This window comes from Cibotium barometz, chromosome 24 (assembly GCF_041138505.1).
Source record: "Cibotium barometz isolate CiBa-2024 chromosome 24, ASM4113850v1, whole genome shotgun sequence".
Taxonomy (NCBI): Eukaryota; Viridiplantae; Streptophyta; class Polypodiopsida; order Cyatheales; family Cibotiaceae; genus Cibotium; species Cibotium barometz.
The window spans coordinates 23,253,161-23,325,249 of record NC_141069.1 but is presented as its reverse complement, the minus strand read 5'-3'; the positions used below and the strand labels follow the sequence as shown (position 1 = coordinate 23,325,249).

The window sequence follows — 72,089 nt, the reverse complement described above, 5'->3', positions numbered from 1 at the left end:
TGTCATCTTTACCAAATACACCAACTATTTGTCATGAAAGTTGAAATATAAAAAGTTTCAAAAAAATCTTAAAAGATTAATCTTTTGAACTTTAGCATTGTCACACACCGTTCTTTCACAATCATGATCAAAATTGTAGCAAGATAATAATCACGATTTCAGCAAGAAGGGAGATTCCAATATGAATCAAAATAATGACAATTTTTACAAGAAGTTCGGAGAAGAAGCACTCCGTGAAGGAGCTCGTACCACCCGTCCACCCCCGAGCTATCTCACTCTCACTCTCACTCTCACTCGCATGAAGATGATCAAAATCTCATTCTCAATCACACTCTCACTCGCACTCTCACTCTCACTCTCAGAAACCTTGTTCTTGTCTTCTTCTTCTCGCACTGCCTCGATCTGCGTGCCTTCTCTTCACTTTCGCGTAGCCTTGATCTACGTGCCTTCTCCTCTTGTCTTCGTTCCGCCTCGATATGTGTGCATTCTCTTCTTGTCTTTGCTTTACCTCGGTCTGCGTGCGTTCTCTTCTTGTCTTTGCTCTACCTCGATCTGCGTGCATTCTCCTCTTGTCTTCGCTCTGCCTCGATCTGCGTGCATTCTCCTCTTGTCTTCGCTCTGCCTCGCACTACTACATATTAGCCTAATACCGGGGCTTATACCGGCGCTATTTAACGGGGTCTTAAAAAGCCTCGTTATCGGTATAAGCGCCGGTATAAGCGCCGGAACAGTAGCGTCGGTATAAGCGTCGGGTAGCAATACCGGCGCCTATACCGGTTAATATACCGATGCTCACCGGGGGTAATACTGATGCATAAATCGGCGCTTATACCGGTGCATATACCGTCTTATATACTGGGATCAATACCGGGGTGTATACCAACTTTAATACCGAAAAAATACCACTGTATATACCGACGTCAGTACCGGGGTATATACCGACGCTGTAGCAGAATTTTTTTTTTGGGCAGAATAGTGCTGCCTGGCTGCTGCCTAGCTGCCTGCAAATGAGCAGGATCAACAACAGCAAACAGACAGCACCATTCTGTCTAAAATAGAGCACAAAAACAACCGTGCTCGTTTGCATATTTTCCTGATTGACAAACAAGAAATTAAATTAAACATTAATACTCAAGAATGTTTTGATCAAATTTCATTAGTTTGAAGGTCATCTTACATCATGGTAATGCCTCCCAATTGACGGTCTCTCCTTCTTCTTCAAGCATCTCAAACAAGGCCACAAGGCCATGTTTGTGAGCGTACTTCTCCTCTCGCCTACTTGGTGGGCGAGATCAACAACAGCAAACAGACAGCACCATTCTGTCTAAAATAGAGCACAAAAACAACCGTGCTCGTTTGCATATTTTCCTGATTGACAAACAAGAAATTAAATTAAACATTAATACTCAAGAATGTTTTGATCAAATTTCATTAGTTTGAAGGTCATCTTACATCATGGTAATGCCTCCCAATTGACGGTCTCTCCTTCTTCTTCAAGCATCTCAAACAAGGCCACAAGGCCATGTTTGTGAGCGTACTTCTCCTCTCGCCTACTTGGTGGGCGATTCATGGCCTACTTGGTGGGCGATTCATGGCCAACTCCTGCACACACGATTAACAATTATAACTTTTAGAAATCAACATTTAGCCCACATACATACATTTAAATAAATAAAATTGCTACAAACACTTACGAATTCATGGCGCATGGTTTCGTAACCACCACTCCCGAGATGAGAAGCCCCTACTGTTTGGAGTCTTGCCCTTGCCGCCTCTTTTTGTTGTTGAAACCTGTCTGGTGTCTCGGTGAGCTCCTGAGCAATGGCTGCCCACTCCCTGTCATCTAGCCAAACAGGTTTCTCCTTCCCCTCTCTAAATGCGTCCCTCGCCTCTGACCTACAATGCCCCATCAAAATGCGAGCTGTATACTGTATCCACTCATTAGAGACGACATTCATAGGGTCAGATGGCTGGAACTCTTGCTTTATCTTTGTGTTTATATAATTTTTCTTCCCCTTGTCTTGCTGATCCCATTTAGTCATGACAGAGTCATGAAACTGTATAGTGCACAATTGTCGAATGCGTGTCTTCATTGCCTTCCCTGCACTATCCATTATTGGTGCCCCATCCCTAATTGTGTAAATCTTGCTGTTGTCATGGTCATGTGCACCCCAGGGAGTGGAAGGTGACCCTATGGGTGTGCTATCAACAGATGAGAGCGAAGGACGACGCTCACGTGGTGGTGGTGTCACAGCATCTATGGCACTACCACCACAACAACCTCCCCCTGAAGACCTACTACGTGAGCGCCGTCTATGTGAAGAGGTGGTAGATCGAGCTGTAAGAGGAGTGGAAGGCTGTGTGGTATGAGGTGTGGGAGCTGCTGTCGTACCCACGGGTGTGGGAGCTGGCGTCGGGAAGCTATATGGTGAGGCAGATGTCCCTGCTCCAGAACCCCAATAACTCTGAGCCATGGCTCTCTGCTCTGGAGTCATGGACGAAAGAAAACCATATAACTGCTGGGGACTCATGCCCTGCGGTGTAGGATTAAATGAGAAATCTGAACTGTAGTCGTAGGGCGGTGAGTCACCCATGGCCTGTTGGACAAAAAACCATATGACAAACTTGTGCGAAATGAAAATTACACGGTAAACAATGAATGAAAGAACCATAAGACAAACATTAACAATGATAAACAACATTGGTAAAACTATATCAACTTGCTCCTACAGTAGTGATTATGATGGTAAACATTAACAATGGTAAACAATGAAAGGACCTTCAATGTCATAAAACCATTACAAATATGTCATAACTATTTGCATAATCATTAAGATACATCATTTTAAAAATCATTATCTATTCTATCATCCTCATTAAGATCAGTAGCCCCAAAGAGATCTATGTCTATGTACATTTCAGCATCCTCATCATTAAAAGTCCCTTGATGAAGGATGTCTTCATCATCTATGTCTTCTTCCTCAACTTGTTTTTCAGCTTCCTTGGTTTGCACCTCTTCATTTGGATCTTGCTCTAGTTGCTCCTCTTCATTTGCTTGCTCCTCTTCATTGTTGATATCGGCTTGTTCTTGCTGCTCTCCATTACCCTGTGCATCCACATCACCATGTTGTAGCTCAAATTCTTCAAAAATTTGCTTACTGCGGGGGGCGACTTGAACCACAAACAGCCAGCGTGGATCTTTTGGATCCGCTTTAAAGACAACCTGCTCACAATGCTCTGGGCGCACAAAAGTATCTTGCTGATCGGTCCATACCTTTGTGGAGTCCACTTGGATGAGGCCACTCTTGTCTCTACGTACAGTTGCATGTGGCCCATTCATGATTACCTTGAACCACTTCACATCAAAGATAAACAACTCAAAACTTCTGAAGCCAACCTTTAATATTTCTTGAATGGTTCCAAAGTAATCAAGCATTCCAGTAATTGTGTTATCATCACTTGCACTTGCACGACTTTCTTGAACAAACTGTGCTGTGACACCACAATCAAAGGTTGCTCTTCTTTGGTCTATTCGTTCTACTCGAAAATGACGTCCATGTGACCAAAACGCCCCATATTTGTGATACTACAAATAGCACAAAAAGTTTGTTGATGGAGAATCAAACACTGAGACCTGTAGAGAAAAAAAAGAGAGACATGTAGAACTTAAACACTTACATGCCAATCGCATCCTTTTGTAAGCTCCTCCTCCTCCTCTGTTATAGGTAAACCAGCACGTTTGGCTTCTAAAATTGTAGCTTCTAGCCATCTACCTGTGGGAAAGTCCGGAAGAGCTTGCATACCTTCTGGATATGGGAGATTTCTTGTAGTGTGATTCCTTCTAAAACTTAAACGATCTTGTACTCGCTGTCGCTTGAGAGCTTCATATGTCTCAATCCACTTCTCCATTACATGAGAGTTCAAGATGCAAAATTTGTTGATTTTTTCCCTCAAAGTGTTATCCATCTTTCTCTTAATGCCTTGGCCTTGAGGTTCCTCACCAATGACTCGCCTGTTGGACTCTTGAAACCATAGTCGAGGTATCTCTGGATCTGAGGAACTTAAATATTCAGTGATGTAAACAAGAGACTCTTGTATCAGCCACCCTTCTGACATACTACCCTCTGGGCGAGCCATTTGGCGAACAAATCCCTTTAATGTCTTTATAAACCTCTCCAAAAAGAACATCCATCTTGAATGGACTGTTCCAGCAACTGCAACCTCATCTACAACATGAACTAGCAGATGCATCTGGATTGTTAATAAACTTGTAGGGAAAAACTTCTCTACCATGCAGACTGCCTCTATGGAGTTTAAACGCGCTGTCTCCAAAGTGTCTCTCTTTATCTCTTTTGAAGAAATCCAGCGCACCAATGTGCCAATCTTATAGATAGTAGCTCTAATGTCTTCAGTGAGGCAATCTTTTATTGCTATGGGTAGCACAAATTGTAGAAACTTGTGCCAATCATGACTCTTGAGACCACTAAGATCATCATCCTTTGTAAATGCACTTTTCAAGCAATGCATACAACCTGTAGGAGTCCGAAACTCTGAAATTGTCCTCTTGACTTGTTGTTCCTCCATCTTGCTAAGAACCCATGGGGCTCTTGGAAGTAGCACCTTTCCATTGGGTCTAGTGCGAGCCCACAACTCTTGCATGCAACCAATCTCTTCCAAGTCATCCCTTTGGCCTTTAGTATCCTTTTTTCCTGTCATGGTCTTCCACAGAATGTCAGCTACATTCTTGAAAATATGCATCGGGTCAAGCAAATGGTTTATAAGGAGATCACCCCAATAGGGGAGTTGGTGAAAGATAGAGAGCCTCTTTATCCCAGGACATGCCAAGTTGCCACATTCTTCCCATTTGATCTTCCAATCGCTTGCCTTTCAATGCACTTGGAGGAGGTCTTCCTAGATTACCATCCCGCAATTCATGATTTTCTGGAAGATACCTAACATGTCCTTGGTAGACATTCTTTCGTAATGCTTTTGAGTATCTTGAATCAAGTCGAGGACCACATATAGGACATGCATTGTAACCCGATATAGACAAACCTGAGCATTCTCCATAGCCAGGCCAATCATGCATTGTCCACATGAGAATACCTTGCACAGTTGTAAGTCTTTGGCCACTCTGCTGCTTTGACATGTCCTTCACTTCAATTCCGTTCCACAAGGTGCGTAACTCATCAATAAGTGGTGCCAAATATACATCCATGTTCTTCACCTTGTACTTTCTTGGAACTATTAATGAGAGCAACAGATGACCTTTCTTTATTGCTAACCATGGCGGAAGATTATAATTCACAAGGCAAACAGGCCATGTGCTCCATGAAGAGCTCCTTAAACCAAAAGGGTTTACACCATCCATTGCTAGGCCAAGACGGAGGTTTCGAGGTTCTTCCTTAAAAGCCGACCATTTCTCTTCAATGTGTCTCCATGCGGGTGAGTCAGCAGGCACACGCATCACTTCATCTGTGGATCGCGTTGTGGCATGCCATGTCATCAAGCTTGCTATTGATTTGCACCTGAACATGCTTTTTATCCTTGGGATGATTGGAAAGTGCCTGAGAACCTTTACCGGGACCGCTTCCCCCTGAACATCTTCTCTATATCTGTTAGAGCCACAATGGGGACATTCTTGCAAATGCTCATATTCATGGCGGAAGAGGCAACAATCATTGCGACAAGCATGAATATTATTGTAATCCATGCCTATGGATTTCAATAACTTCTTCGCATCTGCACGAGATGGAGGCATCTCGTTGCCAGGGGGAAATATCTGATCTTTCAAAAGCTTGCAAGTATGGCAATATCTGATCGTTACTATTAAGATTTTCTCAAATACAAGTTGATAATTTATCATTTCAACAGTAGGTGTAATCTCCAAAAAAAGACCTTACTTGAATAGTTCAGTGACACTTGTATTAGACCATCCAAAAATTGACTGCAAATTTAGCATCGTAAGAGATGCACGCAATACAAATATGTTGGCACCATTGTATAATGGAAGGCGTGCAAGTTTACGCATGGCCTCTTCCTCTGGTTCATAATTTGACCGTTGAGAATGTCGTGGTTGATGATCTTCATGTTCATGCTCCTCGAAGAGAGCTTCTTCTTGCTCGATGAAGGCATCCAACATTTCTTCCATTGGACCTTCTTCCATTTCCTGACCTTCTTCCATTCCCTCGGGTGCTGTTAATTGAGCTCCATCTGTCACTCCCTCCTGCGATATCCTCATCCTTTGTTGGGGACGAGAATTCACAGGCGCAATGTTATCAAGATGCGGCTGCACACTTGCTTGGTTGTACGATTGAAACCGTAAATTTTGCAAGTGCTCCATTGGAAATATGCCAGCGTCATGAACATGCTCGTTGCAAATCCTTTGTTTTCGAAAGATTTGGTACTTACATCGCATGCATGGACACGCTATTCTCTCTTCAAGATTGAGAGGCTCCATCTAGCAGGATAACATGTATATGCAGCTCATTAAACACAAATCATTATGCATTACACAAAGCACTATGTAAACCATAAAACAGGGCTTCTTTTTCCCAGCCCTGTTTGAAAATTAAATAGAATTTGAACAAGGATGGAGAGAGAAGCTATCTCTATTCATAAATAGCTATTTATAAAGGCCTTATGCAATAATCTAAATGCATAGTATAAGTATAAACTTGCATAATAAGGCTGCAAGACTTATGCATAAGCTCTATGCATAAGCCTTATGCATAAGTCTTATGCACACGCTCTATGCATAAGTCTTATGCATAAGCCATATGCACACGCTCTATGCATAAGCCATATGCACACGCTCATAAACCCTAAACCCTCATTCAAGATGCCCTTGCCTTTTCTTTGCTCGTAGTCACCATAATTCTTTTCTGTGCGGGACAGCTGAAAGTAGTAATTTGGCTCTAAAACGCAAAATATATGTCGGAATTAGGATTTTGACGGCTCTATAGAAAGCTAACGGAAGATAGAACCTACCCCTAAAAGCATTTTGATTCAGTCAAAGTGGAAGTATATTCTGTTTGACTTTGACCAGAAAGTCAACATGACTACTTTGACCGAGATTGTGATATCCGATTAAGGGGTTCTATGGCTCATTTGAAAACTCTCAAGGAGTAGAATAGAGTCGTGTAATCACTCGGACCTAATCCCAAAAACCCTAGGACTGAATTAGGGTTTTGTAAAATCCCAGAAATTCCCAAAATTCGGTCCCAAAGCTCAATCCGGCTACAAATGATTGGTGTTTCTCCCCTTGGTAGTTGTGAATAACTCTTCAAGTGTATCCATGGGGTAAATCTCCAATCAATAAGCTTGTTTGGCTCCCTTGTTGGAAAAATTCCGCCAAAGTCTCCTTTGCAATTGGAACCAAATCTCAAATGAAAATGCAACTTCTCAAATCACAATGCAATACTCTTTGTATCCCACAATGTCATGAAAGATCATATGCACTCTTTGTCCATCAAAGCATTTGCAATATCCACACAATATGACGGAAAAGGGGCCCCATTGCCCAAATGCATCCACAAAGTCGATGGTGAGGATTGTTGAGGACGCGCGTTGAAGCTTGTCGATCTCCCGGCCAAGCTCTTCTCACCCCTTCACCGAGTTTTCCTCCAAGGTGAAGGTTGAGCAGGGATTTTATATTCACGTGATCACAAGATTTTTTTTGTTAATAACACTTGTGAACATGTTAATCACATGTTCACATGTTTTCATGTTCTCAAAATAGCAGGTTACCAGTGACCTGGTAACCTGCTGAAGCCCGCCGGGCTTTTTGTTTTCCCAGCGGGCCCGTCGGGAAAATCCATTTTCCCGGCGGGAAAAAAAGTTAAAAAAAATGGTCAAAATATATTCATGTTCATAGTCATTCCTACCATTTTTGGGCCTTCTGGACTCATTTATGATGTCAAAAGTTCAAAATTCTTTGTACAAAAAAAGTTATCTTAAAATCTATCACCTTAAGCTTGATTACCATCAATTAGATCTTATTATACTTCCAATTGAGTCTAATTGACATCAATTAATATCCAATTGAGTCCAATTGGTATCAATTAAGTCTAATTGGGTGTCAATTGATCGATTGGACTCAATTGACATCAATTGACACCCCATTGGACTCAATTGGGCTTAATTGGACTTAATTGGATTCAATCAATTGACACCCAATTGGACACAACTGGGCTTAATTGGACTCAATTGACATCGATTAACACCCAATTGATGTCAATTGAGCTCAATTGAGTGCAATTGGTGTCAATTCGGCTCAATTAGCATCAATTGAGCTCAATTGACATCAATCCTAGTCAATTGATATCCAATTGATGCTAATTGAGCCGAATTGACACCAATTGCACTCAATTGGTACCCAATTGATGTCAATTGAGTCCTCAATTAACATCAATTAACACCCAATTGAGTCCAATTGACATCAACTAATACCCAATTGAGTCAAATTGATATCAATCAAGTATAATTGGGTGTCAATTAATCAATTCGACTCAATTGATATCAATTGACATCCAATTGGACTCAATTGACATCAATTGGGTGCCAATTGAGTCCAAGTGACACCCAATTGATATCAATTGCTTCCAATTGGGCTTAATTGACATCAATTCACGCCTAATTGATGTCAATTGAGTTCAATCCGATGCAATTCACACCCAATTGATGTCAATTGGGCTCAATTGACACCCAATTCACATCCAATTGATGTTAATTGGACTCAATTGACATCAATTAACACCCAATTGATGTCAATTGAGCTCAATTGACATCAATCATAGTCAATTGAGCTCAATTGACATCAATCATAGTCAATTGACACCCAATTGATGCCAATTGAGCCGAATTGAGCTTAATTGATAATAATTACACTCAATTGGCACCCAATTGATATCAATTGAGTTCGATTAGACTCAATTAACATCAATTAATATCCAATTAAGTCTAATTGATATCAATTAATACCTAATTGAGTCAAATTGATATCAATTAAGTCTAATTGGGTGTCAATTGATCAATTGGGCTCAATTGATACCAATTGACATCCAATTGGACTCAATTGACATCAATTGGGTGTCAATTGAGTCCAAGTGACACCCAATTGATTCCATTGCATCCAATTGGGCTCAATTGACATCAATTCACACCTAATTAATGTCAATTGAGTCCAATCACGTTCAATTCACACCCAATTGATGTCAATTGGGCTCAATTGACACCCAATTAACTCAGCCCAATTGATATCAATTGAGTCTAATTCAAACCCAATTGAGTCTAATTACATCTAATTGGACTCAAGTGACATCAATTAACATCCAATTGATGTCAATTAAACTCAATTAATATCAATTAACACCCAATTGATGTCAATTCAGCTCAATTGATATCAATCGTAGTTAATTGATACCTAATTAATATTAATTAAGCCAAATTGGGCTTAATTAACATCAATTGTACTCAATTGGCACCCAATTGATGTCAATTGAGACTCAATTAACATCTAATTGAGTTCAATTGATATCAATTAATACCCAATTGAGTCAAATTAATATCAATTAAGTCTAATTGGGTGTCAATTGATCAATTGGGCTCAATTGATATCAATTGACATCCAAGTGGACTCAATTGACATCAATTGGGTGCCAATTGAGTCGAATTGACACCCAATTGATATCCATTGCATCCAATTGGGCTCAATTGACATCAATTCACACCTAATTAATGTCAATTGAGTCCAATCACGTTCAATTCACACCCAATTGATGTCAATTGGGCTCAATTGACACCCAATTAACTCAGTCCAATTGATATCAATTGAGTCTAATTCAAACCCAATTGAGTCTAATTACATTTAATTGGACTCAAGTGACATCAATTAACACCCAATTGATGTCAATTAAACTCAATTAATATCAATTAACACCCAATTGATATCAATTCAGCTCAATTGACATCAATCGTAGTTAATTGACACCCAATTGATGTTAATTGAGCCAAATTAGGCTTAATTAACATCAATTGTACTCAATTGGCACCCAATTGATGTCAATTGAGACTCAATTAACATCAATTAACATCCAATTGAGTTCAATTGACATCAATTAATACCCAATTGAGTCAAATTGATATCAATTAAGTCTAATTGGGTGTCAATTGATCAATTGGACTCAATTGATATCAATTGACATCCAAGTGGACTCAATTGACATCAATTGGGTGCCAATTGAGTCCAATTGACACCCAATTGATATCCATTGCATCCAATTGGGCTCAATTGACATCAATTCACATCTAATTAATGTCAATTGAGTCCAATCACGTTCAATTCACACCCAATTGATGTCAATTGGGCTCAATTGATATCCAATTGATATCAATTTGGCTTAATTGATACCTAATTGATATTAATTAGACTCGATTGACATTAATTAACACCCAATTGATGTCAATTGAGCTCAATTGACATCAATTGTAGTCAATTGATATCCAATTGATGTCAATTAAGCCAAATTGAGCTTAATGGATATCAATTACACTCAATTAGCACCTAATTGATATCAATTGAGTCTAATTGAGCTCAATTAACATCAATTAGTACCCAATTGAGTCTAATTGATATCAATTAACACTTAATTGAGTCAAATTGATATCAATTAAGTCTAATTGGGTGTCAATTGATCAATTGGGCTCAATTGATATCAATTGACATCCACTTGGACTCAATTGATCAATTGGGCTCAATTGATATCAATTGACATCCACTTGGACTCAATTGACATCAATTGGGTGCCAATTGAGTCTAATTGACACCCAAGTGATATCAATTGCATCGAATTGGGCTCAATTGACATCAATTCACACCTAATTGATATCAATTGAGCCCAATTGATATTAATTGAGTCTAATTCACACCCAATTGAGTCCAATTGCATCTAATTGGACTCAATTGACATCAATAAACACCCAATTGATGTCAATTAAACTCAATTAATATCAATAAACACCCAATTGATGTCAATTAAGTCCAAATAGATACAATTAGGCTCAATTGACACCTAACTGATGTCAATTGAGTCCAATTGGATTCAATTGAGTTCATTTGGATTAAATTGGATGCAATTAGGCTTAATTGATGTCAATTGAATTAAATTGGATGTAATTTGTCCAATTAATGTCAATTCAGTTCAATTGGATTGACACCTAATTGATGTCAATTGAGTTCAATTCATACCCAATTATTGTTAATTGTGTCCAATTGAGCTCAATTAATACCCAATTGATGTCAATTGGGCTCAATTAACATCAGTTAACACCCTATTGAGTCCAATTGATGTCAATTGAGTCCAATTGGGTCCAATTGGGTCCAATTGATGTCAATTGAGTCCAATTGGGTGTCAATTGATATCAATTGAGCCCAATTGATCAATTAATACCCAATTAGACTTAAATGATGTCAATTAAACTCAATTCATTCAATTTAGCATCAATTATAATCAATTGACACCCAATTGATTAATATTGACATCAATTAGGTGTTAATTGATGTCAATTGAGCCCATGTGACATTAATTGTGTGTCAATTGAATCCAATTGATGTCAATTGAGCCCAATTGACATCAATTGTGTATCAATTGATACACAATTAGCTTCAATTGGGCTCAATTGACATCAATTGACACCCAATTAATGTCAATTAAGCTCCATTGACACCCAATTAGACTTAATTTGGCTCAATTGACATCAATTGACACCCAATTAGACTCAATTTGGCTTAATTAAGTCTAATTGGGCTCAATTTGGCTTAATTAAGTCTAACTGGGCTCAATTAGACTCAATTTGGCTCAATTGATATCAATTGACACCCAATTAGACTCAATTTTACTCAATTGACACCCAATTTTACTCAATTAGACTCAATTTGACTCAATTGACACCCAATTAGACTCAATTTTACTCAATTGACATCAATTGACACCCAATTGATGTAAACTGATGTGAATTGAGCTCAATTGCATCGAATTAGGCTCAATTGACATCAATTGACACCTAATTAATATCAATTGAGAGCAATTGATGTGAATTGATGTCGATTGAGCTCAATTGCATGGAATTAGGTTTAATTGACATCCAATTAATATCAATTGAGTGCAATTGAGCCCAATTCAGCTCAGTTGTAATCAATTGACACCCAATTGATGTCAGTTGCATCCAATTTGGCTCAATTGAAACCCAACTGATGAATTGAGTCCAATTGATGTTAATTGGCACCCAATTGATGTCAATAAGGTTCAATTGATGTTAATTGACACCCAATTGATGTCATTTACGTCCAATTGAGCTCAATTGACACCCAAATTATCCAATTGATGTCATTTACGTCCAATTGAGCTCAATTGACACCCAAATTATCCAATTGAAGTCAATTAGACTTAATTAACTTCAATTGTGTTAATTGGATGTTAATTGATATCAATTAACACCCAATTGCTATCAATTGAGTCTAATTCGACTTAATTGATCCAAATTATCCAATTGAAGTCAATTAGACTTAATTAACTTCAATTGTGTTAATTTGATATTAATTGATATCAATTAATACCCAATTGCTACTATCAATTGAGTCTAATTCGACTCAATTGACACTCAATTTACATCCAATTGGGTGTGAATTGAGCTCAATTGTATCATATTAGGCTCAATTGACATCACAATCGATCACACAATTGAGTGCAATTGAGCCCAATTGATATCAATTGGGCTCAATTGACACCCGACTGATGTTAATTGCATCCTATTGGGCTTAATTGAGCACAATAGGATGCAATTAACACCCAATTGAGTGTCAATTGAGTGCAATTGAGTCCAATTGATCAATTGACACATTGATGTGTGTCAACTGAGCTCAATTGAGCTTAATTAACATTAATTATAATAAATTAACACCCAATTGAAGTCAATTGGACTTAATTAATATCAATTAACATCCAATTATTATCAATTGAGTCCAATTCGACTCAATTGATACTTAGTTTACACCCAATTTATGTAAATTGGTGGGTGTAAATTGGGCTCAATTGCGTCGAATTAGGCACAATTGACATCAATTGACACCCAATTAATATCAATTGAGTGTAAATCAAGTGTAATTGGGCTCAATTGAGTGCAATGATGTCATGGACAATTGAGTCAATTGATGTAAGTATAGTTAGATTTAATTGGTGTGTCAATTGAACTTAAGGCCAGCAAATTATACAAAACTTTTTTTGTGCCAAGAATTTTGAACTTTTGACATCATAAATGAGTCCAGAAGGCCCAAAAATGGTAAGAATGACTGTGAACATGATTTTTTTTATTTTTTTTATTTTTTTATTTTTTTATTTTTTATTTTCTGCCGGGAAAATGGGTTTTCCCGACGGGTCCGCCGGGAAATGACATTTTCCCGGCGAGATTACTGGCAGAGAAGATTTTTGCAGGTCATAAAAAATGCCCCTGAATATACATTGTGATCACAAGAATTTTTATGTTAACAACAGGTTTTGTTAACGTGATTACGAAATTGTGAAGACGTTAATGAAATCCCTGAGGTTGAGGCCATTTCTTCACACCGGTGTACCTAATCCCCCTTTGTACCGCTTTACCAAGCAATCTCGGCACAAAGAGTTCAAGCCATTCTCCCCTTGGCCTCTCCAACCAATGCCAAGGTACCCTCACACATTGCTAGATTCTATAGAAACTTGAAGTGGTAGCAATGGTGAGTGTAGGTACAAAATGATGTGGATAATATCAAATGATAGAACAAGTTTGTTGGCTTACAAGTATTGAGCATGACTCATGCCCTTTTACAATTTAGAACTCATCAATAAAGCATGGACTCATGCCTCAATCCATCATCCAAAAGCTCCAACACAAACCAACAATTCACAATGCCCTCACCATGGCATTTGCATAAGCATTTGTTAACCACAATCAAGGCATTTGCAATTGCATTCCAACAATCCCTAAGCCATAAGTCTTATGCACACACTCTATGCAATTACGCTCTATGCATAAGCCTTATACACACGCTCTATGCATAAGCCATATGCACACGCTCTATGCATAAGCCTTATGCATAAGTCTTATGCATAAGCCATATGCATAAGTCTTATGCGTACGCTCTATGCATAAGCCAATTGCATAAGTCTTATGCATACGCTCTATGCATAAGTCTTATGCATACGCTCTATGCAAGACTTATGCATAAGCTCTATGCTATATGCCTTATGCACTATGCTAACCCTTAATCCCATCACCCAATGGTGTAATAAACATGATCTTGTTTTACATGGATAATAGATCTTACCTTGATAACATATATAAACTCTATGAATAAAGAGAATACCTTATGCATAGAAAAACAGAGCATAAGACTTATATGTTATATGTATAAGAGAGTAAAAACATTCAAAAAGCTTTCAACAAGAAGGCTACGCAAGCTCTATGTACAATGTCCATGCAAGCTTTCAAGAAACCTATGCATAGAGATTTTATAAGGTTGTAAGAAACCTATGCATAGAGATTTTATAAGCTTGCAAACTCTATGCATAAAGCCTATGCATAGAGCTTATGCATAGAGATTTCACAAGCTCACAAGCTCTATGAATAGAGCTTATGCATAAAGCTTGCAAGAGGCTATGCATAGAGATTGCAAGCTTATGATAGGTTTTATGCATAGATATTAAATTAATCCTATGTGTAAGCTTACAAGAACCCAAAACTAACCCTAAACCATAAAACAGGGATGCAATAATTCATAGAAAATAGCATAAACAAGAAAAATCGAAAGAGGATCTACCTCTTTTTTGCAAAGCTGAAGGAGAGGATTGGTAAAAGATTGGTGAGGTGAAAGAGCTGCAAAACAAAATATTAAACAAACTAATTAGTAAATTAAACACAAGAAAAAGAACTAATACAAAACCCTAAAATCTCTATGCATGCATTAGGAGATCTATGCATACATAGAGAGCTCTCAACATACATAGAGAGCCAAAAAAACATACATAGAGAGCTCTCAACATACATAGAGAGCCAAAAAAACACAAAACCCTAAACATCCTAATTCTTAAATTAAAAAGTAAAAGCAATTGCAAGAACATATTAAGAGAAGGAGGAGAGGAGAAAAGAAGGAAGAAGGAGAAAAGAGGAGAGATGAAAAAAGAGGAGAGGGAGAGAAAGAGAAGAGGGAGAGAAAGACACCTTCTCTTGTGTAACGCGCTCTCCTATGCGAAAAAATCAGAAAATAAGCTCTCGGCTGTGAAAAACTTACGAGCGCCGGTATATGCTACGGAATATGCGTCGGTATATGCCACGGAATGTGCGTTGGTATACGCGTCGGAATATGTGTCGGTATAGTCGTCGGTATATGCGTCGGGACACGAAAATTTGAAAAAACCCCGCCCTACAATACTCCTCCAACATTACGACGGACATACCGACGTTCGACATTTGCGTCGGTATGCCCTCAAGCTCTTGTAGTGTCGGTCTGCGTGCGTTGAGTTGTGTTTCTGACGACCTCTTCTTCTCACGACTTTTCCAAAAGCGGCCAACAGTCCCCAAAATCGGCCAAAAAGCAGCTTTTCTTGGAAAGCGTGCGCTTTTGCCCTCTTTAGTATGCTTTTGCCATCTTTAGTGTGCGGGTACAGAACCTCAACGTTCCTTTAGAAAACAGCCCTGTTTGGAGCGTCGCCACGCCTACCTCGTAGATCCAATGGACGAGCTTGATAGCTCATCTCGAAGATCGAACCCTCTTCTTTCCCTTTGCATTTGACCTTTCATGGCCAATTCTTCCATCTCGACCTCCGTCTAATACTTGCAACTCTTGACACGGAAATCTAGATGCACTTTTAGCTCAAAACCACCATGTTAGTAACTTCCAACCTCCATACAGGCATGAAAACGAGTGAAGCATAAAATTTTCACTAGGACAACGTTTTCCTACTCAACAAGATCTAAAACTCTCTCATACAAAGTTTCTTCAAATTATTTCTCTAACCAACTCAAATTCAAGCCGCAAAATCCAGCCGACACAATAATGGACAAAAACCAAAATTTTTTGACCAATACAAAACTTTCTCAAAACCTCAAAGCATCAAAACCATCCATTTTGAACACTAAATACGATATAGATTCCAAAATATTTCATAACAAAATTGGAGCGTCACAAGCATTCAATAGCAATGCATAGCTTTCACATATAAAAGTCAATTCATACCGTTTTTTTTCCTTTCGCTCTTTTTTATAGATTGTGCAAGAATAGTGTCATCGACAAGTCTTTTTCCTAATTGTTGTAAAAAAATTTCAAATTACAATGGTAATGGCTTCGTGTTGTTTCTCAATACTTCCGCTCATGCTATGAAGCAACATGGAATAAGGACCTAAATCACTAGATTGTGCTTCCTTTTGTATCTAAAATATCAATTTAAAATGAAAGTAGCATCTTAGAGTAATATTCCATAAAATGAGTATATTGGTTTTTATATTCCCTTAAAAAAACATAAATTTCCAAGAAAAATAGTACCTGGACTATTGTGACTGCTTCATGTTTTTCAAAATGCCCATCCATACTTTCCAACAATTTCCAATATGGTCCTAATTCGGATGATTCCATTGTCTTGTTTATCTAAAGGATCAATAAATCTTTAAATATTTAGAATTGAATCCCAGACTGAAAGGAAAGTATGTAGCGTTTCATATGCTGCCATATTTAGAAAAATGTGTCTTTATATAAACATATCATCATCATCATATTATCAATAATGGATTCACAACTCTCTCAAAGTCAAAACCTCTCATACTAATGTTATAAAATATACATGGAAGTTTTTAAAATCACCTCATATTGAGAAAGATGTGTATCTTTAGTGTGAACATCATCACAATCTTCAACATCATCATCATCCTGTAATCATGCATATTTATGTCATAGAATGAAAAGAGTAGATTATATAAATTACAAGGATATATGCATACCAACATAAAAGTAGAAAGTTATACCAACTGCATGGATAAGTCAACCATATGGCCTTTGTTTGCACTGCATTGCACAAGCATCAACTCCAATCCATGATCTATGGAGTTCTAAATAAAGAAATCATTTAAATAGTAAGATATAAGAAACCGAAACTTTGCTATTTAAAGTCTAAACATTTCACTTAAAAGATGCATATGAGCTCAAAATAAAGAGCAAGTGGGTTGACTTGCAAGAGGCTCATTCTTGTAGTCTTATCAATTTGTAATCTTTCCAAATGGCCATCTAGAATAATACGTTGCCTGAAATATGTAGCACCAAAGAAAGTCATGATTTCTCCATAAAAATGAATAGAGAAGATTGAAGTTATAAGTGCCTTCCAATGCTATCATCTGCTTTCAAACTTAAGAACGATGTTTTCTTACACATTGTCCTTGTAAAATAACTAACAAATACTTCTAATGATTTGAAATACATAAAAAAGAGTGTGTGCGAGGAGCGAGTTTTTTTTGTCAACTAGCATGTTTTGTTCCACCTATTCCACTTATGATATCTCTTTCTATTCTCTCTTAGTGACATCTCTCTCTCTCTCTCTCTCCCTCTCCCTCCCTCTCTCTCTCTCCCTCTCTCCCCTCCTCTCTCTATCTTTCCTACAAACTTCTCTCTCTCTCTCTCTCTCCCTCTCTCCCTCCCCTCCTCTCTCAATCTCTCGTAAAAACCTCTCTCTCTCAGTCTCTCTCTCTCTCTCTCTCTCTCTCTCTCTTCGTCCCCCCTTCTCTCTCTCTCTCTCTCTCTCTCTCTCTCTCTCTCTCTCCACGACCTCCTTGTCCCACTCCTATGTCTCACTTTGTCACATTTATCTCCCTCTCTCTCTCTCTCTCTCTCTCTCTCTCTCTCTTTTACTACCCCTCTCTCTCTCTCTCTCTCTCTCTCTCTCTCTCTCTCTCTCTCAGATTGTTAGCAATCGTACATGGCATGTGGTTTGTAAACATAGAAGCCTTTCATTATATTTTTGCAAAATGGGTTGTGCAATGATGGCCACCATTAGGGATGAAGTGCTTGGGAAATATATCCTTGGTGAAGTGCTTGGGAAATATATCCTTTTGATTAGCAAGCTGTTCATCCTTCATCTTTTGTTTGAGGTCAGTAGCAATCTTGAAGATATCCAGCTTGCCAAAATCTGGTAATATTTGCATCTCCGAGTTTCGACATCCCGAGGAAAAGGATTACATACCTCAAATTCTCTTGGGAATCTTCCTTGGATTGGTCGGGATATGCACCTCCCAATTCTCAGTTTTGATCAGCATCTCTTCACTTCACAAATCATGTAGCATTTGCACTTTTCAATCAGGGTCTCCCTAATAACATGGGATATGCTTGCTTCTCCATTGCAAGCACAATAAAACTGTCACTGTAGTAGATTCCACCAACAATATTTACCACATCTTGCAGCATACATCTTGGCTCTATAGGCCTCTAATATGCCTTGCGGAGTCGGAAAGGTGTAGGTTTGTACTTGGAGAATTGTAAGCGCTCAACAATCTCCTCGAAAATAATATTAACTCCCGATCCGCCATCAATAGTGACACTAAGAATTGTCTGCTTCTTTATTTTGATCTTGATGATGATTGGTACTGTTTCATCCACCACAGGTGTATCTATGATTGGAAGAGTAACTGGGGACTCTATCTCCCTCAGTTGCACAGTGATTGCCTTGATACATTGAGAGAAAAATTATCGACAATACTGAGGAATCCTCATTAATTCAGCAAAATTAAGACTCGCCTTCCTATTCTTAAATGTTTAGAGTGCATTGGATATCTCAGGATTAACCTCAATAGGCATATTCGAAGTGTCTTCATTATCCTTTTCCCTAGAAGATTCACCTCTCTCGGTGATTTTAGTTGTATTACAATACTTCGTCTTACAAGCTTCTTCCAAGTTCTCGCTCCTCGAACACCTGGTACACCACTTCTCGCGGTACTGGTCGGCTTGCCTCGAATGCCCATCTCCTTCAGAGCCTTGTACAGCTCGGTCTTCAATTTATCTCTTTTTACCATAGGCTCTTTTGTGTCGCTCTCGGTTTCACCTATTTTCTTGTGTTTAACCTTTCCTTCACTCTTCTCAAGAGCAACGGCTAGGTTCAGCAAATCTTCATAAGATCATGTTGGATTCATGATCTCCGGCTTTTGTAGGTAAATGTGGGTGCATCCAGTAGTCAACTTGGCTCACATTGATTTGTCATTGGGCACTGTCGACAATTGATTTATTAGAGCTCTCATCCGCAACACAAAATCTTGGACAGATTCGCTCTTCTGTTGCTTGAGTTTGCTCAATTTTGTGCGAATATCCTGCTCATTTATCTCCTATCTGAATCTTCTAAGAAATGCTTCCAATATGGTCCTCCAGTCTCAAAAATAACCAATCAGATATTGATTGAACCATCTTTGTGTTGTTTTAACGAGAGTACAGGGGAAGTAATCCATATACTTTTCATCAGTGATGATAGCTCCATTTATGTGGCACAGTCGCAAAAAGCTCTGCAAAGTGGCTGGATTTTCATCATCCATACCCTTATAATTCTGAAATTTGACTTTGATATTGGAACCAGGCTTCCTCTCACGTTCTAGTGGCACTACAGCTCGATCTTCACAAAACTCGAGCCATGCAGCTGTTTGGTTTGGCATAAAAGACTCCTCACCATAAACGAGGTGAACATGTCTTCTACTTGGGATCATTGGGTCACCAAGATACTCAGCATAATCCGGTCTCCTTGATTCGCCAAGTCTTCTATCATATATTTCTTCTTGAGGTGGTTGAATTCACGCGCACTCGTGCCACCAACATATCTTCAAGTTGAAGTGGTACCGTACTTCTTCTTCTGAGATTGAAATCCAGTCTGGGCTAGGTGGAGCTCGGGCCACTTCCTGAAAGTTCTTGGCTTCCACTGCCTTAGGTACTCGGCGATGTCTCTCCCCATCTGAGACTCGCTCGTCTTCAGGTTTTACCGACTCGTAGTCGGCTGGTACGTGAATTGATTGTGGAATAAGACTTTGTCGGCAGTGCTTGGTCTGATTATTCTGAGGATTTTGATATGCGGGAGATGATATGGCCATTCGTTCTCCGCTGCTACGTTTGCATCTTGCTCTGGTGTTGACGGGCTTGATTCATGTCATCTAGAGCGTCGCATCCAAAAACAAATGGATTAGGCCCTTCTGATTCAACATAATACTTGGCTTCCAACCCTTGGGTAGCGTGGTCGACCTCCTCTTGACGTGTTGTCTGCTTCTATTGGATAGTTGATGTAGCTGCAAATCTACCTCAAACATTGAATTATGGTTCTAAGACCGCTCTAGATCTCATTGCTGGATGTAGCCAATCCCGCTGATTCAGAATTTCCTCTCGCCGTGTTGCATAACGCTTTCTTCTTTCGCATATTGTATCTGCCATTACTGAACTTAAAAATATCTCTCTACTAGGATTTCTACCTCACTTTTCAGAATTCCCCACTAAAACAACTCGTCAACTCAAAGAATTTCAACTCACCCTCCCCAGTAGGATCACCAAATGTTGACGGTCCGGTTTGTTCAGCAAAAAGGTGAGCACTTACCACCATAGTCTTGGGATCTTCCTTTGAACCAAGATTCAACTCCTGAGTTGGCTCATGTATAAATTTCTCCGAGCCGAGTCGACTCATGTCAACTGGGGTCTCAACAAGCTCTCGTTCTCCTTCAATATCGATCTCCAAGGAGTACCCCTAGAATTGTGCCAGCACTACATTCCTCTTGTTCCAGATGCCAAACCAATTTAACAACAAAGATACATGATGAATCCCTTGGGGGGGTCACTATATGTAAATCCTCTATATCACGTGCGTTCAAGGCCTATTTAAAAAGTCCCTTATCTGTGAATTTTTTAGTGAATATAATGTATCCTTTCCTATTCAAATCTATAATTTTTTTAAAAAATACAATAAATAAATCCCCTCTGTAAATATATTTCTGTAAGTTTTAAATATTTAAAATATCCTTCTGTTGAACCCACGTGATACTTACATATTTATACGAGTGACCCCCCCGAGATGAATCCTAACTATGCCAAGCATGTAAAAGTTGAACTGGATTAGCTGCTGTGAGCCGGATTCATATATACAATTGATATAAGTGATTGGTTATTCCAATTGTTGTGGTTTATTTCCAATTATTGTCATGCCCAAGAAGAATGGCAAACTGCACATCTGTGTTGACTACATAAAATTAAATGGGCAAACTATATCAGATCCATTTCTCGTTCCATTTATGGATGGTATTTTAGACCAGGTAGCTAGTCATGAAATGCATTCTTTTATGGATGGATACAATGGATATAATCAGATCACTATAGCACCAGAGGATCAATCAAAAAATGCATTCTTTTATGGATGGATACAATGGATATAATCAGATCACTATAGCACCAGAGGATCAATCAAAAACTGCTTTCATCACTGAGTGGGGTTCTTATTCCACTCAGGTTATGCCATTTGGATTGTGTAATGCCCCATCCACTTTCCAAAAGTTTGTGGTGGAAACTTTCAGAGATTATCTCACCGAGTTCATTGCTATATATCTGGATGACTTTTGTGTGTGTTCCTCTTAAAAAGATCATTTATGTTATCTCGAGAAAGTATTTCAAAAATGCCAAAAAGTAAGTATTTCTCTTAATCCTACTAAGAGTGTCTTTTGTATTCGAGTTGGAATATTGCATGGTCATGTGATTTTGCAGGAGGGAATCAAAACTGAGCTTGGTAAAATCCAAGCAATCGAGCAAATGCCAAAACCCGAGGATCTCACTCAACTCCGATCATTTGTGGGATTTATAAGTATTTATCGGAGGTTGATCAAACATTTTGCCAAAATTGCATCCCTGTTGTACGAGACACCAACTTTGTGGGATTTATAAGTATTTATCGGAGGTTGATCAAACATTTTGCCAAAATTGCATCCCTGTTGTACGAGACACCAACTTTGTTTGGTATGAATTGTCTAATGCCTTTCATGAATTAAGAATCGAGAAACAATAACATCGATCTTGAGGTAGTCAAGATGTGATATCATTTTCCGGGGTTACTATTTTTCTGAGCGAAAACCCCTGAGCGGACGAGCGGTGGGAGGGGTCAAAATATATAGTCTCAAGTCATTTTTGGGAAGCAACAAACTCCATATTTTGTCAAAGAATATGTCTACATCTTAAAAATTGAAAGTTCACTAATTTTATGACTTTAAAATATCTTTTTTTTTCTTTCACAATAGGATGAATCAAAAAAGTTTGAGAAACTTTCCTTCTTAGAGCTCCTCGATCAAAGCTAAGGAGCAAAAGTCATGACCCCTTCTTTTTACGCCATCCGAGGGTATTCTGCCAGCACAATATGATTGGAACAAGCTCTCCAAACCATATTCCAACTTTTGACCCCTTCTTTGTAGGCCCTCTAAGGGTATTCCGCCGGCGGAATACCGTTGGAGGTCCTACAAAGAAAGGGTCATAACTTTTTCCCCTTAGCTCGGATTGAGGAGCTATAAAATGGAAAGTTGCTCAAAATTTCATGATCTATCCACCAATGGTAGGATTAAAAGTATCATTTGAAGAGATCTGAAAGAGTGAAATTGGGAATTTTAAGATGTACATGAGAGTCACAACCTTGCTTGAATGCTCCCCTAATTCACAATATGGTAGCCAGGGGTTTCATGAGGGCTCCCATTCCGTTGAAAGTGCTTGGGTTTGGAGAATTGGGAATATTTTAAAAATTCCTTTCTTTTCTTTTCATATTTGATATTTTAATAGAGATTAATTTATGGTGAATTACACTAGCTTTAGATATAAGGGTTTTCAAGCTCTTATCTAAGGAATATGCTATATATGGATACATGAGAGCTTCTTAATATTTCAAATATGGGATTGCTAAAGGTAAGGAAAACTCTTCTAAATCCCTTGAATTACCATCTAGAGGAATATGGTAGGAAGAAATTCATAAGAGTTTCTTAAGAGTTTACTCTTTGTTCAAATATAGATGATGTTCTAAAATCATGAGTTTTATAATGAGAAATAGGTAACAATATGGTTCCATAAATTGTAAGAAAACCATAAATGTCTGTGCTCAACAAATAGCAGGATCTCGTATGCAAGAGAGACAAACTGATAGTATGGAGAATCAAAAAATGATTATTGTAATCTCGATACAATAGATGGCGGTGCCTCCCAGCCGTGTGCTCCTGTTGAGGGAGCTTTGATGGCATGCTGGAAACAGTGGAGGACGAAGGCTGTATGCTAAAGGCTCAGGGTCTATAGCTTGTGTTGATACTGGGCTTTCATTGTTGGAATTAGGGTTGCAGGAATGCACACACAACTTCAAGAAGATGAGGAAGCTTGAGCACAACACAGTAGTGTATTATGAGTGCCAAAAATGAAAGATAACAAGCCCTAGAAGATAATGGGCGTATATACAATGCACGGGGGAAAAAACCTCCTAGTGAGGGAAAAAGTGCCCCGGCGGTCCTAAGTGTGTTCACACACATCACTACTATAATATGGTAACAAATCCCCCCTGGAGTGATGCGGTGAACAAGAGCTAGCACTCATGTATAGGGAAGTGTCAAGCTATGTGGACGAATCCACAAAAGGGAGTAAGCCCAAAGCTTTGCGAAAAGCTTCGAACTTCTCACGAGGCAGAGCCTTTGTGAAAAGGTCTGCAAGGTTATCCTGTGTTGGCACATAAGCCAAACTGATCTCTCCTGCAGAGAGTCTCTCCCTGACATAATGGTAGTGCACCTCAATGTGCTTCGTACGAGCATGGAACACTGGGTTCCGCGCAACTGCCAATGCGCTCTGACTGTCAGTGAAGATGGTGGTGGCAGATGGCTGCCCAACACCCAAATCAGCCATAAGGCGTCTGAGCCACACACACTCAACCGTAGCTGTGAAAGCTGCCCTGTACTCAGCTTCACAACTAGAAGTGGCCACAGTAGGCTGCTTCTTGCTCAACCATGATATGCATGAGCTTCCAAGCATGAAGCAAAAACCACTCGTGGACACGCGTGTGTCATAACAACCAGCCCAGTCAGAATCTGAAAAAGCATGTAAATCTGGCGGCAATGATCCCCCCTTGGGATAAAACAACCCAAGATGCCGAGTACCACTCAAATAGCGAAAGATACGCTTCACTGCCTGCCAATGCTTAATGCCTGGGCTATGCATAAATCTGCTCACCTGTGAGACTGCAAACTGAATGTCTGGCCTCGTAATGCATACATAAATGAGGCAACCAACAGCTGTCTGATAGAGTGTGACATCAAAGTGATCTCCAGCATCATGAAGACTCAACTTCAAACCTGTCTCCATTGGAGTAGCAATAGGCTTGCAGTCTTCAAGGCCAAATCTCCGCAACAATGTTTCAATATACTTTGTCTGACACAAAGCAATACCTCCATCACACTGCTTAAATTGTATCCCCAAATAATGATGCAAATGCCCCAAATCTGACATCTCAAAAGAGGCATTCAAATCAGCCTTAAAATCAGCAATATGACTCTCATTTGGTCCTGTGAGCAGCATGTCATCGACATAGAGAGCAATGATTAGATGTACACCATCCACACGTTTAGCATACAAAGTGCTTTCTGTTGGACTATTCTGAAACCCATGTGCAGTCAAATATGCATGTATTTTTTCATACCAAGCTCGTGGAGCTTGCTTTAAACCATATAAAGCCTTTTTTAACCTGCACACTTTGTTTTCCTGCCCTCTTTGAACAAAACCACGAGGCTGCGATGATACATACACCTCCTCATGCAAATCTCCATTTAAGAACGCAGTCTTTATGTCCAGCTGATGTACATTCCAACCATTATGAGCTGCTAATGCACAGATGCTACGAACAGTGGTCATACGACATGTGGGAGCAAAAGTCTCATCAAAATCAATGCCCTTCTCTTGAGCATAACCTTTTGCAACAAGCCTAGCCTTATGGCGATCCACTGTGCCATCAGGCTTACGCTTCAATTTGTATACCCACTTAGTGCCAATGGCCTTCTTGCCAGGGGGCAAGTCACATAAAGACCATGTACCATTCTTCATAATAGCATCGTATTCTGCTTGCATAGCAGCCATCCAATTTTCTGAACTTTGTGCCTCATCAAATGAAACAGGCTCACTTTCATCGCACATACTAGAAACAGCCAATGCATAACAATCTGACGCATAAGAGGCACCATGAGAGCCAGAACGAGTGCGACTAGACAAAGGGGCATCCAACTTGCTGTCACGCAAAGTCTGCACCAGCCATCTAGGCATATTCCTAGAGCCCTCAATCTCTTGTCTCTCATCCTCAAGTGCATCATGCACATCTGCATCAGATATAGGCTGATCTGTGCCATCATTTAAAACCTGCATAGGCTGAAAAACTGCCTCATGAGGTATTGCACTTGACTGTGCACCACTGAAAAGAGGCAACAATGTATCATAGACATCACGTGAGCTGATATCTGTCTCCTTAGTACATGAAACCAAGGGCTGAACTGCATCTTCCACAAATACAACATCACGGCTAACCAAAATGCGCTTTGTCTGTGGATGATACAAACGATAGCCTTTGCTCTCAGCACTATATCCAACAAAAATACATTTGACAGCTTTGTCATCCAATTTTCTGCGATGTTGCACAGGCACTAATGCATATGCCAGGCAACCAAAAACACGTAAATGGCCAACAGATGGCTTGCGGCTATGCCAAGCCTCATATGGAGTGACAACCTGTAATGCTTTGGTGGGACACCTGTTTAGTACATAAGTGGCACACATGACAGCCTCAAGCCAAAAACCATGTGGTAGACTTTGACTCTTAACCATACATCTTGCCATTTCCATGAGAGACCTGTTTTTTCTCTCAGCCACCCCATTTTGCTGTGGTGTATACGGCACTGTACATTGGTGTTTTATCCCACGCTCAGCCAGAAATGCATTAAATTCTGAAGACATATACTCCCCCCCTCGATCTGAACGGAGGGTGCCCATCTTACTTTCTGACACATTTTCAGCCATAACCAAAAACTGTTTGAAGCACAAAAACACTTCGGACTTTGCCTTCAAAGGATATACCCATGCATGCCTGGAAAAATCATCAATGAAAGTCACGAAGTAAAGGTAGTTTCCAAATGATGGAGTTTGCATGGGACCACAAACATCACTGTGAACAAGCTGCAATCTGCGTTCAGCTCTCACTGATCCATCTTTGGGAAAGGAAGCACGCTGCATTTTACCCAATATGCAGCCCTCACAAACATGCTTGACAGGTGCCTCAAGCTTAGGCAAAGAAGACACCATTTCAGATTTCTGCAGGCGCAGCAAACTTGCAAAATTCAGATGACCAAAACGTGCATGCCACAGTTTTGCATTTGAAATAGCCTGCGTATCCATAATAGCACATGCTGAATCCTCTACACATTTGCCATCCATATTGAGCTTATACAGCCCTCGACATAGTGAACCAGATGCTACAATGATGTCACCACAAGAGAGATCATGAACAGTACATCTGTCATCCACAAATTTTACAACCAAACCTGTTTTGGCAAATGCGGAGACTGACAGCAGATTCTTTTTGATCCCTGGCACATACAATGCATCAAAAAGTGTAAAGGTGTTGCCATTTGCAACATTCAGCACAATCTGTCCAACTCCTTTAACGGGATAAGAGGAGTTATTGGCACAAGTGACAGTATTCCCTGTGGGAGCAGACTCAAGGAAAGTGAATAAACTGCGCTGCGAGGTGATATGCTTAGTGGCACCACTGTCAAAGTACCATACATCTGAATCTACTGCAGACATACATGTGTCATGCAAAGATGGGTCATAACTGCACTGCGCATTGAATGCCCATTCTGTATCTAGCACAACATTAGCAGATTCATTGTTAGAAGGAGAGGCATCTGCAACAGCCATACCAGCCTCTTTCTTCTTAGCCTCTTTCGCAGCCAGCTTAGGACACGCTTTGATGACATGATCATTTCCCTTACAGTACTTGCAAAATGTCTTCTGTTTGTCACCCTTCTTCTCATCTTTGTCTTCCTTCTTTGGTTGCGCAGCATTTGCAGATTTCTGCTTACTAGAAGAAAAGCCAGCTTTACCTTTCCCGCTTCTCTGACTAGCAACGAAAGCTTGATCTGGGACACGCATAATATTCCTGTTTTGCCTTGATTGGTCTTCTTGCAGCAAAACAGAAACTAACTCCTCAAATGATAAGGCATTGGGATTGCCTTTCATCATCAAGCGAAGAGTGGAAGCAAAACCCTGATAAGAATCTGGTAGACCATTCAAAACAGTCTGCACAAGTGAACTGTCTGACAGGATTTCATCTGCAGAAATGAGCTGCTCTTTGAAATCCTTGATCTTTGTCAAAAAGCTATCCATAGAATCACCTTCGTTCATATGCTCACTCTCCAACTGTTTTCGGAGGTAAGCAACACGAGCCTCATTTCTTGCCTGATACAATGTGGCAAGTACATCCCAAGCATCCTTAGAAGTCCTGCAGGAGCGAATATGTGGGATAATGGTACGTTTGACAGACAGCGCAATCAAGGCATGAGCCTGCGCATCTCTACCATCCCAACGAATCTGCTCTGCTGAAAGTGGTGGTTCTCGAATAGCTGCTACAGCACTTGTGCCTGCACCATCATCAACAGTACCTGTTTCTGATGTGTTTGCAGCATTCCCAGCCACAATAGGACGTGCATCAATACCCTGCACAATGTTCCATAACCCCTTTGCTACCAATACATGTCGCATCATATATGCCCACAATGGATAGTTGGTGCCATCCAACTTATCCTCAGCAGCCAACATGCGGAATACATCATTGTTGTCAGCCATGGCCAATGACTGTACTACTAGATGTAAATGCTGTCTGTAAGAGGTAAACCTGTATAAAATCGACCTGTGCTATGTAGCACAGCCCAAAACAGACGAATGGGCACCTGTCCTGCAGATTTTAATCTTGACAGAAAATCTGCACAGTAGGACGATATTGCCTGCGCAGTACTTGGAATGCAAAAACGGAGGGCGAAATGACCTCAGATCAAAATTCTGAAATGACCAAGCCCTACGGGCTTACCCACGGCATATACTAACCTGCAGTCGCTCGTGAAACCTCGTCGCAATCGGAGGAGATGAAGCGGCAGGTGCCGGTGATGCTGCCCGGGAGGAGGAAGCCTGCTCTGATACCAATTGTTGGAATTAGGGTTGCAGGAATGCACACACAACTTCAAGAAGATGAGGAAGCTTGAGCACAACACAGTAGTGTATTATGAGTGCCAAAAATGAAAGATAACAAGCCCTAGAAGATAATGGGCGTATATACAATGCACGGGGGAAAAAACCTCCTAGTGAGGGAAAAAGTGCCCCGGCGGTCCTAAGTGTGTTCACACACATCACTACTATAATATGGTAACATTCATGGGCTTGCTCTTATATAGCCACCACAGCGTGGTTGGTTAGGTCTAGTCGGGTGCCTGACCCAGTCAGCCCAGAACGGCCGCCTGGTGGTCGGTCAAGAACTAGGCCCCCGACCACCCATTAGGATGGTGGCACAGAATAGAGCAACTAACCTACAGTCCCCATTTTGCCCAAAGCCATCCGGATCATCTAGGGCCCCAAACGGGCCCCGCAACCCAAGAGTGGGCTGCCCCGAGAAATCCTCCATTTACCCTTAGTGCGGTCAGTCATGGGATGCCTTCCCGCACTTGCATGTAGCCTTGTTGGCAGTGTACCAACTCTATCTAAAGTCGTCCAGCCATCAGGCCACACATGGCCCCCATCTGGTGTCTAAACCAGGACCTACTGGATGACCTAGCTACTCAGATGCCTTCTCCTCATATGGGGGGCTCACAAGTAGAGTTAGTTGGTTACCGCGTAGTTACATGAGAGTGAAGCATTGATATCTAACACCCCCTCTCAATGTCCACCTTGAAGTGAACTACTTTTTCGGCCCAACGTCGAGTCGATGAAGATGTCTCTCCAGCAAGTCTCTCCCAAGAGCCTTTGTGAAGATGACCGCAGCATTCTCTGTAGTCGAACAGTACACCAAGTCGACCTCTCCATCCATGATGAGCTCGCGCACAAAGTGATACTGAATCTCAATGTGTTTTGTGCGAGCGTGGAAAACAGGATTCTTTGCAATTGCCATGCAACTTTGATTGTCACACAACAGCTACGTAGGGTCGCTCTGCACTACACCCATGTCTCCCAAAATCCTCCTCAACGATACTGCCTCGCAGGAAGCAAAGCACACTGATTTGTACTCAGCCTCGGTAGAAGAAAGAGCAACCGTAGGCTACTTCTTGTTGACCCATGAAACAACTCCAGATCCAAGTGAAAAACAGTAACCTAACACTGATCTCCTGTTGTCCACGTCTCTTGCCGAATCCGAGTCACAGAATCCAGTCAAGGTGTTGCCCTTGGTATAGGTGATGCCATATTCTAGCGTGCCTTTGATGTATTTCAGCACCCGCATCCCTGCCCTCCAGTGGTTCTCCTCAGGCTTATTGGAAAACCTACTCAGTATACTAGTTGCAAAACTGATGTCCGATCGTGTGTTGCACAAGTAGATTAAGCTGCCCATAAGCCTTCTATACTTCGCTTCGTCCACCAGTGGTGATGAGTCTTCAGTTGAAAGCTTCACATCAACCTCCATAGGGGTGCCAACTGACTTGCACTCAGCCATGCCAAATGCCTTCAGTATCTCTCCAGCATACTTTTGCTATGAGATGAAGATCTGATTTGGCTCTTGCCAAACCTCTATCCCCAAACAGAAATGCATCAATCCGAGGTCTGTCATTTCAAACTCTCTTCCCAGCATCTGCTTCGTCTGTGAGATCTTCTCTTCATGACAAGGTCGTCCACATAAAGGACCAGATCATACACTTGCCTCATTCTCTGCAAATATACAAGTTTGCATCTGATGGGCTCCTCCTGAACCCGTTTCTCAGAAAGTAGGCATCAATTCACTGGTACCATGCGCGTGGAGCCTGTTTCAGCCCATAAAGTGCCTTCTTCAGTTTGAAGACTTTACCTTTTGAGCCAGGGATCACAAATCCTGGTGGTATCACAGTCAGCTTGCAGTGATCGTTTTTCGCTGGCCACAAGTACAAGTACATTTCAGAGCAATTCGATTGTGGAAGGTCCACAGCATGTCGTTTTGTTAGGCAGTTTATTGCATCTCTACGAAACAATGCATCGCATGCCCTTATATGGCCTGAGACACAATCGGAGATAGATGAGGTGAAGGATGGATTTTTTGAGCAACGTGGCTTTCCTAATTGTTGTGGTGCTATTGATTGTTTTCACGTCCTTCTAGATCTGCCTCCTAATGAGAACAGTACACACTGGTACGACAAAGATAAAAACTATAGTATGGTGGTGCAAGGAATTGTTGACTCGAAGATGAGGTTCCTGGACGTGTTTGCAGGGTGGTCAGGATGCAATAATGACGAGAGTCCTGCACAACAGCACTTTTTTTAGGAAAGCTCAGGCAAGTGAGCGGTTGGGCGGTGCACCCATTGACATTGGAAGGCACAGTTTCAGAGAGTACATAGTCGGTGATGGTGGGTTTCCGTTGTTACCATGGTTGATTATACCATTCACGCAAGCCCGCTTGATTGGACATGAGGGGCGAGCATAGTTTAATTTTCTCTTGTCATCGACACGGATTGTGGCGGAGCGTGCTTTTGGTCGATTGAAGGGGATATGGAAGATATTAGAGTATCCAATAAAGAATGCGGATCTTCCAAACTTATTGAAGCTTATACATGCATGTTGCATCTTGCACAACATGACACTAGATTACAACAATGAGGAGCGTGATGAGTTTGCAGAGCTTGACATGAATGACCCCTTGCTGTATTAGGAAAATGCTGGGTATGCTGCGAATGAGGACTCTGTGGAAGCCATCCAATTGCATGATGAATTGATGCAGTATGTATTGGGATTGTAGTGAAGATTTGTATTTGTAATTGCAACGCATCTTTGGGTATTGCTTAATTATACGGGTATTGATGCAATTGTTGCATAAATGTTTTTATGGGTAACGGGTATTTCACAAGTTCTTATGTTATTTTAAAATACTCTATTGTCCTATTCTTGTATATAGTTAATTGTCCAATTGTTTTGCCAGTGTAAATATTTATACAATTTAATGCATTGATGTGTGTAATTGCTAAGCCTTGGGTTTGACACCATAATTAGATTGTACTTAGGTAAAAGTTTGTTTATTGTTTATATTAGCGAATGTGAAAATAATTTCTAATTTATACTCTTTGTTGTTTTTATGTTTTTATGTTTCCAAAACAATGTTTCTAATGATATTACTGACTGAGATGTTTAACTAAAAGTCATTAAAGCTCCATATGATTGTGTCATCTCAAAGATAATTTCTCATAGTTAAATGGATAACTATATAAAAGAATCATGACTTATATTTGTGATGGGGATATAAAGAAGATATTATTTACCATTCATTCAAGCTCAAAAACTATTATTTTTCTTGAATACACATATTGCTTATTGCTTATTACTGAGTAACGCACCACATATGTAACCGTCGAGTTGAAAACGAGGGGTTCACATTTAAAAAATGATTCATAATAATGAAGGATTGCATGAGCTTTAACCAAACTGATGCGGGAATTCAAGGCTGGCAGGCCCCTATGTGTCAGGCTATCTGCTACTACAGGTAGATCGCAGCCTAGCAGAAGCGCCACCGCGGGAACCTATCACTGTTCGAAAAAAACTATTTTCCCAAAAAGTAAAAAACCTTCATCTAAAAATTGTGAAATTATTTATAAAGAAAATTTTCATATTTTGAAGGTTTTTGTTCTACAACCCCTCAAAATATGCAGGTTTTTGTACCCTTAAGTTTCAAATTTGAAGGTAATTTTAAAAATCTGCAAGTGCAAATTACACTATACCCGGTTTTTTTGGAACACTGGAACCTATGCCAGAGGATGCCACAAAATGCCAACGGAGTGGCATATATGCCGAGTAGTACTGCCGGGGGAATGTCCTCTTATATGTTATGATTGTCAGGTCGGCAACAAAGTTGAAAGATGCTATCGACTTAGCTTTAGAGCAAAAAGGTAGGCTTGGTAGAGAAAATGGAGTACACAGTCTGCGATGTAGCAAAGCAAAGGGATAGCCTCAGCTGTGGAGAACCTGCTTAAACTACTTCTTCTGTCTCAAAAAATTATTGTCTGGATCGAACTCCTCATTATTATACACAGATTCGGATTTACATTCATTTATGGTGCATATCGCAAAATAATTAATTGCCTCAATCGTCCAAGACTACTTGTATCTATCAAAAGGTGTTTTTTAAACATCATTAAGGACTTTGAGATTTAAAACATCTCACTTTAAATTTAAAGTTAATTTTTCTTATAGGTTTGGAAGAGTGATATTTAAAAGCACAAATTTTGAAATGTTGTCAACGTCTTTTATAAATTTACTTCTAATTACATTAAAACCATGTTTTAAAAATTGAGATGTTTCCATGTCCTTTACATGATAGTGTCTTACAAGTTATAATACTCTAATTTATCTAAATTTTCTTCAAAATGAAGAACCAATTTTTTTTGGATAGCACACCAGTCCAAAATTAATGAAATGTGTGTTTGATGTTAATAATGATGCTTGGACTGATGCTATAGTTGACATCTATAGAGAGGACATTTGGTAGTAAAAGACGCTTGTGAGGATGTTTATGCCGACACTTGGGATGATGTTCAGAACAACGTTTGAAGTGAAGTTTGGGATGACGTTTTGCATGACGGTTGGAATGACATTTTTGGCGACGCTACCAATAAAAGTTTGGTGCTTAAGCGTCATCCGTACTAGAGACAAAAACGCTTTGCATTACAGGCTTTTATGTTCTTTTTCGCCGAACCCTCCTCTCCACTCCACTCTTCCTTCTCCACTCCACCCTCCCTTCTCCAGTCTCCAGTCTCCACTCCCCCTTTTGCCATTTGTCCTCTCCACTCTCGAACCTGCAGATCTACTCTCCCATGTCCACTCTCGATCTTGCATATCTCACTCTCCACTCTCCCAATTCTCCCCTCTCGACTCACCCCACTCCCACTTCTTCCCTCTGCACTCACCTCTCTCCCCTCTCTAGTCTCCCAATCCTCCAATATCCCCTGTCCACTCACCCATTTCTCCACTATCCCCACTCACCACTCTCCCCATTCTCCACTCTCCACTCTCCACTCTCCCAATTCTCCACTCCACTCGCCATTCCCTCCACCTCCACACTCCACTCTCCACACTTACTCTCCATACTCTCCATGCCCTACCTCCCTTCCCCCTTGCGTGTGCATTGCAGCAACCTCTCGACAATTTCCATGGTATGTGATTTTCGTTGTTAATTTATTGCATTGTTATGTAGATTTGCATGGCTAATATTAGACGATGTTTGTTTTTATTTATAGTTAATGCTGAAAAAGACATGAACTTAGATTGTATAGTGGGAAAGAAATGGAGACGAGAGACTTGCATGTCATAAAAAAACATTTTTTTAATATATAGACAAAAATAGTAGTACACATGTCAATGTATATATACAAAATTGTACATCCATGTTTAAAAAAAAGGAGATAGTTCCTTCAAAAAACATGCTTCCCATGGGGAGCCTACGCCTAATCATCCGCATGGCCCTCATGACGATGGTCATCCGCATGATCCTCATGATGGTGGTCATCATGAGTACCACCACCGTCAGCCCCGTCCACCACACCCGACTCTGCAGCTTCACACGTGGCCTCCTGTAATACTCACAAACATATGCACGAAACACAATAATTATATTTGTATGCATATTTAATTTTACATGAAAAAAGCACAATATAAGTAGAATGATACCTCAACATTTGGCACGATGCCTTGACTGACCAAGTGGTTGTATAACCACCCTCATCCATGTTGTCAAGCCGTCCGTAGCTCCTCACGCGTGGCCTTACGGTCAAAATATTTCTTCTACATCATTATTCAAATAATACATGACATTGTAAATAAGATAACCACACAATAAATTCAAACCTTACAAAGTACATGATATCTATATAAAAAAATATTTCACTTACAAAGCCATGCATAAGCCCCTTATAGCCACCTTTTTCGAGGCAACATTGCCCATCCCATGTTTTCCTGGACCTTATCTTCTCTTTTACGCATTTCCAAGAGTCAGGGTGCATCTCTAGCGGTCAAGTAGCTCCTTTTTTTCATGTAAGGTGCCTTTAGAAGAGAAGCATTAAATAAATGTTTAGACAAGTTCAAGCATGAGTTTTAAATGTAAATATTTCTTTTCAATTCATTTTATTGTTTAGACTTACATACAAACATTTCATTTCATTATATCATAACTCTAAAATATGAGAGGGGGGGGAGAGAGAGAGACTGAAAGTATGTTATCAAGAAAATAATTAGTTTGTTAAAATTTCCAAACTGTGTTGTTTCATTTTCTTATTAGTGTGAGAGTTTGTCAGACATCTCCTCCTCCTCTGTGCATACACCTCCTTTGGATCTTGCTTTTAGTAGACCACCGTATTTTGGAGAGACTAGCTACAACTATTATGCAAAGACATCATCACGTAGCATGATGGATCACAAGCAGGATACCCACGTGAGGTTTGGACAGAAGAGATTTTGCTACTGTATAGATTGCTGTGGGGTGGTTTAGCACAAGGGTTATATTTGTGCCCTACACGAGATGAGAGGCTGCATCAAGACCACTCCTGCTGAACTTCATATGCCAACATATGTAAGTTATCACCAATCTCAATTATTTATTTTATTTTTATTTACCAAGATATTGTATTCCATGTAAACGTACTAACATTATTTTGATTATTGCGTGCTTATAGAGTGTAGATCACCCACTATTGGTGAGCCCCTATCGTAGTCCTTGAGCACTTTCTCTGCAGATGAGCATATGTCAGGGCATCGTACACATCATCGTTGTGTTCCTATGATCATCAAACATAGGCTATGACACTTGTGGATAGCCACCACGTTGCCCCTAGGATATGAGATGGAGTAGATGACCATCGTATTCAAAACAACAATGCCCAGCGGCAATTGGAGCATCCCTTGCGACATCATGATCGTAGAGCTAATGCTGCTTGGCGAGAAGATGCTTTACCACTTGATTGTCAGGAGTTTAGTTACTAGGTTTGACGCTACATGATTGCACCATCATGTATTCGTGGTGTCGGGCGTGGACTATACATTTGCACGAACATTGTAGTTCCCATGGATTCTATTGGAGTTCATCTTATGAGCTTTTTTGGTCCATTGTATAGTTTGGTTTCTTGGAATGCAATCACGCAATACATCTTTAGAATGTCTCGTTATGGAATGTGCTCAAATGATGAGTCAGTAGGAGATTCACGGGCAAATTGCACTTACATAGATGGTCGACCTTATACGACCGGAAACATAGTTGGACTCATTAATAGCACTATAGGGGATTCAGGCACACGACCAAACTGTATTTTTGAGGAGTGTGAGGGGCAAGTGGAGGCAGATCATATGCGAGGACCTACTCGTCCTTATCTCTTTGTTATTGCCATTACATCCTTGCGGGTTGGAGATGAGTTTCTTGCTGGCTATAGCTTTCGCAGACCCACCCCTGCTCATTTGGCTCATGAGCAAGCAGGTTTTTCAGCGGATGTACCATTAGGACGTCATCCTTGCCCTCGCCAGAGCTGACTATTGTGCATCATGTCTTTACTATGTACATGTTTCTTTTTGGTGCTTGAAAGAGATCCTTAACTATGTTGGTTCTCATTGCTTGCACAAAGTTTTCACATTTATTCCTTCGATCATTTATTTTATTTTTTACTGGCCCAAAAATGATATCTTTTTTATTTACATTAGGCTTTGTTGAATATGCATAGATTTGGGAGTTATTGTACCAAGGACTTGGAATCAAGTTCTCAATGTATTTTTTGAATTACACACTGTGCATGCTACAATATTCAATTGCATAGATTATGGAGTTGTTGTACCAAGAACTTGGAATCAAGTTCTCAATGTATTTTTTGAATCGTACATCATGCATGCTACACTATTCAATTGGATAGATTTGGGAGTTATTTTACCAAGGACTTCGAATCAAGTTCTCAATGTTTTTTTGAAGCACACATCGTTTATGAAGCAATATTCACTTCTGGAATTTAGAAGCATACTGAAATGAGATCTTTGTTATCTCTTTCTAGTTTTGGAAAAAATGTTGGACATTAACGTTGTGATACCATCGATCTACTAACTTTTTAAGGAGTTGATGATGACATTAAGAAACACTTGAGACAGACTCACAATGGGCCACACATCTTATAATTACCAAGAGATTACAAAAACGTCATCAGAGATAATGATCCAGCTCTATATGAGTCTCTAAGATATGGAAACACTACAAATATAATAGATCACTCCATTGATGATGAACCAAGCGAAAAGAATTGTACCATGTATGTGTGAGTATATAAAGGTGAGTACAAGCCTAGGTGATGTGATGCCTACTTCAAAAGAAGACCGATGAGGTCAACCTTGTCCGCCAACAACTTGACGAGCTCAAACATACTCGCCACGGTGTGTGGTGTACAAATTGCAAACACCAGGGCCATACCTCCTCCGACTGTCGAGAGCACAAGAAATGTCCTTTTTGTGACCAGCCTGGACATGATGCTTCCGATTGCTACTACCTTAAGGGCTTACAAAAGTCCAAGCTACCCGGAACCGTTCTACCACCACAAGAAGACTTTCTGGTAACGCCTTCCCCCCAGCATATGTTGCAACTCCGGTTCCCCCCCTCTTATTCTCCTTCACCATCTTACCCCACACCTACCCCTCCTCCCGCTTTCTCCCCGAATCCCAACTTTCCCCCATCTTCATTATCACACCCTTCCTACCCTACACCTCCACCATCTCCTTACTCTCCTAGTCTCACCTTCCCACCCCACTCTGCTGCTTCGCCGTATCCTCATCCGCCTGCCTTCACCGCACCACCTTACACTCATCCCCAATATGCTGCTTCGTCTTATGTCACTCCACCAGCCTATCCTCCCTCTGCTTTCCCTCCTCGTCGCCCTCCTTCCAACCACCCCCTTATGTGCTTCCGCTGTGGTGAGTATGGCCATCCTCAAACCCGTTGCCCTCTGCCTGAGAATAGCCCTCCTTGCCAACATTGCCCTACTTCCCGTGACCACTACACACGCGATTGCCCCAAGCGTCTCACTGTTGCTTCCTCATCCCTGCCACCACAACCCCCCTCCGTTCTTGGGACTCCCCGTCCACCCCCCTCCGCCCATCTTATTGACATTGGGCACCCCATCGTTGCCGTTGTCACTCGTAGTCAACGTGACCCTTCACCTCCCCCTACTTCAACTTCAATTGCTCCTCGCCGCCACCTAAGAACACCCCTTGTCGAAAAGGCCTTTGTCGAAGCTGCCTGTGAGTTGGCCAAAGAACCACCACTAGAAGCGAGTACTCGACCACTTACGCCCATTCATACGTCGGACTCCTTCGACTCTACTCTTGCTTCCTTGGAGGTAAAGGTCAAATTTTCTGAACTATGTGCTTTAAGCCTACCGTTTCCCGCAAGTTGGCTTTTCTCTCCCATAAAATATGGAGTACACCGGTCGCCCCCCCACTCCCTACCAGTGTCACCTCTCCCACTTCTGCCACCACATCTTCCCCCTCTCCACACCCTCACACACCTCCCGCTCACCCTCATTCACTTTCTTCTAACCCTTCCTCCCCTTCATCAGTTGCCTCAGTTGGTGTTTGTTTCTCGGGGCCCAAAATTGCTGATATAAATGGTCCCAAGCTGACAGTGGTCTTGGAAGGAGTCACAATTGAAGGTGTCATCTTGGATGGGGGTTCTGGCGTCAATATTCTCCCAGAGAACCCGTTTGAAAATTGGCTTACCCATCACCGATCCCCCTCCCTTCATCTTGCGTCTTGCTGATCAACGAACAGTCCACCCGTGGGATTGGTCAAAGGAGCGAGCGTGATTGTTAATGGACTCACATTTGCCATGAATTTTGTTGTTATGGACATGGTACCAACCACCGAAGCGTACCCTCTACTGTTCGGTCGTCCATGGTTGCGCATTGCAAAGGTCGTGCATAATTGGGGGACTGATAGCTTGATGGTTCCGCTTAATGGCCGCCTCATCGACATGCCCTTGGACAAGCACGAACCATCCTCCGATGATGCACGCAACCACCAGCCAACCCCATCCTTTGATACATGGACCACTCAAGTCGTACCGGAGGTGGAACCGGATACTGTGACTGAAGATGGCATCGTCGATCTCGAACAAGGTACTGCACTTCTCACATGGTTAATTGGCTTGGATTTCATTGATGTAAATGCCGTTGATTGCCCTCCATCCTCTCAATCGTCCCATCCGCCCAATATCCTCCTGCCACCATTTCCTCCAAATTTGTCTCCCGTCACTCCTGCGAACTCACCCGAAACATCCCCTTCTTCCTCCCCGTATCACATTCTTTCCAATCTCCTTTGGTCTGATGAAGGCAGTTCTCAAGTCACCCCTTCTTCCACCACAAACAACACACCTTCTCACTCTCCACCATTGTTACGCACACCGCCCCCACATCTTCTGTCATCATCTCATTCCCCCCCTTCCTCTTCTTCCTCTCTTCCTCCTCTACTACCATCACCCATCTCTTCTGCCCTCTCCGTCTGCCCCCCTGATCCTCCCCTTCAATCTCAACTCACACATACCACTCCCTCTCCCACTTCATCCACTAAAGCGGAGGGAAATCGTCCCAACGATTTCCCTCAGCTCACCAACTCCCACCCCTACTCCCTCATCCCTCCAGCACCCTTCAATCCTATCCCACTTCCATCCCTCCCATGTCCTACAGCCTTCCCCTCCCTAGTATTCCTCGCCGCCCTCCACTACTACCTAATCCTAACCACCACCGCCCTCCCCTATTACCAAACCCCACCAGCCGCTCTCCTTCCACATCCTTACCACCTATCTTACCTAACCCCACCGCATCTCTACCACATATCCGATCACTTCCTTCGCTATCCTCCTTATCCATTTCGCACACATCCTCCTCCTCTTCGAACACCACAAAATCTTCCTCAATTGCACCATTGATTTACGCATGGTTCAAATTGCAGAGTGGAATAATCCCCCAGAAGAGGCCTCCACATCTCATGAGAACTCCCCGACCAATTCTCTCGATGATTCTTCTCCTGAGGACGATCCCATAGAGGTCATTGGCCTCTGGGACCCTGAACCACCTAAGCATAGCCGAACTGCCTTACTGCCCATTTCATGACCACCTAGTATGCCTCTCACATCATATTCTCATTGATCCAACCACACCCGCAGATACTGCGGCACAAGTCGCTCCCTCCAACTGGCTAGAAGAAAATGAAGGGGACTTTCCCCTCCCCGCGATAAGCCAGCCCACAACCTTGCCCTGTACAACCAAGCCCTTCAGACAAATGACCTGGGTAATTATGGAAAAGACATCACCCGCAAGATTAACCTAGGATCAGACGATAATCCTCGTCCAATCTTCGTAAGCTCTTGGGTATGGGAGCACCCCTCCCATCTGGACATGGTCCATACTTTCTTCCGGTCCTACCAAGATGTTTTTGCTTGGACTTATGATGACTTACAGGGTGTCCCTGCCGGCATTGGCGTGCACAACATTCCATTACGTCCCGATGCCAAACCCATCCGCAGTCCTCCCTATCGCATGAATCCACGATATGCGGAAAAAGTCAAGGAAGAACTAGACAAGCTGGCAGCCCCGCTAATATCATTGTCTCCATTGAACACTTCGAATGGCTCTCCCCGATTGTCATAGTACCCAAAAAGAAGTCAAACAAAATACGTGTCTATGTAGACTTTCGCTCCTTAAATAAAGCTACGCAAAACGAAGGGTTTCCCATACCCTTTATGGATCGTATTCTAGAAGATGTGGCAGGGCATTCGCTCTACTCCTTCATGGATGGATTTAGTGGCTACAACCAGGTTGTGATTGCCGAAGAGTGATCAAGACAAGACTGTTTTTGTGTCTCAGTGGGGCACCTTCAAGTACACTAAAATGCCATTTGGCTTGAAAAATGCCCCCTCCACCTTTCAACGGATAATCACTTCGGTATTCTCGGAATATCTCACTACCTTTATGAGGGCCTTCCTTGATGACTTTTCATGCATGAACGGGGCTGCTGCTAGCCCCAAGGAGCTTTCATTCCATGAACACATTTATCTCCTCTCTCTATGCTTTCAAAAGTGTCGCAAATCTTCTCTCAAACTCAATCCTCTGAAATGTGAATTCTTCGTCACCAACTGGCACTCTTCTCGGTCACATCATTTCTCAGATCGGGCTTGCCCCTGACCCCGAGAAAATTCTTCCCATCTTACGCCTCCCCCCTCCTTCCACACCCAAGGCTGTCAAATCCTTTCTCGGCCATGCGGGCTATCATCGAAAATTCATCCGCCATTATGCCCAGATTGCCGCCCCTTTGACCGAACTATTGCAACGGGATGCCCCCTTCCATTGGGGCCCTCGACAACACGAAGCCTTTGAAACCTTAAAGACAGCTCTCACCACCATGCCCATCCTTACTTAGCCAGATTGGAATCGGCCCTTCCACGTGCATACGGATGCTAGCAATGTGGCAATTGGTGCAGTCCTTGCCCAACCTGAGTTAGATGGCCCCTTGGACCTCCCTGTCTTTTTCACAAGCCGTCAACTTAACTCAGCCGAGCGCAATTATTCCACCACAGAACGAGAAGGCTTGGCTATTGTTTTTGCTCTGCACGAATTCCGACACTACCTCCTTTCCACCCACTTCACAATCATCACAGACCACCAACCCCTAAAGTACCTTTTGAACAAAGCCCAGGTTTCTGGTCGCATCCAACGATGGCTCTTACTATTCCAAGAGTTTGACTTTGAAATTCTCATACGTCCTGGACGACAAAACGTTATTGCCGATCATTTATCTAGGATCGAACATGGTGACCCTAGCCCCAGTGCTGTCCCTGATGATCTGCCCGACTCTTAGATTTTTTGCCCTTGAAACCAACTACTCTCCAACTTCAAGCTCCTCGTCCTCCCCGTCACCTCTATCACTCCCGACCCCCAACCCTCCTCCTTCTCTACCCACACAACCCTCCTTCAGCCTCTATCATCTGGAAGCCACCCCCCCTTGGTATTCAGATATCAACTACCTCCTCTCCACTGGAACCTTTCCACCCGGATTACGTGCTAGAGATAAACACACCCTGCTCATTAAATCGGGACCCTACCAGCTCATCGGAGGATACCTTTATCTCAAAGGCCCAGATGACATCCTCCGGCATTGCATCAACCCCCATGAGGTTCGGCCCATTATTCGTGATGCCCATGCGGGCCCTGCGGGCGGGTGGCCATGTCTCAGCTATCCAAACTGTACGCCGTATTTTACTCTCTGGCCTATGGTGGCCATCTATCCAACGGGACTGCAAGAGCTATGTCCGTCAGTGTGACCCGTGCCAACGCGGAGGTCCACGACTGACAAGTCTAAACCGTAACCCGCTCCAACTTAGAGAACCTTGGGCACCATTTGAACGATGGGGCATAGATTTTGTCGGCCCCATTAATCCTCCATCCAGTGGCTCCGCCCGATACATTTTGGTAGCAACAGATTATGCTACTAAGTGGGTAGAAGCTAAGGTGACCAAAGATAACACTGCAGCAACCGTCGCCTCATTTCTATACGAGCAGATTTTCTCTAGATTTGGCTGTCCTCTAGAAATTGTTAGTGACCGTGGCACCCATTTTATTAATGAGGACCGCTACAAAATTTTTCATCGAAAATCGACTGCCTACTATCCCCGAGCGAATGGCCAGGCCAAGAGCTCGAATCAGACCTTTTGGACGCATGCTCCGCAAAATTTGCGACAATCACCCCACCCACTGGGGCTGAGGCTCTTCTCGGTGCACTTTGGGCGTATCGCACCACCTTCAAAGCCACTACTCAATTCACCCCTTTTCAACTTGCGTATGGTCTTGAAGCAGTCATGCCTTTTGAGTTTTATGGTGACAGTTACAGACTCCTCACACCACGCGACGATGATTTTCACGAGGCACTACTCGCCCGAGTAGAACACATTATGCATCTTCAAGAACACCGCCGACACGCTCAGCTTCCAGAGGAGCTTGAAGGACGGCGACGGAAGGCATGGCATGATAGACACCTACGCACGCCAACATTCACTGAAGGAGATTTTGTCCTACTTTATGATGCCAAATACTTAAAAAAAGAGCAGAAGTTGGTATACGCGTGGAATGGACCATATCGTGCGAGAACCATCCTACCTCGAGGTGCTGTTGCTCTTGAGAATCTCGATGGTTCGCCCAAAGCTTTGGTTAATGGCTCACGCCTTAAGCAGTACTATGTTCACGCCACTTCACCACCTTCATCATCGGCATCCTCCTAAAATCCCATTCAGGTATCTTCTGCACACCCTGGTCCTTCCTCCACTACACACACTCCTCGACACACTCTTGTTTTTTCCCTTCTCCTCTCACATTCCTCTGAACACTCTTGTTTTATTTTTATTCTCCTACACAATCCTCTGCGCATTCTTGTTTTTCTCCCACACCCCTCGGCTATATATTATTCTCCTCCCAAATCTCGTTCTCCCTCCCTCACACCCTCTGCACACTCTTGTTTCCCCCCTGTTTTCCCATTAAAACTCCACCCTTTCACTTCCCTTCCACCTTCCTCTATTCACCCTTTTTTCCCTTCTCACTTCACCCACGTCTCCTCTTTTATTTTTTGATGCTTCTCTCTTCCTCCTCCACGATTCCTCTTTTCCTCCCTTTTTCTTTCATTTTAATTTTTATGGCCCCCTTCTTTACCATTCATTTTGCGCCTCTTTTTTCTATTTTCCGAAAAAAAAGAAAAAAAAAAGGAAAAAAAAAACCAGTCCAGCCCAAAACGACCAATTACCCCCCCGCACTCTCTATATCAACCCATACGCAACCCCCTACCCTCTCCTCTCATCTCCTTCCTTTTGAAGCTTCCCTCGGCGCGCCCCTCCTCTCCTCCGCCCCTCCGCTCCTCTCCTCTCCTTCCCCTCCCCCCCTCTGCCCCTCCTCCGGCCTTCCCCTCTTGCAACCGCCCTACTGTTCACCCTCCCCTCACCTCTCCGGCGCCAATCACCCACCCTATCCTCCGCCGCCCCCATACGCCCTCCAAGCGAACTGTTCAAATCAAAAGCCCTGAACCCTGGCTGCGAACTGTTCAAATCAAAAGCCAAGAATGCGCAGGAAGTAGAAGCTCTTCAGGAACGTGCAGGAAAAACGAATCCAGATCAGTTAACGGAATCAGGAAAAGCAAACGGTGGAAGGTCTGCAAATCAGCCAGGAAAAGCTAACGGTGCCACGAACGCCCTCACAGCCTGCTAGGAACGTCAAGAGTAAGGGTTATTCTTGTCTGGAACGTCATTCTTGAAACGGTATTTTGCTTCTCAGCAGTAAGGGTTATTTCTTAGCATTTCTTATGTGTCTCTATTATGCAGGAACGTCATCCTTGAAACGGTATTCTGCTTCACTTCGCCTTGCTTCTAACATTAAGGGTTATTTCTCTATTATGCAGATGGGATGGGATATATATAACAATAAAAGCGTGAACTCTGTTTCTCTGTAAATCTCTTTCCTAGGATCTTGGTGCTTATAGCGAACTGTGGAAGGAAAAGCGAACGGTGGAAGCTCTTCAAATCAGCCAGGAACGTGCTGCCGTTCAATGTCCTCACAGCCTGCTAGGAACGTCATTCCTAAAACGGTATTCTGCTTCAGGAGTAAGGGTTATTTCTTAGCATTTCCTGCCTGTCTCTATTATGCAGATGGGATATGGTATAAGTTTATTTACCCAATAAAAACCAGTGAACCGTCATTTCTTTTTCATCCTCTTTGCTTCTCTGTAAATCTCTCCGTTTCCTACTTTTTGGTTTGTGTAGCACCAATGGCGATGGAAGCACAGGTGGAGTATGATAGTAAAATCTATCATCGTGAACTCACCAAGGTGCTAGCTCCACAGTATGTACAATTTGCATTCGATCTACCGCCTGGCTCTAGTACCATTTGGAGCATCATGAAGGATGATATGGATAGGTTGAGCTCAGATGAGAGTTTGACACGGGATAAAGCTGAGCTGCTTGCCTTTCTCCGTAATTTCTTCTCTGAGCCATTGCTGGAGAGCATTGCCAGCAACTTTGCAGCACTTGCAGACTCCCATCTTGGGATTGAGTATACATTCAGACGAAACAAGGCAGCCATAGGAAATTCCATCATTGATGGCGTAAGGGAGGAAGCTGCAGAGTATAATACTCCTTTGGCTGGATTTCTTGGTCAAGTCTCGGAGCTGGATGAATCAGAGACAGATGAAGAGGTGAACATGCAGGATTCAGGTGAAGGATGGCAATGTGTGAGTAGGGGAAATAAGGGGAAGGATCAATCAGTTATGGGTGCTGGTGGTGGTCGCGATAGAGGTTCTAGCGGAGCTGGTGGTAGTGGCTACAACAGGGCCGGCGAGACTTCTAAAGGAGCTGAACATGGCGGTGGAGCTGAGCATGGAGGTGGACCTGAGGGAACAGGTGGCTTTGGGGATGATCATCATGGTACTAGATTAGGACATTTCCTATCAATGGAAGAAAACACTGTTTTAGTGCATCTTCCTGCATTTGTGACACCACCTCGAGGCGCATTGGATAGGAAACTAGCAGTGAAAGATAGGTCGCGTCTTTTTGAGGAAAAAGTACAGGGAGAGTTGAGGCGCCTGTATGACCCACACTCTTGTAGCTTTGGCCACGTCTCCATCTTCCATGGGACACGCACTTCTTCACTAGCTTCATTTTGTATCAGTGGCATTGAACCAACTTTTGAGGGGAGTGAGTTTAGTAGGATGCCTGCATTTTACACAACCAACTCTATCCGCCATGCCTTTGAGCGGCCCTTGCATTATAAGAGTGGGAGGCAGGTAGAAAACTTTATCAGTGTCTTGGAGTTTTATGTGGATGTGAAAGTTTTACATGGAGAGAGGGCTCCCCCAGGACAATCCACACCATTTGACATACGCTGGTTTCCCGCGCCATCTGAAGATTGGAAACATTTTTGCATAGGCAATATGGCAAAAGATCCAAAGCTCAAGGAAATGGCTCCACTGCACTCCCATGACCTCATTATTGGCCATGTTTGCAGGCCATTGAAAGGAGGTAGAGATATGGGTGTGGTGAGCGATCGCTTGGGCCAAGCAAATGCGTTCCTCACTCAGGTTGCTTTTTGTTCTCCAAGGGCTTGGACTTGGCTTGAGGGTTGCTTCAAGAGGGTTTTCCAAGAGAGGAGAGACGCTGCATGACAGGTAAATTCAGTTTTGGTTTATGAAAAGAGATGTAATGCTTTTGGTATTTTGAATATAGAAATACACTATCTCTTTACCTCCTTGAAGTGCATTGCAGACTCTTTGGCTGGACTTCAAAAGTAGTCTTTGGGTTAGATGATTCAGAACCAATGATGAGAACTTTGTTGGAGGTTGGTTTCAATGAAGAAAAAAAATGGTTTCAATGAAGATTGTTTTTTTCATCCATTGTGATGGTGTATTGTTTGGATTCAGGGTTCAAATGACAAGGATTGAGCACATAAATGTGCTATCAAGGAATTTAGAGTATCTGGCATCAAGGGACACAATTTTTATGGAAAGTAGGCATCCATTGTGGCCAGGGGGTTTCTTTCTCTATGAAATCGTCAAGGTTGCAGAGGTGTACAGAATGGAAGATGGACACTCTTATTTTGAGTTGAGATTGGTTGTGCAAATTTTAGGTGCAAGATGGAGGAGGGAAAGTTCAAACCTGCTATATCAATGTTTGTAGGTGCTGTAAGTAATCTTAGCTTTCCAATATAGCTATGCAATGTAGGTCAATCACCATATGAGGTGACTTCTCAGGGATGTTTCACAAATCAAGCCATATAATTTTTTTAAAAAGTATGCAGGGACCATTTTGAAAGCAGTTATAGATGATTTAGATTTGTGATCACAACTTTGTTTTAGTGAAGATCGCTTTTTTATCCATTGCGATGGTGCATTGTTTAGACTCATGATTGGACTCATGATACCCCCATTAAAAAGGTAGCTTATAAAGATTTTTCTCTTCATGTGTTTGTATTGATGGTGTGGACACAAGTTTTGGGCCCAATGCCATGTGACAAGACTTGAGCACATCAGCATGCTGTTAAGGAATGTAAATTATCTGACATTGAACTGCTGTGGGAGCATGTACCCACATTTCATTGGTACATGTTGAATCAGAAGGGTTATCAAGATTCTAAAAGGAGGTTAGGAGATGTCTCCACAGTGCCCACTATCGGAAGGACCCGATCCAAGCATAGTTGCTTTTTGATGGGTGTCATGGGCAGTGGCACGTGGCCAAGCGGGCAGTGGGTGTGGGCAGCAGAGAGCCACACGTGTGTGGTCTCTGAGACCGATGTCTTGAGTTGTACATGAAAATGAGATAACGGTACTGAATGTAAATGAGCTACACAGTAAGATAGATGTTACATGTGGATACAATGCCGTGTGAAGCTAGATGTGTGCCACCTTATGGTGTACCCTTGGTGGTAGTCCATGTAGAATAGTGGTCATGGGGCACTAGGCTCTCAAGGACCATAGTGTGGTGATGGTGGCCTGATGGTGCTGTAGAATGTTCCAAATGTGAAGTTGAAGGCAGGAGCACTTGGCCCCATAGAAACAGGAAACGGGAAAACGGCATTTCTTGCCCGTCTGAAATGGGGAAACGGCCAGGAAACGACCAGCATAAGAAGAACTGATTGGCCTCCATTTTCTTGCAATATCTACATTGTTTTAACCTGTTCCAAGTGCCTTTTTTTTCAAATGAAACATGTCTTATATCTTTGAAGTTCTTTGTACTTGTTTTGTATTTTCATATTTCCGATTTGTAGTAGGATATCTAAAGGAAATCTTGATGATGTGGCGTTTCCGTTCCCGTTTCCTTATTTCTGCAAATCGTTCCTGTTTCCCTAAGGCGGTGTCATTTCCGTTCTTGTTCCTGTTCCTGTTCCCTGGTAACTATGCTTGCCCGGTGTAATACCAGTTTAGTGTCATCCCTGTGGTCTGGTTCTACGGGATGGCTCTGGGTGTGGGCCTCTCACCTCCATGCGTCCTGAGATGCTTGCTTGTGTGTCCATGGGTGGCATCTGAGGTGTGGGTTCTCTGGAAAGCTCTTACCAATATCTAGTTAGCTGTAGTAGGAACGAACCAAGGCATCGAGGCCATGATCCTTGAGAGTGGACCAAATCCTTCTCTGAAGAGGCAGTGGAATCTCATAGTATGTAGGCGATGTAATGAGACTCTGGTCTGACCAATGGCAATATGCACGGCATGTGACATGTGGATGTCCATGTGTGTGGCTCTCCGAATGAAGCCATCCTCTGTGAACTGCAGGGAGTGGTCCCTATAGAAGGCCCATTTTTGTGTGGAGCTCCTTCCTTGGTGCCATCCAAGTATCCTGAATGTGCTGCCAGAGAAGGTCTAACTCAATGACCTGGTTGATCCCCTCCTATGTGATGTGAAGAAAAGGAGAGTGGAGGTTGTTGTAGAGGTGGGGGGACAGGCCATCAACCATGTCAACACATTCCCGACCCAAGCGAGACTTTCTTAGCTTACATATGTATGGGACATGGCTATCACCTACACACAGTGTTTGTCACCAACAAAGTGGGTGCATGACCTACAGATGTATTATCTTCTCCCATTCCTGTATAGCCTTGATTCACCACAATGGATCTCCCACAACAAGAGAGCAATTAGATCAGCTGGTTAGACTCTCTACTTACCTATATTATATATGGGACATGGGTTTCACCAACATACCTGGGGACAAAGTGTTCGTCATCAGCAAAGCGTGGCACAAAACGTGAGCTGGACATGGATTTCACCAATATACCTGGGGACAAAGTGTTTGTTACCAGCAAAGAGTGGCACAAAATGTGAGTTCTGTAAACAACAAAATTTCCAACTCATCCATAAGGGTTTTCACGAGGTTCTGAAATATTTATAGAGGCATATAGTATCATTATCGTCAATTATGGGAAGATTTATTAGAACATCAAGCCAGTGAAGCTTTTGGAGCAAAAAACGTATAATCGAGGTTTTTGTTGTCCTTGAGAAGAGGAGAAGTAGGTCCTCTATTGGGTGATCCAATCCAGTTCATGATTATGGCCAATCTCTCCCAGTTTGGTCTGCATACTGATAAGGGGCATGAAGATGAAGCCCATTTTGGCAATTAGATCTTTGAAAGTTCTGTGGGTATTGGAATCTACCATTTGAAGAAGTTTTCCACTCGAGGCCCCCATCAAGTAACGACCAACATTGCCCAAAGTTGACAGGTTGGGATGAGGTTCTTAAGGTCCCATTTTCAAAGAGAGCTGGACCACCATCTTTTACGTTTTTCTCTTCCATGGATTGAGAGGCAAGGACTAGGTTGAGGGTTGTGCAGTAGTAAGCTCTATTGCTTGAATGCATCTTGGTCATGGTGAGATCAATAAGGGTGGGGCAACAATATACCACCAGTAGCAGCACGTGAAAAACCCACTGAAAGTTTTGGAGCATATTGCTAGTGGATTCAAGGCTGTAATAATGCAGCAATCGGTTATGCTTGGATCGATATTGATGTCATGAAATATGCAACGACACTCGGTATGGCGAGGCCCAAATAAGAGTACTACTCCAGGAGGATGCAGTTGTGGGAAGGTCATAAGCGAAGGGATCCGTCCACCTGGTAAATTTACTGCTGAAGGCAAATGAGGGTGCTTTGAGTTGGGTGGCAATACATTGATGTGGTAAGGATTCGGTAGTGGGGGAAAGATGGGTACAAGTGTGGGTCTACATATAAGAAACGAGAGCAGGAATGAATGAAGTATCCTCTTGGCTGTAAATTACACAAGACATGAAGCAACTTGCAGAAAAAATGTAAAAATGTATTCTGCATCTTATGCCAGTTAACAACCAAAACTTGTCTGTGCATGGGTAAGGGTTTAGGTATGTTAGTTGATTATATGGATTGATTTCAATTTTCCATCATAAGGTTCGGCATACTTTCATGTCTCAATTAAGGTCTCTAAAAAGCTTACCAGCACTCTCTCTTTTGATGTTGAATCTCCTCTCTTGATGTAGGTCTCATAGACTTATAGAAGTGGAGGGATTTGCATGAAAAGATACACATTATCTCACACATAGAGTTGTGTTATTATCCTTTCTCCTGATTCATTACTGGCTTTTGTAGATTCTTGTACATTTTGTTTGCAGGTGATTTTGGACAGTGTAAGACAACATCTTTGATTTCGGGTTTAAACCTCAAGCCACTCAATTATTTGCTTGTTCTGCTCCTTTCTATTCCATATTTTATATAGTCGGGCCTACGGAGAATTTTATTCATATAAAAAATTTCCCAAGTACAAGGAAGATACAGTCAACAGGTTTACACAGGCAATCCTGCCTCAAAATCACACGTGAGGGTCCACCATGAGCAACAAGCTTCCCTCTTTGGCAACATGCCACATGTCTATGATGTTCAATGTAAGCAATTTCTTGTTTCAACATGGTTGTGTCTAGGTTCCCTGGAAAACTGTTTAAAATAGAACCTCAGAATATTTGAAGCTCTATGTCCTCAAGGTTTTCTTTTCAAACCTGTACATCACTGTTCAAGCATACTACATCCCAACAAAAACAATGGCAGAAGCCACTGCTTGCTCGCAAGAGAAAGAGCTGTGATAGAAAATGGAAACACTTTCTGTTAAAGCTGCTACAGCCAAAATTGGGGAAGCAGGTTGAAGACCAAGGAAATACCAGCTAGTCATTTCTACTATACTAAGGAGCAGCAATATTATGGAAAATTGAAGTCATTGATTGACAGCATCAGGGAGCCTGGGATAAGTTTTGTAGGCTGATTTTAGAGGCTGTTGGATACCCATGGCATGCAGTGAGGGTTTTTACAGACGCTCTTGTGTATGCATGATGATGCAGAAGTGGCTGGAGATGAATGAACTAACTGTGCTTTTGCATCCCTGTTTGAACCCAAAAATTGGTGGGGCCTGGTGTATAGTATTAATTTATGATTGTGATCACAATTAATACTGATAAACACATTTTTTCCAGGAATGACTATGGTAATAACACCATTTTGGGTGCAGCTATTGGGAGCTCGATTGAGATGTGGTTGGGCTCCACCTATTACAAACTTCTCGTCAGTGCATGGAATTCCCCCTTGAAACGTGGACCCTATGTTTACTGACCTTTTTGTCAAGTGATGGTGCACGTGTTGCACTCACAATTGCCAATTGTGGCCATTAGATACACATTATGTGACAGAAAGGTGCTACTGACTTGGCTACGTGCCAGTCACGCAATAGTGATGGTAACACAGAAGTGTGAGAAAATCTTTCCTTATGAAATATGAGAGAGTTTCTCATTTAGACATTAAATCTTGCCGGAACTATAACATACATACAAGATTGAAGGTAGCTTTTGCAACTTCTGATAGCAAGTAGCATGGTTCCATCCCTCATCAAACAGCTATCTGTCTCACATTTTTGCCTTAAGAGTCTTAAAGTCCTTCTCATACACACGGTCTTACTTTTCAGGATTGTGACATGTCTTGATTCAGGATCCTTCCTTTTCTCCACGTTCTCTTCATCCCGGGCAAGATTTGCCTAATGTATCTTGGCTTGTGAATGTTACATGATGTTATTCATAGGAATTTTTGTCTTAGGTCTTGTCTTTTCCAAGTGCAAATGTATCTCTTTTCCCCATTCTGTACAATATATACCCTTGTAAGACTAGAATATATCCGATCTAACAAATACAGACTTTTGTTGTTCTAAAGACTAAATTTCTACAATGAAAATAAAAGAGAAAGCGAAAGAGAAGAAAGTTGAGCTATGATAGTTCTTTTCCACTTTGTCTTGCCCATGCATGAATTTATTAAGGATAATCATCTTTACAATGGATGTGTTTTAGTAGGACCTATGAGTGTTTTTCTCCGTGACCACGAATAAAAATGATAATATTAGTGAAAAAAGCAAGATGACGGGGGTGTTCATAAGCATCATAGTTGGAACTGTTAATATTTTGATATGTTTTGAGACGGGGTCGAGTATTAGGATTTCTGGTTTTCACTTGGTAGAGCTTTTGTGGGGAGTGAGTTTTTCTCTGTTCTCGACTCTCAAGTTCATAAAGTTGTCCTTTCTTATGTCTTACTCATACCGGTTAAACTTTAGCCAATACTATTGGGTCATTCAAGTAAATATTTTCATCTTGCTAGGGTACTTCATTATCCAACCATTATTTGAGTTTTTTTTGATTCATGGGAATCTTTTGATTTGATTAATGGGGAGAGGTGAGTCTTTCTTCGTTCATAGTTTCCCCTTGAGAATTGTGATTTACTTCTTGTTGGTCTCAATTGCTCAGTGGTGGTGGTTTTGCATCTATTTGCTTGTATTCTATATGACAAGAATTGTAGAGGATTTGGATATAAGGTTTCATATTTCCCCTCAAAGTTCCTCTTACACCCACCCACTCACCCACCCACCTACCTACCCACAACACAACCTTACATGACACCAAGACTCATAGTGGGGCTCGAGGCGCCATCCTTTTTAGAAATTAGCCGCTTCTCTATGTAGCAGACCAATGGAAGCTCCTTGTCAAGTTGCTTTGTAGATAGGTGCCAAGTACCTTGCATGATGTCTAGAGAGAGCATTGTGGTTGAAAGTGGGATTCACAATCTTTGATGTGGCAACCAAGGTTCTTCATTCAGATCAAAAGTTTGATGTGCTAGCATTGCACCTTGAGTGATTAAAAAAACTAGAAGTGCAAATATCCATAAATCATGATCATTTCATGGAGCCTTATAGGATGTGACACATCGCTAACTATGTAATTACTCCTTGATTAAGATAATAATGGACCAATTAATGGCAAAAATGTCTATTATGCAAAGTATCCATAAATGCACAAAATTTAGCCCTTAATGTGCAATGTTTATGCACCATTAGTCTGTTCTCCTAATGATTATGATGATCAACTCTATCAAGGTGTTTAATGTGTAGAAAAGCATGCTTAGTGTTGAACATTGTAGCAAGAATCATGATTTTCAACCCCAAAATAAATTTCCCAAAAAATTAAAAAATGGGTTTCATACTTTAAAAAAAATGTTTTGAAACATTTTGTACATTTCATATCCTTATGAAACACATTTCTAAGCAACACTACTTTAGTTGGGTACATTGTGAGCATCAAAGCTCTTAATGCTTCTTGTTGGTAGAGCCATTTGAGATTGATTTTTGTGTGCATTTCTGGGAATCTTGAACATGGAGATTTTCTTGAGAGATCGAGTACCGGTTCGGGTGTTTCTTTCTTGAGTACGGGTAGTTGGTTTTTATGTACTTGGCTATGGAAATAGGGGACTATTGATAGTGCTTTGATCATGGTCCTCTTGGAATTGCATTGGGAACCTTGAAGCCTTAACATTCAGAGGCTTTTCCACCCCCACAAGAGAGAGGATGTGTGCTACAACCTTGAGACAAGACAAGATGAGTATAGAAACCAAGGATCTTCTTTAGTTCCTTATTGAAGCTTCGGTCACCTAGATAAGAGGCGTTTACCCCCATGGAGTCCTCATTAGGAGAAGGATAAGAGAGGTCGTTCCCAATTCTAAGTTGCCTACACATGTGTTGTTCAGGCCCAATCAAAGGAGCATTGAGCACATATACCACATGTGAGGTGCTACCTAGAAGGAGACAATCATAAAAGAGTGAGACACTAAAGGGCCACAAGGGACAGGTGGGGCAATAGATGCCGATCATCAACCGCTCTTCCTTCTAGTCTCGTAGAACCTTAGGGGCCTTTGTGACCTTCACAGTAACAAAGAAATCCTATTGCATGAGCTATAGAGAGCCTTAGTGTGTAGCTCAATCAACTTTTAAAAAAAAGGTCACTTATTTGGAGCTAGGACCTCTATGAGAAGCAAAAATCCTTTTGGGATGAAGCCACAACTTCTAAGTGTCAGCTTTTGGACCATCTAGCACCTAGGGGGAGTATGCATTTTGGTGGGAGAGAAATTGAATTTTAGATCCTAGAAGAGCTTTATGGGTGAGACTATGGATGGGAGAGACGGTGATGGGTATATTGACTTTCTAAGCTCCTAACATGGCAACATGCCGGGAGGGGTTTTGGTGAGGCATTACTCAGTAATTCATTTATGAAGCATTAACACTTGTCTTGATGTCTATCGATAGATTAGGATGGTGGGATAGTTTTGTAAGCATGATAAATCAATGAAGTGCAATGTCACAAGGGTTCTAAACAATGTCAAAAGAACTTCTAGATTCTCCTAGAATAAGGGAAACATGTACTTACTTTTAAGGATTTATATTCTCTATCTTTATGCATTTTTGCGTTAGCGTAGCAAGTTACAACAATCCTATTACTTATTGGTGTGTGTAAGGTTTAAAAGTTGAATCTTCAAAAAAGTCAAAGTTGGAGCTTGCTATATGTTGCTAATAAAGGCTATTGGTTGAATATTTAAAAGCCAGATATTTAAAAGTCAAAGTTGGATCTTGCTATAAGTTGCTAGTAAATCCTAAACAATGATATCAAGAGTGAATAAGTGTAAATGTGCATTGCCTTTTGGTATATTGGTGTATTAGGAAGCGCACATATCTTACACATATAGAGCACCTATTAGTGTTATTCAGAGCTTATGGTTTAGCTTGACATAACCTTTTCCTTAAGCAATCTTATTTTCCCCCCAAAAAAAACACATTAAAAAAAATCACAAAAGGATCATCCAATTCTCCACTATAGCACTCCATTTGAGGAGGTAATGCTAATAGAAGGAGACGAGAGGAGTTGTGAGCGGCACCATGAGGATAAAAGAACAGAAACTGCAATTTGAGAAGAGAGAGCCAATCAAAGGTTTAGCTACTTGATGAAACAAGAGCGCACAATTGTGTGTGGGCATTGTCTCCTGATATATTGGGAAGTGTACCTCATAGTATTATTTAGAGTTTATGGTTGAATTTATCTTGACATAACATTTTACCTAAGCAACCTTATTTTTTAGAAGAAAAAATTACACATAGAAGTTCACCGAAGGAACATCCAGTTCTCCACGATAGCACTCCCTCTAAGGAGGCAGTGCTAATAACAAGAGTGCATGAGTGCGCATGGGCACTCATGCACTCTTGGTATATTGGGAAGCTAGCTATCATTTTTTGTGTGTTGATGGGCTCATATTGACGGAACTTTGGTTTTAATTTGACAACCATCTTGATCATCTTTGAAGTGGTAGGAGTTTTAAGATTGCATTGTCTATTTTGTTTTGTTTTGAATGATGATAGTTGTGGCGGTAATTGATGGGCTATGTGTATGGGGACATGGTCAGTCTAATAGGCTTTTGTTGTGCGTATGTGACTATTTTGCATAGGTGCATTTGTCTAGATGTGATCAATTTGGGATTTGTAAATTCTAGTTGGTGGTGTTTACCCTATGTTATCAGATGTAGATGGTTTTGTTCCATGACCTTTGCTAATTGTCATTTTTTGGGTGAAGCTTGTAGCATGTCGATGTTCAAGTCTCCAATAAGGAATGTTGGGTAATGTGTGGGTTTTTGGTGTAATATTTGTTGTATATATTGTAAGAATGTGTTGAAATGGCATGCGTTGGTATGATATATTGCTACGATAACATTGAATGACTTGAATTTGGTTGGAAATGTGCTATGATTACCTCAAGTCCACCATTCATAGTCATCGTTGTTTGTGAAGTTAGGCAAAGTTTAGGCTTGTTTAGTAGTGCGGTGCCCATCTTGTTGAACTGTTATTGTGGAAAACTTTTTTGTGTCAATGTATATGGTAGGGTCTATAGTTTTAGTTTCATTAAGGCAAAGTAAATATGATGCTTGGAGGTTGTAGTCAATATTTATTTCGACATGGTGGGATTGTATTGAGTTCCAACCCATTTTTCCAAGCGTGATATGTTGAATTGCCAAGCTAGTGAGGTGAGGAGCCTATCCATTTCAAGTAAAAGCAAGATCAGGTGTAGCCAATCGTGTAACCATTTTGGAGACATGCCATGTCACAATAGTGGGTGAGATTTCAAATTTGAGGGCGAGTTTATGCTCTCGCTGGGTTTTTTCTCGGCGTAATGATTGCCACACTCGCGTAATGATGAGACACAATCTGTCAGAACTCGGATGGCATAATCATTTTGAACACTACGTAGAGCTCAACACGTGGCACTCCATGCCTTTACTCAACATGCATATAATCGTTTTGAACACCGCGCATAGCTTGACATGTGGCACTCCATGCCTTTACTCAACAGGCATACAATCATTCTGAACATCGTGCACGGAGCTCGACACATAGCACTCCATGCATTTACTCACCGTTGAGACACATGATGCTCACACGGCACTACATGTGGGCTTACAAGGTAGGACACGTGATAATTCACAGGCTCACAGTGTGCAACCAATGAGTGGTTCTTGATGCTCATGGTGATCAACCATCGCGTTGGTTCTGTTGGAATTAGGGTTGCAGGAAAGCACACAAAGCTTGGAGAAGAAGAAGCAAGAATGCACACAACACAAAAGTGTATTAGATTGTGTCAATGTACAAAAGATAAGTTAGCCCTAGAATGATGGGCGTATATACAAGCCGGGGGAAAAAACCTCCTAAAGAGGGAAAAAGTGCCCCGACGGTCCTAAGTGTGTTCACACACATCACTGCCTATGTATATGGCAACAAATCCCCCCTGGGAGTGATGGTGTGAACGAGAGAGGAGCTGGCACTCATGTATAGGGGAGTGCCATGCCCGAAGTAGATCAATCCACAAAGGGGAGCAAGCCCAAAGCTTTGCGGAAAGCTTCGAACTTCTCACGAGGAAGCGCCTTTGTGAAAAGATCGGCGAGGTTGTCCTGTGTTGGCACATAGGCCAAGCTGATCTCTCCTGCTGAGAGCCTCTCCCTGACATAGTGATAATGCACCTCAATGTGCTTTGTGCGAGCATGAAAAACTGGGTTTCTCGCAACTGCCAATGCGCTCTGACTGTCAGTGTAGATAGAGGTGGCAGACTCCTGTCCAACACCCAAATCAGCCATAAGCCGTCTGAGCCACACACACTCAACCGTAGCTGTGAAAGCTGCCCTGTACTCAGCTTCACAACTAGAAGTGGCCACAGTAGGTTGCTTCTTGCTTAACCAAGATATGCATGAGCTACCGAGCATGAAACAAAAACCACTTGTGGACACTCTTGTGTCATAGCAACCAGCCCAATCTGAGTCCGAAAAGGCATGTAAATCTGGCGGCAACGATCCCCCCTTGGGATAAAACAACCCAAGATGTATGGTGCCACTCAAGTAGCGAAAGATGCGTTTAACTGCCTTCCAATGCTGAGACCCTGGGCTATGCATAAACCTGCTCACCTGTGAGACTGCAAACTGAATGTCCGGCCTCGTAATGCATACATAAATGAGGCAACCAATAGCTGTCTGATAGAGTGTGACATCAAAGTGATCTCCAGCATCATGAAGACTCAACTTCAAACCTGTCTCCATTGGAGTAGCAATAGGCTTGCAGTCTTCAAGGCCAAATCTCCGCAACAATGTCTCAATATACTTTGTCTGACACAAAGCAATACCTCCATCACACTGCTTAAATTGTATCCCCAAATAATGATGCAAATGCCCCAAATCTGACATCTCAAAAGAGGTATTCAAATCAGCCTTAAAATCAGTAATATGACTCTCATTTGGTCCTGTGAGCAGCATGTCATTGACATAGAGAGCAATGATTAGATGTACATCATCCACACATTTAACATACAAAGTGCTTTCTGTTGGACTATTCTGAAAACCATGTGCAGTCAAATATGCATGTATCTTTTCATACCAAGCTCGTGGAGCTTGCTTTAAACCATATAAAGCCTTTTTCAACCTACACACTTTGTTTTCCTGCCCTCTTTGAACAAAACCACGAGGCTGCGATACATACACCTCCTCATGCAAATCTCCATTCAAGAACGCAGTCTTTATATCCAACTGATGTACATTCCAACCATTATGAGCTGCCAATGCACAAATGCTACGAATGGTAGTCATACGACAAGTGGGAGCAAAGGTCTCATCAAAATCAATGCCCTTTTCTTGAGCATAACCCTTTGCAACAAGCCTAGCCTTATAGCGATCAACACTGCCATCTGGCTTTCGTTTCAACTTAAAAACCCACTTACATCCAATGGCCTTTTTACCAATAGGCAAATCACACAAAGACCATGTACCATTCTTCATTATAGCATCATATTCACTTTGCATTGCAGCTAACCAATTTTCTGATTTTTGTGCCTCATCAAATGAAAGAGGTTCTTCCTCTTCACACATACTAGACACAGCCAAAGCATAACAATCTGATGCATAAGAGGCATGCTGAAAACCTGAACGAGTACGACTAGATATAGGTGCATCAATTTTACTATCACGCAAGGTTTGCACCAGCCATTTAGGCATACCTCTAGCCTGCTCATTTTCAGCCCTATCCTCATGAATTATATCATGTAAATCTGCATCAGAAATAGGCTGATCTATGATGTCGTTTGAAATCTGCATAGGCTGAATATTTGCCTCATTAGGACTTACATTTGAATTCCCACCTGTAAATAGAGGCAACAACGTATCAAATACATCCCGTGAGCTCACACCTGTCTCTTTGGTACATGATAACAAAGGCTGCACAGCATCTTACACAAAAACAACATCTCGACTAATCAAGATACGCTTTGACTGTGGATGATACAATCTGTAACCCTTGCTCTCAGCACTGTAACCAACAAAAATGCATTTGACAGCCTTATCATCCAATTTTCTGCGTTGTTGCACAGGCACTAAAGCATAGGCCAAGCAACCAAAGACACGCAAGTGACCAATAGAAGGTTTCCTGCCATGCCAAGCTTCATATGGAGTAATAGACTGCAAGGCCTTAGTGGGACACCTGTTGAGTACATATGCAGCACACATGACAGCTTCAAGCCAAAACGCATGTGGCAAAGCTTGGCTCTTGACCATACATCGTGCCATCTCCATAAGTGACCTGTTTTTTCTCTCAGCAACACCATTTTGCTGAGGGGTATATGGCACTGTACATTGGTGTTTTATCCCACGACTAGCCAGAAATGCATCAAACTCTTTAGACATGTACTCCCCCCCTCTCGATCAGAACGGAGGGTACCCACATTACAATTAGATACCTTTTCAACCATAAGCAAAAACTGTTTGAAGCACAAAAACACTTCGGACTTTGCCTTTAGTGGATATACCCATGCATGCCTTGAGTAATCATCAATGAAAGTCACGAAGTACAAGTGTTTACCAAATGACGGAGTTTGCATAGGCCCACATACATCACTATGTACAAGTTGCAATTTGCGAGTGGCCCGCACAAAACCATCCTTTGGAAACGCAGAACGCTGCATTTTGCCCAAAATACAGCCTTCACAAACATGTTTTAATGGTGCCTCAAGAGGGGGCAATGAAGCAACCATATCAAATTTCTGCAAAACGCAGCAAACTAGCAAAGTTCAGATGACCAAAACGAGCATGCCATAGTTTTGCATTTGAAACTGCCTTTTCATCAGAAACTGCATTTGCTGAATCTTCCACACACTTGTCATAAGAATTGAGCCTATACAACCCACGAAACAAGGTGCCAGATACAATAATCGTATCACCAGAAGTCAAATCATGAACAGTACATCTGTCATCCACAAATTTGACTACAAGTCCAAGTCTAGCAAGCGCGGAGACAGACAATAGATTCTTCTTTATCCCTGGCACATACAAAGCATCTGAAAGTGTGAAAGCGCTGCCATTTGCAGCCGTAAGCATAATTTTACCAACGCCCTTCACTGGGTAAGAAGCATTATTGGCACATGTGACAGTATTCCCATTAGGGACAGCCTCAAGAGAAGTGAACATATCATGATGCGAGGTAATGTGCTTTGTAGCACCACTGTCAAAATACCAAACATGAGAGTCAACAGAAACTGCCAAACATGCATCATGTACAGATGGGTCATACTGGCAATACACGCTAAACGTCCATTCTGTATCCTGCACAACATTTGCAGAATCTGCATTTGTAGAAGCATCCGTTATTGTGGCTGCATTTGACTCTTTCTTCTTTGCCTCTTTAGCCTTTAGCTTAGGGCAATTCTTAATGACATGATCATTTGCCTTACAATAGTTGCACCTGGTCTTTTTCTTGCCTTTATCAAGAGCCTTCTCATACTTATTGTTGCTACCTGTGGAAGGAGAAGAAGTTGCAGACCTACTAATAGGAGAAGAAACAGTGGAAGGGGCTGCTTTATCACTTCTTCTCTGCTGCTAGGCAGCCATAAATGCTTGATCAACTGTACGCTGCCTGGCCCTGTTTTGCCTAGACTGCGCTTCTTGCAAGAGCTTGTTAACTAAAGTATCATACTTGACAACATCAGGTCTGTCCTCAGTAAGAAGTCTCCACGTGGAAGCAAAAGTCTGATATGTCTCAGGTAAAGCATCAAGAACAGTCTGCACAAGAGAATGATCAGGAATAGTCTCACCTGCAGAAATCAACTGTTCTTTTAGATCTTTAATCTCAGCAAGAAAAACATTCATGTCATCATCTTCCTACATAATCTTCAATTCTAGCTCTTTACGCAGGTAAGCGATTTTTGCCTCGTTACGACCTACATATAAACCAGCTAGAATATCCCAAGCCTGTTTTGCTGTTTTAGCTGAACGAATATGTGGGGTGATGTTACGTTTGACAGAAAGTGCAATCAAGGCATGAGCCTGCGCATCTTTACCATCCCAACGAGCTTGTTCAGCAGTGGGTAAAACAGTAGCAACAGTAGAGCTGCTAGAATCTGTAACATCCTCAACAGATCCTACATCCACAGAACCTGGACGTACATCCATACCCTGCACAATGTTCCACACTCCTTTTGCAACCAAAACATGCTGCATCATGTATGCCCAAAGTGGGTAGTTGCTGTCTCCATCCAATTTGTCATCAGCAGCAGATAACATGCGAAATACATCATTGCTGTTATCAGCCATGGCCCCACTGACTGAAACTGATGCAAAAGCTACCTGTAATGAAGCAAAGACTGAACAGAAAACAACTCGTGCTATGTAGCACGGTCCACAATAGAGTACGTATGCCTGTTTTACAGAAAACTACACTGTCGAAATTTCTGCAGAAGATGACGAAAACACCTGTGCAGAACTTGAAATGCAAAAACGGAGCCTGAAATGACCTCAGATGCGATTTATGAGAACGCAAAGCCCTACGGGCATATTTGCAGAGTATAGGGACCTGCAAGTGCTTGTGAAAGCTCACCTCAATCGGAGAACGTGAGTCGGAGGGTGCAGGCAGCGTAGCCCTGAGAGAGCCGATGCCTGCTCTGACACCAATTGTTGGAATTAGGGTTGCAGGAAAGCACACAGAGCTTGGAGAAGAAGAAGCAAGAATGCACACAACACAAAAGTGTATTAGATTGTGTCAATGTACAAAAGATAAGTTAGCCCTAGAATGATGGGCGTATATACAAGCCGGGGTAAAAAACCTCCTAAAGAGGGAAAAAGTGCCCCGGCGGTCCTAAGTGTGTTCACACACATCACTGCCTATGTATATGGCAACAGGTTCAAATGGAGACAAAAGATAGCTATTTCATCATTTCACAGACTAGGCTGGTGGCCTAAATCGACCATCGCATTGGTTCGGTTCCTAGAGAACTATTTTAATTTTAACATTTTACGAGAGAGATATTTTAGCATTTCATAGACTAGCCCAGTGGCCTAAATCGACCACAGTGTTGTTTTGGTTCTTGGAGACCTATTTTGAGGTATTTTTTGAGCTATCTTACAACATACCTATTTAAAATTTTATGAGAGATCTATTTTACCATTTCTGAGATCAGTCCAGTGGCCTAAATCGACCACATTGGTTTGGTTCTCAGAGACCTCTTTTGATTTTAACATTTTATGAGAGAGATATTTTAGCATTTCAGAGACCATCATAGTGGCCTAAATCGACCACCACGCTGGTTTAGTAGAACTAAACCAGCGATTAAGCCCAATGGTTGTCACTATTTCTGGCTCCTTCCTCAATTTCTAGCTCCTTCCTCTCTTACTCCCTTGCACTTATCCATCTTGAACTTCCTACACCTTTTATACCCTCTCAAAATGGGTCCCTTTGGACAAATTGAGTTCCAAAACTCTCCATCCAGCCCCTCCCCAATGGATCCCTTTGGACACACCGAGTTCCATAACTACATTGGCAAAATCTTGATTGAAAAGGTGCTCGACATCCGTAGAGGTAGTTCGCAAGCTTGTTACTTGGACAAGCGATGGAAGAAAAAGGACATTTTAGATTTATACCCCGAAGCTCAGATTAGAAAAGATGGTGGACTCTAGGATTCAAGATTGCCACTAGATGTTCAAGCTATTTTAAAGGAGACAAGGAAGTTCTTTCTTGATACGAGAGGAACTGTGAAGTTGTAGTAGGTTTGAGTAGTAGTAGAGAAACTGAGCGGACGCCCAGTCTCTTTCTTAAAGGCGATTGCCAAGACCGTGCAAAACAAACCCTTTCTATGTAAGAGCCTCATTTAATCAAAGGTTTGCAATGTTACTTTGTTGGATGACACATCGACAAAGGAAAGGATCAAAGCATGCATGTTCATGTATAGTCTATCCTAGCCATTAGATCTTTTATAAATTGAGGGGTCTCCATATACCACTTTCATGATGTAAGAAGATATTTCCACATGGCATTCTATGAACAGTTTCGATGGAGCTCTTTCATAATCTTGAATCCACCGTTGATCTTCCTTCATGATCCAATGGCTACGATGTGTTTGGAAGAGTTGAACTTACCTTTGCTTTGGTAAGGTGGGTTAGATTGAGTGGGACTTTTTTTTCCAACCAATGAGGAGCCAAGAGGGTTCCTTCCAAACTTTAAATGTGTGAGCCTCCTCATTGGTGGAGAGCCTATTTTTTTATTAGAGCAAATATTAACTTTCCTAATCAAAGGGCACTTTTTGAGTCCAAAAATCCCCTAATGGTAGACACAAGCCATGGTAGAGGAGGCAGAAGTGAAGGCCTTGCATGCACAAGAACAAGCTAAGGCCACTGAGGTCAAAGCAAGAGAAGATGAAAAAATGGTCAAGGAGGAAAGGCAAAGAAGCACATCAAGTACTTGCATCAATAGCTTGAAAATGCTAAAGTGGATGGGGACCCAAGCAGAGGCCAAGCTTACATATGTGAAGCACAACCTTAATGCTCAAAGAAAAAAAAGAGGTTCTTTACAAATGGTTTTGCAACATGCAGAACATATTGATCATTGAGAAGACGATATTATAGATCAGTTGAGAAGGAAAAATGCACAAACTAGAGCAGTGATGCAGGAGCTACAAGAGGTCTTGAAAGCCAAGAAGGATGCAGATCGGGCAGAGAGCAGCTACAATGGAGCACATTGAGAATGAGAAAGTGCAATATTGGAAAGATAATCACATTTCCCTACTATTGAATTACAATGCCAATGTGGAGGAGCTTGTCAAGGCTTTTAAAAATTTGGAGAGGTAGTCCTCCACCCTTTTTGATGCCCAATCTAGAGTGGTTGTCTCTCAAGATGTCTACATTGACATTGTAAAAGAATTTAAACAACTTTGATTGTAGTTGATTTCTTTAGATAAAGTTGTTGTCGAAAGCAAGTAGCATGTGGAGGAGTTGAAGGAGAATGTGTGCACTCTCAGGATGAGGTAGGAAGGAATCAAGAAACAGCTTGCTCATGTAAAAGGTCCAACTATGGTATTGACAACCACAATAGTTAAATTAGATGACTATCCTCTTCCAATGCAGCAGCATCCCACGTGCACGACCTTCCATGGGCACATCTTAGATGAGTGCCAGATGAAATGGCCCCAGTGTGGCCACTCTCTGCATGTGTTTTGCTTTAAAGTATTTGTGCATATGATCTCGATATGCACAACTTGTCGTTTGCCACTGCCCCCCTAGTCATGGGTAGACCAAATGGGCATGCCTGCAACTATCCACGAAGAGAGAAAGTTGCGAGTGCATGTTAATTGGCCACAAAAAGAGAGAAAGTAGTGGATGCACATTCATTGGCCACAAAAAGAAAGGTACTTGATGAAGGGAAGAAGCAGCCCCCTGATCAAGGGAAGAAGAATCCCAATCTCAACCCGCACTTTCCATCAGGGAGCAAACCTAATGAAGGGAGCTCAAAGTAGAGTGGACCTTTCCCTGGACCTGATGAAGGGATCTCAAAGCATACATGAAAGTTGTAGACCTGATGGCTTTAGTAAGATGGTTTTATAGCACTTTATGAGATGCACCTGTTTGATTTATTATTAATGATACCATTCTACATATTCTTTTATTATTTGCTAAAGTTCTTGTATGTATAGTAACGAGAACACAATTTTCCTATAAATAAGTTATTTTAGGATTAATTGCACCATCGCAGTGGTTGTAAAAGATAAGTGGTTTAGGATTAACTACAACCAGCACGATGGTTGTAAAAGATAAGTGGTTTAGGATTAACTGCAAACCAACACAGTGGTTGTACAAGATAAGTGGTTTATGGTTTACTACAACTAGTGCAATGGTTATACAAGATAAGTGGCTTACATTTTCGTTGGTTTGGGATTTACTGCAACTAGCGTGGTGGTTGTACAAGAAAAGTGGCATACATTTTTCTTGGTTTAGGATTAACTACAACTAGTTTAGTGGTTGTACAATATAAGTGGCCTACATTTTCCTTGGTTTAGGATTAACTGCAACCAGTACAGTGGTTGTTGAGGATAAGTGGTTTAGGATTAACTGCAACCAGTACAGTGGTTGTTGAGGATAAGTGGTTTAGGATTAACTATAACCAGCATGATTATCTAATGATAAATTATCTCCCATCATTTTATTGTGGACTGTAAAGAAACTCGTTACACAATGAGAATATAGTACTGAGTTCTCACAATGAGAATACATTTTCATGTATTGTCTTAGTCCTCTATTGCAAGACACCACATGATTTGCTCAAGTGTGTCTACATCCATTTTGAAGCCCTTCTTTCCTCCAGACATAGCTTGGATTTGAAACTTAATAGCTCTTACTAGATGAGAGTATGCATACGTCTGTGGACTCTTATGTAATAGTATGTAAATATGGCTAGCCTTTGTTGGGTGTTTTCTTCAACACAAAGTATGGGTCATCTTCCTCATTCACTCCTCATCCCCAGAGGAAATGACAACTGCAAAGTTACCCCCCTCTTCTAGAGCGTTAATAATGAAGTCATCAAAACCCTCCTCGAATTGTGGTGTGACATTTTTTGTCTCTCTAGAGCCATCTCCACATAGAGGGAAAACATGACATAGCTCCCATTGCTTCATAGTTGCAATGTCCTCATAATTTTCATGATGCCTTGTGATGCACGCACTACAAAACAAGAAATGTTTCTTGTTTTGAGCGAAAGGTGGTTGTTTGAAAAGCCCCATACATTGTGCAAACTATGTGTTCCATAAATGGTCTCACAATCCTCTTTGTATCTCCTTTGCACTTCATCCACTTTCACCTCATGGAACACTCTACACATTGAATTGTTGTTGAGGCTTTGTTTACTGTATGTGTTGATTGCACCCCTGTGTGAAGAGGTTAACTGCAAGCCATGTTACAACATCATGGGCATTTTGTAACCTTTATTGGGTGCATGTTAATTGTTGTCTTTAAAGAGCTTGCTTAATAACATCACCACATCCATCATGTTCCCTTTTGCCATGGCTAGACCCAAAGAAACTCCACATCATGTTTAGACCAGTCAAGGATTTAAACCTTGAGACAAACTAGAATCCACATGGTGATTTAAATTGAGAGAAAGCTCCATCTGACCACACCCAATGTTGTTTTATTTTTTGTTATATATGGGGTTCATATTTTTTAAACCATTCCCAATGCAATAGAAAATCATGTTGAAAAAACAAGGTGGCATGTTCCATGTCGTCCAAAATGTAGAAATGGTACATGCATTGCACTTTCCTAAACTCCTGCAGGTGGTATGCAGTAAAATTGTTATCTACTTGTTGTACCAGTGATTAAGCGCTTTGTATCTCATCTTGTTCTTGAAATGAGTAATTTTCAGCAAAATCTGTCACATAGATAATTGTGTCCTCAAGGAAATTGTCAAGGCACATTCTGAATTGATTGTCTTGCTAGCTAGTTGTGAAATTGTGAAGCACATATTTTGGGATGGATTGAGCCAAGTGATTTGTAAGCTCCCTCGACCGAGTGTTCTTATATGATAGTAGCCATCTCTTTTTTAATGATCCTTCAACATCAACCATTTCAAATCTCCTCCATTTTACAACACAACAAGGTTGTCTTCCCTCATTTAATCTGGACATACATATTGCTTCTCCTTCATACCACACTATGGGCATGTGCCACAAATGCATTCAATGGAGTGCCACTAAGAGTCTCCCTTTGGATAGAGCAGTGGCTTCCACACAAACCTTAGGCTACCAAACTTAGTTACCCTTGCAATGTATGACGAGGATCTAGGTGTCCCTACAAATAGGGCATTCACTTACGAGACATGGGCATCTATCTCCATGAAGCGATGCTCTAACATGACCATATCTCAAGCCATTCAACGCTTGTTCGGCCGGGTCAAAGTCTATATGTGTTTTGCAACAACACACATTCTTGTCTTTGAGTTTATTAATGTACCAGGGCTTACAATGCTCAAATCTTCTTTTCCCAATCAAAATGTTTGGATTCTCACCCATAAATCCGAAGTACAACTCCGTCTACTCATCCAACATGCGGGAAATAAAATTTTGGGCATGCAAAGAATATGTTCCAACCACCATATTGGATTAGGACAATGGTGTTGAACTTGAGCCAGCAGTCAGGCTGGTGTTTGGACAAACACATAATCTCCAAGCCCGGTGTTTGAACTCAACCAACTTGGTGGGAAATCAAGTTTTGGGCACGCTAAGAACATACATTAAACTATTTAAAAATGCAACTATTCCAACCACCGAGCTGGTTGGAAAAGCATTTTGGGAAAGCTAAGAACATTCATTAAACTATAACAAAACATAGTACATAGGAAATCACTAGGTTGGTTTAGGACAATCACATTAACTCCAAGCCATCCCGGTGGGAAATAAACTTTTGGGTGCACAAAGAACATCAATTAAACTATAACAAAACATACTACATATTTCATGCAAAGAACATCAATTAAACTATAACAAAACATACTACATATTTCATGCAAAGAACATCAATTAAACTATAACAAAACATAGTATATGCAAAATATATTGCTGTTCCAACCACCGGGCTTGTTTAGGACAATCATATTAACCATCTTGTTGGGAAATCACGCTAAGAACATATATTAAATTATTACAAAACATATCACATGATCCGAAATATATTATTGTCCAACCAATGGGCCACCATGCTAGAAATCAAGTTTTGAGTACGCAAAGAGAATAATTTAAATTATAACAAAACTTAGTACATCACAATATATGCATGGGAAATATATATTGTTGTTCCAACCACTAGGTCACTAGGCTAGAAATCAAGTTTTGACCATGCAAGGAGCATTAATTACACTATAACAAAACATAGTACATCACAATACATGCATGGGAAATATATTATTATTCCAACAACCAGGCTAGTTTAGGTTGATCACATTTACTCCAAGATAGCCAGGTGTTGTGTGACCTGAACCAACCCATATTTGTCTAAACCACACCATGCTAGTTTAGGACTCTATCACATTAAGTCCAAGCCAGCCTAGTGGGAAATTGGTTTTGCGCATGCAAAGAACATCAATTAAACTATAACAAAACATAGTACATGCGGAATACATTGATGTTTATTTCTGTTCTAACCATTGGGTTGGTGTAAGACAATCACATTAATATGTTTGACCTGAACCAGCTTGGTGGGAAATCACACATTAAACTATTACAAAACACATCACATGATGCAAAATATATTGCTTTTCCAACCACTGAGTTGGTTTAGGAGAATCATGTTGACTCCATGAACCAACTCGGTGGCTTGGTGTTTGTCCTAAGCCACTGGGTTGGTTTAGGACAATCACATTAAGTCCAAGCTAGCCTGGTGTTTGACCTGAACTAGCTCAATGGGAAATCACAACTACCACAACCACCGAGATGGCACACTAAAAACATAAATCAAACTCTTACAAGAACTATTTTAACCACTGGACTGGTTTAGGACAATCACATGAGCTCCAAGCAATCATAATTCACTGACATGCATTTAGGGTTTACTGGCCTGTGTTGTCAAGCTTGTGTATGATGTGCTCGTCAAACTACTTGCATCCCATCTTCTTTCTTCATATGTCCTTCTTATTTGGAGAAACTCTTGTGTTGTTGTGCTAGAACAATGTCACTCTAGCAATGACTTCCTCACTTAGGTTGTCTCTCCTTTTCTTGTGTTCTGTTGATGACCATAGACTTCTCAGATCGGGATAGGGTTGCATTGCTTCCACTGTGTGACCAATTGTTGGAGCCACATTGGTCCTTCTGATTGACAAAATCTTCAATGTTGTGCGCCCAAGCCATTTCTCATTTGTTTCAGAGGAAAACAACATAGATAATGTCACCCTCTTTGCAACTAGTTGATCTAAGTTGTGCACCCCTTTCACTTTGTACTAGGCCATCTCTCAAGTTAGAGAGTATAGTCTCGTGGGTGTACATCTCCCGAGGTGTTGGTAGATTTCACTCTATGATTTTTTGGGTGCAGGCTTCAAGAAGGGAAAAGGGTACTGTAAAGGGAAAAGGGTACGTGCACACTCGCTTGGCCTTTTTGGGCTTGCTAAGAGCACATTCCCGCCTGCTCTAGCGGGAAAGACTCTACGCTAGGAGATTCTCGCATGCCTGAGAATTCTGGTGAGACCATTCCCAGGAGGAGCCTGGATACCTACTATAAGGTAAGAGCACAATCCTGCCTATGCTACCCTGGTAGGAATGCCTGGCTAGCTGGCATTGAGCGCCGTAGGTTGAATTTGGTTGTTGGGGCCCCATAGACAACCAGTGGCCACTTGTTATTGCAGCCCACTACAAGATCCTTTGATTTAAAAATTAAAGGCATACGTTTAACAACCACCTACTATAGACCATGTAGACGACACCACGATATTAGAAATTGCCTCTTCAACAATTGGAACAATGATAGAAGTCATCTCCACAACTATCTGAAATAAAACGTGAAAACATATTTATGTTCTTCTAAAGACTTGAGACTAGTAGTCATTTGAATGGCATGATGTTGTTTCCTTGAATGCTCCCACCAATTGTGAGACCATAGCTCATGCTCTTTACTCTATTGGCAATGTTCAAATGCATGCATCTGCATCTACTACCTACTGTTGCTCTACAAGGAGTTTTTTTTCTTTGTGTTTTTTCTCTCTCAGTAAACGTTGCAAACATGTCTTCTGTTGCCATTTTGCTATTGTGCTAATTCTTTCCTCGCCCCACAATATGCTCCTTGTGACTTGACCAAGCTTTTCAGCTTTTCTATCTAGTAGCCTCTATATCTGGTCCTCTTGCAAGCCATGATGAGATGAATCTTTCCATTTATGCATGATGGCATGGTGACGATTGATGAACCACCATAACATAGACCAAGTAGCTTGTGAAGCGAGCAAAGGAGGGAAGATGATGAGTCAAACTTACCTGAATGAATGAGGGAGATTATACCAAATGAAAGCGTGTGTTAGAAGGAGGTACATTGCACTTTATAGGTTGCAGTGCGGCACGATTTTTTATGTATCGTATTCAAGTTTTCCAGAGCAAGAGGCATGAAATTTTGAAATCCCACACAAGGGATGTGAAATTTTAGTGACCATGGTTTCCTTCTTCCATCAATACACATCAACAAATTGGATATACCAGTGACCCCCAAGCAAGTGCAATGTGGCATAAAATGTTTAAACGAACAAATAGGCCAAAGGACACACTACCATGTTTGATGTTGTGGATTATGAAATGCAATGACCTTTGACATGCTTATGGGCCTTATAGCAAGGAAGTGCATGGAAAAAGAAGCAATGCAAAAGTGTTGGATCTATTTAAAGATCTTTGCACATGCATGAATTGAATATTTTATGTTTCATCCATTCTAGGGTGAATCAAGCTACCACTATCATCATGCATTAGTTCCATAAGTTTGAATTCCATTTTTTCAATCCTTTTTACTTTTCAACAAATCAAGAAAAAGTTGCAGTTTGTGCCCTCGAATGGGTGTGTGTAATTTTAACACAACAATGGAGGCCCCTTAAACCATACCAAATGTTCTCAATCATGTGTGTCCTTTCGTTGTTGAGGGGAATCTCACAAAGTGTAATTTTGAATGATTACTTGGTTGCATGTATGTGTAGAATAAATTTTTAATGTTTTTGAATAAATTGTTACATCCTATACTATTTAGTATACATGCTTCACATGCAACATAGCACTTGTAATGATCTAATGACCTCATTAAAAATTTTAATTCCATATTTTTTGGTCTCATATTCAATTTTGTAATGTGTGCTAGTTGGAGACCAAGTTTGTCAAATTCTATTGAGCAATGTATAAGTTATGGGTCACGCAAGTTACCTAAATACAATAAATGCCTTGAATCTCACAAAAAATGGCTACAACCAAGCTTGCTTTCACCATTTCATCTTTCACACACGTCCATGTGGAAGTGAGCGTTTTTACTAGTTTGGCAAGGTATAAATTTTCTTTGATGCATACCCTTGAGAGTGCTATTTATATGATGCCATTTTGTGGCTAACCAATTGGATCAAAAGACAGTCTTTCTAGCATTAATCTTTGTGCATGATGGACCATTCTTGTTGTTTTTGGTTGTATTGGATACTGTGGTGGTGTGATAGTGTAGTTGTTGTTTTCCCCAGTTATATTTCTTTTGTAACTAAGATGTATCGATGTGGTCTTGATAGAAGTGTTTTGACTTGTTTGTTGACGACAAAGTCTATGATTTGTTGGCTTGTTTTTCGACCAAAAATAGGAGCATCCTTTATCCATATCAAAATGTGATTGTGTTTGATTCCACGATTTTGGAACTCGGTTGCAAAGTAGAAATCTTGGATTTTCTTGAAGATTCTCTAATAGACTTTTAGAAGTTTCTTGAGGGCTCTCATATGGTGGTCATAATAACGTGCACACGTGACTAGGTCATCATGGACTAGTTAGGGTGTTGGGATCTTGGCAATGTTTACTTGATTGTGTGTTGTTTGTAGCTTTCTCAACGCATGGAGAAATGGTATCCAATTGCTTTCACCGCTTGTGAATGTTTCAAAGAAGGTTGGAGGACCTGATTGGTGGATCATTGCAAATAGATCTTTTTGTTGATGCTGCAAATAGTGTGGAGATGTTCTGATGCATTCAAGCTCTCAATAACCAATATTTGATTTCACAAGTAAGTCTAAATTGGGCTTATTCTTGACATCCTTAGTGGTTATCACCCTATTATTTATATTTGCTTTCCATACATGAGTCCATGCTAAGCTAGCAATGAAGTGGATTTCCATACATGAGTCCATGCTAAGCTAGCAATGAAGTGGATTAGGATTTTGATCATTTTGAAGAAAAGGTTTTGGATGTGTGTTGTGAAACGACGATCCTTGTGTAGAATTTCTCATTGTGTAAATTTTTGATAGCTAAGTCTCTCAATCATGTGTGGATGCCTTGGTAACCTGAATAAGAGTGTTTGGTAGCTTAATTCCTCACAATAAGTATCCTTATATATGCCCATTGGTTTATGATTTTCACTTGGAGCAATGGAGATGATGCTTGCATTTGCATGAAAATACCCATGTACCAATGTGTCTATAAATGGTTCCATGTTCTCACAATCTTGTACTCCCTCATTAATATTGTCTTATGTTCTAGAAATTTGTGGTGAATAGTCATTGCATTGATGTATTCTAATTTCGAGTTGAAAATGTAGTAGCCACACGCATGAGATAGTGACCTATTCTTGTTTATACAGTGGTGTCTCAATGAGATGATTCAAGTCATGATTAAGTTTGGGCAAACATTGCCAATCATGTATGGAATCTGATATTCTAACGTTCTTTCCAATTGTCATCATGTCATCTAGCTGATGTAGAAGTACAATTTGGACATTTTCCAAGTTTGAAGTGATATTTATGATATTTCCTTTAAGCAAGTATTGGACAAAGTGTAAGTGTTGTTGAATTTGGCCAAGCAACGTAGCATGTGGTGCAATTAGCCTTTCTTCAAGATCTGATAGTAGTTGTTCTTGATGGATTGGCTTGTTCAATTCCATATACTTGGGAGATGTTAAGATAGGTATTTCTCCTCGCTTGATTTGGTGTTTTTAATAAGAGCATTGTTACTTGTTCTTATGCAAGCTTGATATATTATTATAGATTCAATTAAGAAGGTCTCAATTTCTTATGTTATTTTTTCAATTTGATATTTAAATAGTAACCTCTTGCAAAGAACAAGAAGCATGAATATGTGTAGCTGTGATCATACTTTGGAATCTTCGCATAGCTTTACTTTCTTTTACTTGTAGTCATTCTTTGACCGTGCCTCTAATCTCTTCTTTACACCTAAAATGTCTTCAAGGTATTGAAGGTGTTGGACCATTTGTCCAACTATTTTCCCTTCTATTATGTGATTGTTTAAGATTATTTTTTCTACATCACTTCATGCTAATGAAGGCTTGGATCTTGCAAGTAAGAGCATTTGTTTGTCTATTGGGTTAATCAAATTCTCCATTATATCATTTGGTTGAGGA

At 41.3% G+C, this 72,089-nt stretch overlaps 2 protein-coding genes and 1 pseudogene across 11 annotated transcripts; 2 read left to right on the top strand and 1 right to left on the bottom strand.

The window, feature by feature from the left end:
- Window positions 1–29,381: 29,381 nt before the first annotated feature.
- Window positions 29,382–29,771, bottom strand: LOC147625042 (secreted RxLR effector protein 161 pseudogene; annotated as a pseudogene).
- A 6,654-nt stretch (window positions 29,772–36,425) lies between these two features.
- On the top strand, window positions 36,426–51,416 carry LOC147625040 (uncharacterized). Of its 4 annotated transcripts, XM_086818278.1 has the most exons (3): window positions 36,426–38,424; window positions 49,440–49,477; window positions 49,896–50,295. In XM_086818278.1, exons 1-3 carry the CDS (start codon window positions 38,136–38,138, stop codon window positions 50,007–50,009), a joined length of 441 nt encoding a protein of 146 aa, XP_086674404.1. In that variant the 5' UTR covers window positions 36,426–38,135; the 3' UTR covers window positions 50,010–50,295. The 4 variants fall into 4 exon arrangements, with proteins under 4 accessions (XP_086674404.1, XP_086674407.1, XP_086674405.1 ...); XM_086818281.1 differs by lacking the exons at window positions 49,440–49,477; window positions 49,896–50,295 and adding an exon at window positions 50,797–51,416; XM_086818279.1 differs by lacking the exons at window positions 49,440–49,477; window positions 49,896–50,295 and adding an exon at window positions 50,312–51,416.
- Window positions 38,437–49,466, top strand: LOC147625041 (uncharacterized). Of its 7 annotated transcripts, XM_086818275.1 has the most exons (4): window positions 38,437–43,562; window positions 43,665–43,683; window positions 43,806–43,943; window positions 44,103–46,799. In XM_086818275.1, exons 3-4 carry the CDS (start codon window positions 43,889–43,891, stop codon window positions 45,497–45,499), a joined length of 1,452 nt encoding a protein of 483 aa, XP_086674401.1. In that variant the 5' UTR covers window positions 38,437–43,562; window positions 43,665–43,683; window positions 43,806–43,888; the 3' UTR covers window positions 45,500–46,799. The 7 variants fall into 7 exon arrangements, 5 of the variants coding, with proteins under 5 accessions (XP_086674401.1, XP_086674399.1, XP_086674403.1 ...); XM_086818273.1 differs by having other exon boundaries at window positions 43,806–46,799; XM_086818277.1 differs by having other exon boundaries at window positions 38,437–43,683; window positions 43,806–43,927.
- Window positions 51,417–72,089: the final 20,673 nt, after the last annotated feature.

What these genes read in the sequence shown, in the direction of transcription:
- LOC147625040 (XM_086818278.1), top strand. Translation starts at nt 38,136, where the DNA reads ATGAATTTTGTTGTTATGGACATGGTACCAACCACCGAAGCGTACCCT. An exon ending in CATCGTCGATCTCGAACAAG is followed by an intron (nt 38,425 to 49,439) that starts GTACTGCACTTC and finishes TGGCTTTTGTAG; the next exon opens with ATTCTTGTACATTTTGTTTG. An exon ending in TGCAGGTGATTTTGGACAGT is followed by an intron (nt 49,478 to 49,895) that starts GTAAGACAACAT and finishes CAATGGCAGAAG; the next exon opens with CCACTGCTTGCTCGCAAGAG.
- LOC147625041 (XM_086818273.1), top strand. Translation starts at nt 43,889, where the DNA reads ATGTCCTCACAGCCTGCTAGGAACGTCATTCCTAAAACGGTATTCTGC.